Consider the following 60948-nt stretch of genomic DNA (forward strand, 5'->3'; position numbering starts at 1 on the left):
GAACATAAAGACGGAATTTTGGGGAATGAATGCCAAAGTGCAGTTGCTTCAACTTTAAGTATGCCACCGAAAACATGTAAGGGATCCATTCATCATACACAGGTAGAAATTCCAAATTCTGAAACGGGAAATCCTAAACATGTTACTGTGAAAGGATTCCTCAATCACGGCATCTGAAGGTGATAACAATCAGAATTCTACAAATTTTTTAAAACCAGTATGAGGTAAATGGCATCTTTTATTGATGATTATATTGATTCAATGTTAATATGTAGTACCGTAACCTATTTTTCCTTAAATTGTTTTTTAGTTTTAGTGACTAACTTTGTTCCTTAGGGCAATCTGAATAATGGTCACTTATGGCTGGTATTTCACTTGAGACTGAAGTGGGCAATTTAAGGTGGCTGGTATTTATTTGAGACTGAAAGTGGAGAATTTTTAATTGTGTATTAATTTGAATTTTTAAATTTTTGGCTACATAGTATCATATCCATTTGTTATGTAGTCAGATATAAATATAAATCGTATAGCGAGTTGTAAATACCTATTCAATTGAAAATTGTTATAATCGTGATGTTTTTAAATAAATATGAAGGTATGCAATTATGTATTTGTAGCTACTTTTTTTAAAAGTAAATACGGGGTGAGCTTGTGTTAAATTTAAAATTTAGTATTTTACAACTATAATTGATATCAGAATATTAATTATTTTTATAATGTTAGAGTTTATAAAGAACATTGTTAAAAATTTAAAATATCAAGATTAATTAAATTAGATGCAAATTATTGAATTGAATATTACTTAAAATAAATTATTGTTTTAATGTGTAATAGACAATTTATATTTCATTTGCATTTATTTGACATTTGTTATAGGTGTAAAATAAATTATTATGAAATGGAATAATTAGCAAATGATATATATATATATATATATATATATATATATATATATATATTGTAAAATTTATCAATTTTAATGTAAAAATTACCAATATTTGTATTTTTTAATTATTAAATATTTAAAATATTAACTCATGCTTATTTTCAAAAAGATTAATATTAAAATTAATCTTTTTTAGATAAATATTTTATAATTACTTCAACTTTTACTTTTTTGCATCTCGTAAAAGACTTTAACTTACACAAATATCCCTCACCTAGGCACCTCATATTACAGAATGATTATTTTGTATTTTGAAAGAATATTTTATTTCATAATATATTTTTTATTTTGAAATAATTATTCTAAAATAGGTTTCCCATTATTACGGAATAATTATTTCGGAAGAATATCATAATTTGAAATAATTATTTTGAACTATGATTTTTCTATTTTCAAATAGGTATTCCAAAATAGGTTTTCAATTATTACAAAATAACTATTCTCAAAGAATACTCTCAAATATGATTTTTATGTTTTGGAATAGGTATTTTAAAATAGGTTTCTAGATTATTTATTGCAAATTTTGGAGCAAAAAAATAAAATCCAAGCCATTAGATTTTTAAGAATTATATAAAAATTTATAATTATATTATTTGTAAATTATAAATATAACATACTAGAACAGAGAATAACATATCCGAACCCGGTCTTGACCACACTTTCGTAAATCGAGAAAAATCTAATCTCTATCCCAACTTTGCTCAAAGCGAATTATCCATGTCAAAGTCGGAGTGAGGTCAAATAGATATTTGTAGATTTGTTTTTTATTTTCATGCCTATTGACACACACAAACTCATTTACATATATTAAATAAATATTTTTTAAAGAATTACCCGATCACAATATAGATATTAATGAATAGAATATTTTGATTTGTTTGATTTTATACAAATTTAGTTAGTGTTTAAAAAAAATTAATTTGTCTAATTTAAACAGGAATTAATTAATTAAATTATATTTACTTTGAATTAAAAAGGTAAGCTATAACATTTTTTACATGAAATTCATCATATTTTATTTGGTTTTATTATTAGAAGTTATTATTTAACGAGTCTAATTCTAAGCCTTTTTTTCCAGCTACACGCTGCGATTGCGAATTTGAAAAGGGAAAAGTGGAAAATGGTATATTTATTAGCCAATTACTAGTTACATTCGCCAATACGGTTCACGTAAAAAATTGTTTACTTAATATATATTAATCTTAGTCACTCAATTTAATAGCACAAGATCTAATGACTCATGTTAGTTTGGGCAAGTTACAAGACCTATTTAAATTGTGCACCTAAGAACTCATCAGTAAACTTATCCATTTAAATATGTGATTAAGAATTCAATGTTTAAATTTATTTACAATGACAGATTAAAAAAATTTAGACAGTGGAACAATATTCATATATAAATTTATATCATTAAAAATATAACAAAATATTTTTAAAGTATAAATATACGTCATAGTTATTCTCTATAAATTCTAATATTTTAAAAAATATTGGATGGTTTTCTCATTTTTAGCACTTTAAAAATTGTGCCTAACTCAGGAAAACCAAAACTCAAAAGCATATCTAAGAATTTACTTGTGAAAGTTTTGATTTTTTCTAATATTTTACTTTGAAAATTTATAGGAACCGGGCCATTTACTGGATTTAGTATATATATATATATATATATATATATATATATATATATATATATATATATATATATATATATATATATATATATATATAAAGGGAATATGATATTTTGATGTAACATTTTTATATATTTTTTACTCTTATAACTACATTCATAAATTATTATTTTATCCTTATAATTATTTTTACAAATTATTTACTAACTTTTGTTATCTTTCTTTTTATCAAAAAAACAATTAGGCACGAATTGTTTGTTTTTCCCTAATATATATAATATTAAAAAGTACAGAAAAAATAGTGATCGACTTTATTTAGAAAATAAAATAATAAGTCTATTTTAATGGAGGCATTTGCTCCCACAATCTTCAACCTACATTCGTCCTTATATATTTATATGAAAAAAAAAATTATCGGAAGAGTTCAGTCGTATAAATAAATTTTCGTGATTAAGAGAATAGTTTTAAAATTCTCACAAAAAAAATATCCTAGATTCACTCCAAAAACAATATATATATATATATATATATATATATATATATATATATATATATATATATATATATATATCTCAATTATAAATTTTATTTTAAAACGTGTTATGGTGAAGAAAAAATAATTTCAAGTATATCTCACAAACATTTTTCTAAAGGAACAGAAAGAGCAAATTACAAAGTGTTTACCACTATCTCAGGACTCCACGTTAGTGTAAAAAACTGCACTATATTATAGCATATCGTTGGATGTCTTTTTCTTTTTCTGTTTGAACACAATTTCAAACACTCACTTCTTTACCTAAAACAAGTGGGGAAAAAATTGTATTAGTCACACAAATGCTTCACTTCTAAAGTGACTTCAGAGTTACAACTTGTTTAAAACTATGTCATGACCCCTAGGTCAATGCGAAAGCTACACTTATGCAATGTATCGTTGGACATGCATTTTACCCCCTCTCTGAACCCGATTTCAAACACCCATTTTTTAAAAAAAAAATGAGACTAACTAAAACTAAATTAAGCACTCAAGTTGAGTTTTATCGTTGAGAGAAAACTAGTAAGTGTTCTTAAATAATATATGTAAAAATAAAAAATTCATTAAAAGAGAGTTTCCTGATTTTCTAACTTAGATAAAATTACAAGTAAATATCTTTTGCCCCTCTATTTTAATATATTTGAACCCACTGGTGTAACTTTCTCATTCTCCTTATTATTTAAGTATTTTTATTTGAAAATCGAATTTTATCTTTTTTTCAATGTGTATGATATATTAAAACTTAATAGTGTTGTATCTTTATCTTTATACATGCAATAATAGTTATTATCACTTATTTATTTTTTAAAAGATCTGTATTCACTAACATAGGATCTTAGGATTTTTTTTTACCATGTTATTGATATAAAATATTTACTGATTTTGTTTAATATCAATGATTAATTTTCAATAAATAACTTAATTGATTATCTTTAATAAATTATATTTTTTTAATTATGTTTTTTTTTAATTCATGAAACTCAAACATGAAACTTTAATAAGAAGGCTGAGACTTTACTAAGAAGGCTAAGTGAGTTAAGTACATAGGTCTATCAGGGTTTTCAATGCTGGTTAAGCGCATGATATCCATCAAGACAATGTTATTTCGTTTTTCCGTTACTCTAGTGTTAGTCACTGACTCACTAGGGTTCCTAAGAACAAGGAGAACCTTAATTTTCATTGCAGCATTGAGCTTCTTGGCGTTAATAAGGCTAAGGCCAAAATCTCCACTTTTACCATTTTCTGTCAAAACAAAGGAAATTCAATTTAAAAACCAATGTTTACACAGTTTTAGGTGCAAACAAAATCTATACAAAGTTCTATTTATTTTTCCATGGTTTCACTTATTCTTTGTCTTTTTCTTATTAAAATTACGCACATAAATTTATCAGTCACAACCTTTGCGTGAGACCATGCAAGCAAACTTGTGTTGCTAACAAAACAGGAAATTACTCCAAATAGGTCACCCTCCTTGAGTAGACGCCAATCCTTTTAGGAATGAACAAAAAAATATGATCAATATATTTTTATTATGATGCTAATATACTATTACCGTTATTTTTATTTGAAAATATATTAATTTTTTAATCATTATTCCAAAACTTTATGAACTTTTAACCGTGATTTTTAATAAAAAAATATGTAGAGAATACCTTGCTGATAAAGAAAGTGTAAAGAATACCTTAAGTTTTTTTTTTTCTTACAGTTGTCTCGTTCTTGCCATAATTAACATCACTTGGAATCCAAAGACAATACACAACAAATGGAACAAATTTATATGCAAGTGCCGAGAGAGTAAACAAAGATCATAAAAATTGCCGACATTTGAGGAATGGCGCACATGTAATTGGTTGGTGAGCAAAAAAACAAAATGAACGGAAATCAACCAGAAGAGGAAAAGCAACGGACTACAAATTAAGACGTCCTTTCCTACATCCCTGTAAATAATGCCACTTCTTTGTGGTAACTCAACACGACATTTTTGGAGCATCAACCATGGTACAATAAGCACCTTGGTGATCAAGTATTTTCGTTAAGAAGATATAGAGAAAAGCATTGGTTGACACCTTCAACAAAACTTGTTCTCTTCTTTTAGTTTTCCTATATGGTATAAAGTTATACTATATACGTACTTGTGCAGATATTTCCTGGAATTTTATCCATATTTTCATATTCAAATAATTCGTTATTTTATAAATAAGTTATGTTTATTATAAGAGATGATTTAAAATATACGACAAGTTATGTGTAAATTTTATATTGGTTTTTCTTATTAATTTTTATATAGAACTTATACTTTATTAATTCAATGTCCTTTAAGAAAGATAAACACAAAACTTATATATAAGACAAGTTTAAACATGCATGAAAGGTTCCATTTCCAACTGTATTAGAATTTACAACTTACATGAGTCGGTTAGCACATTCTATCACTTAATTTCATTAATTGAATAATTTATAATTTGAGATCAGTTGTTGGTGTAAATGGATTAGTTAGTTTTTTTTATCTTTTATGAAATTTTATATACAATATTTGTGATTAGTATTTTAAACATTAAAATTATAATTTTTATTACATAAAATTAAGAGTTGATTTTAGTTCTTATAAAAAAAATATTTTAAAAGTAAAAAACACGTATGAACATATCTTAATTTCAAATGGGTCTGTGTAAGACAAAGCTTCTCTGATTAATAGAGACGGAAAAGGGTAGTATCTGTTAGACACGAGGACATCATTAAATGTTGAGATGGGACAATTCTGCCGCTAAATAGATACGGAAATTGAAGTTCCATCTCTAAAAACTCACACGCCCGGAACAGCAACGGACCAGTGCTTGTCTCAGATACCGTCTCCGGTTATTTATAAAGCAAAAAAAAGTTGCTTTTAGAGACGGAAAACGACCGTCTCTATATAAACTTTTTCTAGCCACAACTAACATCAAAATTTATAGGGAGATGTTGTAAATTATATATATATATATATATATATATATATATATATCATTTTAAAATGTAAAAGTTATGAATCTAAATCATACTATTATATATAACTAGTCAACTTCAAAAGTTAATTAATATTTTTATGACATCTTAAAAATGTCACCTATAATTTTTTTTATTTAACTTTGACTACTTAAATAAAATCTAATTACATGTATTTAATTTATCTCTGTTTTTAAAATAATCAAGTGTTTTTTTCCCTCACACGCATGCATAAGCACTTCTCTCTAATTTTTTGTTGTTAATTTTTAGTGTTTTATTTATTTTTATTGCTTAAAATTAGCCTATGTTTTAGTCATTTTTAGTCTCTTTGTTATTTTATATTTGAAATTAATTTTGAACAATAAAAATATTGTGGAACTAAAAATGGATAAAACGATTTATATAAATTAAAAATGTTGATGAAAATTTAGTGGAAGGATAAAAATTGTTAAAAATTGAAGACTAAAAACTAGAATTTAAAGAAATTGAATGATTAAAAACTTAATTAAATCATTAATAAATAAATTCAGTTAGTCAAATATTTTAAAAATAATAATTAAACCCAACAATAATGTATTTTTTTATTCATAGAAATAAAAAAATAAATATTAAAAAATTTAGATTAATTTATGCACCTCATTCAACTATGATTGATAATATTGTGATCTAATTTTAAGTTAAGATGAGATGAGAGTCATATTTTCTTACTCAGACAAAAAAGATTCATATTTTTTTTTCAAATTGAATTTTAGAAATAAAAGAAAATAAGAATTTTTTTATTTTCAAAAAATTTAATAATTTTTTAAAATGAAATAATAAAACAATATAGATTTAATATATTTTTATTTTATAAATTTTGTGAATTTTTTATTTTAATTTCACTCAAATATATTTTAAAGAGACGAAAGAGCTGTAGCTGAAAGCCAGTTTTAGCCGAGTCTAGTTGGCATAAACGGCTCACATGACATTTCACTGCATGCAGCAGTGCCAGGGACTAGCGATGTGGACGCGAGTAACATTGTAAACTTGTTTAATAAATTAATTCATTTTTAATGCAGCATGATTATTATATAAATTATTAGAGTAATAAACATTTTAAACTTGTTTAATAAATTAATTAATTTTTAATGCAGCATGATTATTATATAAATTATTAAAATAATAATCAGGATTAGCTTTTCAACGTCCTGTCCCCATTCCCGATATACGACACATACCAAACCCTATTTTTTAATATATATAAAAAAGGGGGAAATGGGTGTCGCCTTCATGTTTTCTTTTTTGGGTTCCAATCAAAACAAAATTAAATAATAAAAAAACAAAAACTTTGACAAAAAAATATTAAAATGGGGAAAGATCAAGAAAGCTTCATTGTATATCGATATCAATTTTTTTTTCTGAAGAAAAAAAAACTCGTAGTAAAATGTTTAGGTTACGTTTGGGTGATTTTTAATTTAAAGTTTTTAAATTTTAAAAAATAAAATATTTTAGTTTTTAATTTGTAGTTTTTTTATTTCCATATTAAAAATTTATTGTTAAACTTATAACTTTTTTTAGTTTACTAAATAGATGTGATACTCTTCGCATGAAATGTGACGAGAGAATCTAGATCTAATTTAGAACAAGAACAAAACATAACAAAAACGAGAATGTTTAGCTTTTTACATGCTAAGCCCATGTCATGCCTTGATCAAATTGGGTTAAAAAACTCAAATTTAATTTTGCATAAAGTTTAAAGTCAAAGACTTACATCTGAATGGGTTTGAACATAGCCAATCGTGTATTTGTTAAGGATTGTGAGGTATGATGGATCCAATCAAAAAGTCTAAATTTAATTTATGCTTTTAAAATTGTATAAGTCTAGTGAAATTTTAATTTGTTTGGATTTTTACATGTTAAACCTAAATTAGCTTATGAGGGAATTGGAATAGAAGACTCAAATTTAATTTGTATTTAGAAATTAAAGTCTACATCATATATTTCATTTTATCGATTTGAATTGAGTTAGTAACTAGCTTCATGTAAATTGGATCAAAAAATCATATTCAATTTAAAATTTTAAAACGAGATATACGTCTACTTTTCATAAGTGTTTTGCAAGAGATCAAACTAACAAGGTTCATATTAAATTCATATTAAAAAATTTAAGAGTAGTGTTTGAGTTAAGCTAACTATGAACTTGATGCTCCTTATGGGAAGTTGATTAAAAGTCCATATTCAATTCAAGCTTTTGAAATGAAACCTAAGATCATGAAAATTTAGTTTATGAATTTCTTTTCCTTGTCTAATCTCAAAATTTACCTATGACATGAATAAATATACTTACTATTGCAAAATTTTGTACACTGCCTTACGGCACATTTGGTACGGTGACGAGAAATGGAAAAGAAAGATAGAAAAGTTTAAAATTTGAATTGAAAGAAATATTTAATTATTTATTCCTACAAATAAATATTTTTTTGTGCACCGTAGCAAATACATGATACACAGCTCGAGATTACTTATATATAGCATACATGTACCATTAAACAGTAAGCAATATAAAAAAAAAATGTGTATGTTCCAATATTGAATGTCATGCTTTCAATTTGAATACTAGAAACTTAGTGCTATTTTCTCTAGTTATATTTTGAAGGTCGATAAAATGGCAATAGAAATAGAACGTTGTGGTATGAATATCCCAACATCTTGTTGTTAAAAATGTGGAACGCACGTATTTGTTGCTTATATATTTAGTCAGACTGTGAGATTTTTTCCCGTTTCATTTATATATTTTGCATTCATATACAATGATCACCTAGTTCATTTTTAATACATATATTCAGATCCCCACAGATCGAGGATCTGAAATGATGAGTAATATATCCACAAATTACATTACAATATTTGGTCTAGACCCTGTTTTGTTTTTATTTCAATAAAATCAGGACTGATATATATTGAAGCACTGGAGTGGCCATAGATCCTGTCTCAGAATATTTCTGACTGCAACAAGGCCATATTAATCGCAAAAAATGGTGTTTGCTGTTGTTGGATGGAAAGAACCGAAAATACTCCACACGAGTTCAGACATTCCATCCTAACTATATTTAATTTTTTTAAGCTACTGCGTTACAATTTTCCGATTCACAATTGAGAGATCACAGGGTAAACGAGAGCTGGGATAAAAACAACATAATTATTTAAACGAATCAATATTTTTTTTTCAACCTAATCAAGGAACACCATTAGTATGATTGAAAGTAAACTATTGAATCAAGTCTCGAATTTAAACTTTGTGATTGACAAAAATATAATTGAGACCTGAGAAGAAAGAGTTGATTATAGTTAAGCAATCCAAGATTCTCTTTGAGATGGCGCATTACTTATCACAGGCAGCAGTTGAACAAGAAGTGGTCCAAAAAGTCAGGCAGCATGAGCATGATGGAGAGGTAAGAGTGAAGAATTAAACACTGAGGGTCAAGTATGTTCGTCGCTTTCATGATTTGTAATCAACATCAACAATGGCGTCTGCTTGCTTCCTTCTTTCCTAATCCATTCCTACTGTCCTTATCACACCTCCCAGCCACTTGCGTTGATAAACATCTAATAAAGGAAATATAAAATTAATCCAGTAATTAGGAAATAATAAAAGAAAATAAGAAAGACAACAAGTTATCGGTTCAAATTCTTCTGTTTATATTTTTAATAAAATTAACTATTAATGATGTTGTGATTGAATAACGGTATAAAATTTTTTAAATTATGAATGTATAATCTTTTTTTCATGTATATCAAAGTAACATAATATATCAATTTATAATCTAATTTTTCTTCTTTCCTATGTCCTATCCAAACCAAGCAACCTCATAATATTATTTTCTTTTATTTCTCACAAACAAAACAACTCAAAATATCTCCCTATTTTTTTATATATTTCTCTCTTCTTCATTTCTCTCAATATATTTTCATCCACTTTATTTTATTTTTCGCTGCCAAATAGACTCTTACACTGTTAACTAAGTAATAGAGATTGATTTATATAGAACACAAGTAAATGTTTGTGATAAAAATAAATTTTCAGAATAGACAAAATGATGCTTCCATGTACATGCATTACCCCCATTTGACGTGATTTTAGGGAGAAATGTGTGTAATGGACACATTCTCTAACACGCTCTTCACTCTTGTAATGTATTCTTCAAAAACTTTATAGTTGTCATGAATTCATAATGACGGATAGAAGTTAATGGCTCGATATATTTATCCTATTTTTTATATTTTTAAAAATTAAATTTTATATTTTTATTTTTCAGAAATAGATTTGTCAATTAAGACAAAAATAATTATTTATCTTTTTCTTTTTTTAAGAATTGACTTGTATTTTGAAACACTTGAAGCATGTTGAGAAAACATCTAATATATGCATTATCTTGCAGTGAAACACTGAGACAAAATTATTTAATTTTGGCACGAGATCAGAAATGAAGCTGTTCCCTAAATTTTCTCTTTATGTGCTAGTATGTTTTGATTCTTTCTCTATATAAAGTAATCTTCCACTAGATAAACTATTTTCAGATCCCTAATTAATAAGCTAGTTTATTGACGAGATTAGTCAGTGTTCATATACCTATGTTGGTTTGGTAATTTTCCGTAATTTATAATTAATTGACATTGTCATTATATATATATATATATATATATATATATATATATATATATATATATGGCTGCAGTACAAAGATTACGACTAGTGCATATCAGCATTTAATCTTGAAGCAACTCACATAATGAGCATTAAAGTGCACATCACAAGCAACCACTCCCGGGCCCAGAAAGAAATTGATACTTTATATAGGTTAGCATTAGTCATATTCGTTACATAATAGCCACAACAACATTTAGCCAAGACATATCTAATATCTTACTATTTATCTAAATATATGTCTACCAATTAGTGAAGGAAATAGATAAAATAAGTATAATCTTATGTTTCATTAGGTTTCCGGGGGAGAAATATATTATTATAAATCTTCTCCGACGTAAAAATTTCTTGGTTGACACACCAAGCTAAAAAAAGAAAAGGAAAAGGAGGGCATTACAACAATAATACAATTACACAATTACTCAATACAACAGTGCTATAATCAAAGTGTGCACGCACTCCTCTCTTCGTCACTCATGATCTTGTTCATGAATCATGATTGAGCATCAATTCTTGTATATATAAAGGACGCAGAGATTCGTACGAATATGGTGGACAATGGACACTAAAAAGAAGCTTTGGCAATCATTTTCTTATTTCTTAATAACCTCAACCCCCTACGTCCTAGTTCCTCCATCATTACCTATTTCAATAATACCTTCATCAACTATATAATCCATTCATCGTGTCTCATATCGAGGAATTCAACAATTCAAAAATTATATAGAATTTATTAATAAAGAAAAACTTATAATATTCTCAAGCCGTACCTATACATGCATGCACCTATATCTTGAATGATTTATAGTTATTAATGAAAAACGAAGCTATTGAATACGTAGTATTTCAAATTAAAGTACTGTAAATGAATAATTGAATAGTTGTAGTGCATGGATAAATATCATTTAATTCATCGTTTTAAATATTTTTTATTACTTACAAAGTTTATCATTAAATACTTTTTGTATTTTTATATAAACTCGATAAAATAAATATATAAAAGGTAAATATTTCTTTAACATATAGTGTTTTTACATTTGTATTATAATTTTGAATACTGACCTTGAAGAGTGAGTCTCTCTCTTTCCTCACCTGGCTAATTTACTTTGTATATTTTGCCTTAAAAACTCGATTGTCTGTGAATGAACAAATTGGAAAAATCTTTATTTTAGCGACCACAATTGTGATGTAATAGTTTTAGTAGCTAATAATTAATTTGCTGCCGAATCAGTAACCAATTAGCATTTTCAAAGTTTTCTAAAAAAAAAAAAAATCTTTAGCAAACGACTTTGCAACTGAATAAATTCATTCACTATTTAGAAACTGAATCAAAGACCAAATCTCAATTCAAAAATTTAATTGAAGTATTCAAATAAACTTTTTAATTTAGTATTTTAAAAAATATTACGTGATCAGTGAAGTAAACTTTTTAATTTAATTGAATAAACCTTTAAATTAATTAATTAAATAAACTAATGTCTAATTAGCAAAGGCACTCCTAAATAAAAACAAATTAAGTACGGAACTTGTGGTAATGAATGTTATATTTTGTGGTGAGAACAAAGTGGAGCATGCTACCTTAGGTGTAACCTGCCCGGAAAAGCCCAAAATAAGAAGGAAAAGTGATAGAAGTGTAGTGGTGATAATTAATTCTGCAAATGGAGAGGGTTAGCAAAAGTGGCAATAATATAAAACATACAGCAAGTGGCCAGGATATGAAAAATATATAAACAAACAACGTGAAGCACTTGAAATGAGGGAAAGAGGAAACAATTATACGATATTAATTATATGGTGTTTCGAGTTGCGAATCTGTGAGAAATGTGAAATATAAATTTGATTCCATTTCCATACGACCCCCAGTTAAAAAAATGAAAGGTATTGATGGACTATATATGCTTTATTTCGAAGGTGGCAATATACAATTTGGGGAGTAGAACAGATATTTGTATCTGCGCACATAGAAGTGATCAAGTTTATTCGGTGTGTCCAAACAAAAACAGAAAAAATGTTCAATTTCTACGTGATGCTGACCCGTTTGAATTTGACATGTTCCATTCCATGTATTCAATGGTAAGGGACCCATATCACATGGCTCTACCAATATACGGCATCCAAGAGAGGACCCACACATTCTTTCTTTCTTTTAATAATGCTTTTGCTTCGGTGGTACCGCACCTATAGTTACTCCTGCAATTGCAAACATAGTAAATAATTAAGACCTTTTTAAATATTTTTACAAGTTTTCATTATTTGGCCAATTATGGAATAAATCTTTGATTTGATTTGATGTTTAATTACATTTCTCGTCTGTTTTTAAGAATATATTGTGAGATGATCAATCCTACAGACATTACTGCATAAATCCAACGTGTTGCGAATAAGGTTATATCCTTTGATTTGCAGTTGCATGTAATAATATATATATATAGTCTATTTTCTAAAAGAGAGTGTGCAAAAGCAATTGAAATTGCAGAAGCTTGGAACGAGTCCATGTTTTGTTTTGTTTTCTATAGATGGCCTGCTAAGTGCTAACAAACATCCCCAGTTCCATATTACATCATTATCGTAATGATAATTACAAAATTTAACGTAATCTGACGGACGCTGAGGTCCCACCTCTCCAAGTTGGAGGACCTGTTGAGCTCACACTCAGTTCTCATAGCCATCCTAAAGGTAGTGCTTCTGCCCTCATCATGTCACCGTTTACGTTATTTCTTTGTTACCTTCCATATCAAAATAAGAATATTTTTTTTTATAAAACTTCTAGAAAGAGCCGTTATGTGATTAGTCTCAATTGGGCTTTTTAAAGTAAGGTTTTCAATTCCGGTATTATAAGTAGAAAAGATTATTAGGACAAGAGATCAAATTCTATGTGTTTATAGAGTAACAACAATTTACAATATATTACATGTAACTCGTGAATTGAAATGATTTTGGCTTAAAATTTTAGTCCTTATAATTTAGTAAATTGATTTGATCCATTAATTTTTAGTCCCTAGATGATATATATATATATATATATATATATATATATATATATATATATATATATATATATATATATATTACGGATAAAAATATATTTAAGTCTTATTTTTAAAAGGTTTAATTTAATTTCTTTATTTTTTTTAATTTCTCATTAGGTTTTTAATTTTTAAAATGGATTTGATTTCATCTCATTTTTTTAACAAAAAATGCCGGAAGAAAAAGGAGATAAAAATGAAGTCGTTTTAAAAAAATAAAGAATCTCATTAAACATTTTAAAACTACATAAACTAAATTGAACTTAAAAAATAAATTAAAGGACAAAAATAGTAATTAAATTTAAAAATTAAAAAGGATATAATAATAAAATTAGTATAAATTTATTCTTTCTTTTTTATTTCTTATAATTTTTTATATTTATTTTGAAAAATTATTTTATAGAAATAATACTTATTTTTTATATGTATGATTTTTTATTATACATATATAAGTAAAAAAAAAATCTAGTGGAGGCCATTGCCCCTACACCACTATAGGTGGATCCATTCCTGGTCTCAAACATAAAGTGCGTAGAGGCTAATGTATGCATATCGGATAATGCTCCGACCTAAAGGATACACAACCATCGAGCCTCAAGCACCAAGTGCGTAGAAACTGCGTATGAGGATCAAATAACGATTCAACCCTGAGGGTACACAATCCTTGAACTCCAAGCACAAAGCGCGTAGAAGCTGAGGTATGAGGATCAAATAATGATTTGACCTAGAGGGTACACAACCCTCAAGTCTCAAGTCTCAAGCATAGAGTGCGTAGAGGCTAGAGTATGAAGATCAAATAACAATTTGACCTAGAGAGTACACAACCCTCAAGCACAAGGTGCATTAATACTTAATTATGGCAAATGAACTTTGACCCTTGAGCATAAGGTGAATACAAGTTAAATTATTGGTATCGAACTATCTGATCTGGAGGACACACAATCCTTGAGTCTCAAATACAAGGTGCATAGAGGCTAAATCCTGGAGTTCAGGTAATGATCCAACTCGAAGGACACAAGAACTAAAGAATAAAGATTTCTTTTAACCAATATCATTACAATACTTATTAAAAATCAATAAATTAAATAGAAAGATTTATTTATTAGTTGGGAGAGTGTGTTGCAACAATTCTTAATAAAAAATATTACTTTTAATTCTTTAACAAAAACATATATTAAAATTTTATATTAATATTAATAATACATAAAAAATTAATTTTTATATTTTCTAAAACTAGTTTGTTTGTTCATTTTAGCCTTGTTCATTTTACCATTTATAAAATTATTTCTTTTCTAACTATATTTTAACTAACAATCTAACTTATTTTTATTTCTTTTCCTCAACCAATTTATCCTCTACCAAACCAACTATTTAAGTGTATGTTTGGTAGGTACTTAAATTGCTGCAACACCTTTTCCAATATAAATTTAACAGACAAAAATAAAAGACAAATAGTAATAGGTGTCATTAAAGTATTGATTAAAAATTAAAATTAAAATATTTTTATTGAAATACGTAAAATTTTAATTTTTATTAATTTTTTATGCATTCCCTTATTATTTTTGTAATAAATATTTTTTTCATTTAATTTTTAACCAATACACTAAAGATAGTAATTAACAAAATCCAAAATAAAATAAAAGTAAGAATGAATTACGGTAACACTCTCATATCTATTCTAATTACACATATATTTCGTTTTTTTTTTACCTTACAAAAAATTCTTTAACCTTTTGTTATTCCTTGCACTCGCACCCCTTAATCCCTTAACACGGTTAGTCAGCTAACTCCAATATATCATGTGCTCATCACATGTCTTTTAATGAATTCATTTTTGTTTAAATTGCCCTTTTCTTCTTCTTTGTGAGCACTTAATAAAAGGATTGAAGAAAAAAAAATTAAATTGTAGCAAGAACAAGTTCAAACCGAGGAAGAAAATCTAGAAATCCTAAAGCATCCAAACTCAACTCCCAATTTCTACAAATTGAAACAATAAATAAAAGACCACATCATACAATTTAATTAGCAAAATAATTATTATCTTTCATCAACACCATCTTTTAAGTGTGTAATCACGCATCAACATTGATAAATTAATGTTTGGACAGTACTCTCAAAACAACACAGCCCAGAAGTTACAAAAAGTTGATTCTTCCATAGAAAAGTAAAATCTTATTAATCAGACTTTATGGCATCATCATACTAGAGGTACTCTCCTACAAAAATGAAGAAATTATTGATAAACTTCATGGCTGAGTCGTTATGCCCAATAACAACGGTGGTTCCACTAGTCGCATATGTAATTAAAATAAATCTAAGAGAGGATTAGTATAATTTTTACTCTAAAAGTAAAAACAAGAATGCTGATTCCTTAGGAACGTAATACGTGCAATCACCGTACACGTGCATGATGAATCGGTTCAAGATATACAATACAACATGTACTTCACTTATCTTATGCAAGGTCGAGAAAGTTAGCACAGCGCCATGTGCATTCTGCAACGGATATCAGAAGAAACCGATGCCAAAGCCCACAATAAAATTATTTCTTTACTTTTTCCATTTCCTTTTTTAAATTAAACAGATAAAATAAGAAAAGAAAGACAACTTGCTTTTGCAAGAAAAGAAGGAACTACGTGGCCAGCAATCAATGGCTGATATAGAAAAAACCAACAAAAAATACCTTCTATCCTCGAAATTGGAAATTTTGGTGTCCCTTGTGTTTTTTTTTAGTGGTTTAGTTTCGGGAGTAATATTTTATTTTATTACTAAAATAAAACACAGAAAAACACCTTAAATCGTACGTTACGAAACACTAGAAAGCTGCGGCTCCTGTCAGACACGTTAATGCGGGATCAAATCATCTGGCACTTCTTTTAAGGGACGTTCTCTTTAATCATCTTTTGTCTTTTTCGTTTAAGCATTGAATTTGGCGAAGGATCTTATTAATCGATGTAAGTCAGATGAGGGAATCAGGGAATGTTCTTAAAAATATACTGTAAATAAACTGAATTAATAATGTTTTAATAAAAAAAATTGTAATAAATTTTAACTGATACTATTTCAAGAGTATTATTTACTATTTTTATTTAAAATAAAGTACATAAATATTATTTCCTTCATATTATGTTCTTCGTATTTTTAGATAATATAACTAATTGTGATAAAAAAATTTTACAGTTATTATTATTAAAAAATAGAGTATAATTATAAATTTATTTCAGTATCTCTATTAAATATCAATATATAAAAACATAAAACAAATAGAATACTGAAATAATATATTTATATAAGTCGAGTCAATCAATGTTTCATTGTTTTTAATGTATTGATTTAAAAAATATTTTTATTAAACGTCAGGTATGAAGTATATTCAAAATATCAATACTAATAATTTTCGAGTTTTTTTAAAAAAAAAAGTTAATTAACGCTTTAAAAATACTTGTTAGAGTAAGAATATTACTTGTTAAGATTAATGCATTTGTATTTTTATATATATTTCTATTAATTAACAGAGGCTAAATCAACGAAATTTAGTCTACCGGATAAAGGTTAATTCCTTATATTTAATGTAGTAGTGAACTAAGGTTTAAAATTTTTGCTAAAAAAAAGTGACAACATTTAAGGTCCAATGGTTCCCAAATAAGACTACTAAAAGAAATGTATACATGTAGAAAACAATAAATAAATAAATAAATAAATAAATAACGGAGCCTAAGCTGCCCGAAATTCATGCACCTTGAAACTCGACAAGATTCTGAGCAAATGGACTACAAAAAAATTGAGTTGCTGCTGCTGTGTTGATAAGTTTTGGTGACCACACTCCAGTTTTGGACCAACTATACTCCTTCGTACAAATAAAGACAGAGTTTAATTAATACAGGAAACCCACATCAATACATACTTGGGGAATCTAACGTTGTGGTATTTATTTTTTAATTAATAAAACGAAATAAAATAAGGTGGCTAGGATCATAATATAAGTTAAAACATGAAGAGAATAAGTAGAACAAATTTATTTCTTCAAAAATAAAAAAGTAGAACAAATTTACATTTGACGTCGTTTGAAACATTAATAAATGAGTGAATACTTTCTAAATTTATATGCAACTTGAAAGTTAATTGATGCTTACAAAAATTGAATATTAATTGATCCTTTTTATTTAGAGAAATATTAATTGATCCTAAAATTGATAAAATAGTAAAGTAGTCCTCAAACTAATGTATTATGAACCCAAATGATTGAAGTAATGATATAAGATTTCATTATATTCACATAAATAAAAATGATTTATTTAATTGAAAAATTCGTCATTTGATTCTTATTTTACGTAAAATTTTCTTGAATTAATAATATTCATACACTATGAAAAATATTAATTTTTAACCTAATGGATTTGAGATACATATGATCTCTCTTACCCATGAAAAAATATTTATATTATGAATCAATCTAATCCGAAAATTATAATGGTCATTTAAACTAATTCTTAAAATAAATAAAGTTGCACAATAGTCTCTCAAATTACCAATTATGAATCAATTTAGTTTCTAAAATTGTAATAATCGGTTAAATTGTCTTTAAAATTAAACAAAAACAATTGCACTATTTTATCACCTAATATATAAAATTTTGTAAATTATATTCCTTTTTGTGTGTGCAATTTTTCCTTAAATTTTATATTTTCACAAATTTTATCTTAATATAAGTTAACTATCCACTATTTTTAGAGTTTCTAGCATAAATTGCTCCTAAAATATAATTAGAGGCAAGATTCATGTTTAAATTAAAGTTTGCTAATATAAATTTAAATAAAAAGTATGTTATAATCTCAAGTTTGATAAAAAAAAATGTTTAGTATAATATGATTTATGTTTGATTTTTTTTTCAAAAATATGTTGATAAAATAAATTTTATTTGAATGATATACTAATAACAAAAATATTTTTACTTGACACGACTAATGAATAAACAATGTCAATGGAAATGAACATTAAAAAACAACTCATATGTTGCCTCCAACTCAAATTCAGTTTAGTAGCAATTGTTGGTGAAAAAAAATACTTTTACAGGAAAAGGATAATCAATCATAAACACTAGTAAACTGAGTTCAGTGAGGCAAAAGGATATTGTTTAACAGATTTATAATTTTTTTTTTCGTTTTCTGTTTGATAAAGTACTACATCGTTATTCTATACTTGAATTGAAATTTGTTTTTTACAGCATGGTTTGCTTTACGATTGAATAATTATTGATATTACCCACGATCGAGAGTAATAATTAACCTTAATCGTCATCCTTCATCTCCGACCCCACGCCATGCAGCCATTGATCTCTGTTCTCTCTTTCGTAACTCTATCTTCTGCACAGTGTTTCATTTTCTACCTTCAAGCAGCCTCTGTTGGCAAGTGGCAACCTTTTTTTACAACTTTTACCTCAATGAGCAGTGTTCAACACAACCGTTCAACATATTAAACAAAAATTTCTGAAAGCGGTTTCCAATTTTCCCATGTTTCTTCTATCTCAGCTCCACTGTTCTGGACAGTACCATTGCAGGGTCGGTGCTTGTTCATCGGAGAAGAAATTGCAGGCCTCATCGGCGCTCAAGAAATTGTGCTCCTCCGTCTTCACGTACTGCGCGTGATGATACGGTTTCTGGAACTGAAAACAGTTCATCGAAGACGGCAAGTACATGGTGTCTTCGTTCAAGATCGCGCTTGATCCGTCGCTGTCGGAAGAACCGTCTTTCATGAAGTCCACTTGCAAGAGCGATGCTGCGGCGGATCCTCCGACGACACAGTCGTCGCTGTTGTTGTTGAAACATTCGTAATTCAAGTGGTCCTCCTCCGACGACTCCGAACTAGGATTAATGTTCGAGGTTTCAGAAGGTGGGTCACTCTTACTTTGTTCCATCGTTTTCTCTTCTGAGTCTGCAGGCATCGTTGTTATCTCTTCTTCCTTCACCGAAACACCGCTTCCTGCTGTGTTCTCTTCTTGCAGCAGCCTCGATTTCAATTCCTTTATCTGCAAACACAATCCAATTTCAAAATCCACTCACTCTCAACTAACACTATATACACTATGAGAGTATTGAGTTGATTGAGTTTTTTTTAGATCACGGTTTTACACTTAATTTAGAGATAATCAAATATAAATTTTTCTTGTTAAATAAATCGTTTCTCAACAAAAGTTTTTCTTTATTATTAAAAAGAAATTAGATTAAGAGAAGAAAGCTCTTAATTAGAAAACTACTGATCATTTCAAGCATGAGGTTAAATCCATCGAGCATAGTTTCTAGATTGAAAGGCACGACCCAGAAAAAAAATTAATAGGAAAATTCAGCATGAAGTTTGTTTTCTCACTCAAAATTCACCTATACTTTTTAATTTAAAATTAATTAGACTCAAAATCAATTCTTCTAAATATTATACTATGTTGTATTATTATTCTACCTGCTTTCGTAAGGCTTCGTTGTCCTGATTGAGGGTGCCAAAGTTAAGCTTAAGAGCATCATAATTGGCTTTGAGGACACCATAATCTCTCTCCAATTGTTTGGTTTTCCATCTGGCTCGGCGGTTTTGGAACCAAACGGCTACTTGTCTAGGTTGCAACCCAAGTTCTTGGGCAAGCTTGACCTTCCTCTCAGGTTCAAGCTTGTTTTCAACCTCAAAGTTCTTCTCCAAAGCCTTCACTTGTTCCACACTTAGTCGACGCTTCTTCTCAGATTGATGCCCCGGTTCTTCAACACACCCTTCCTCGTCGAGTCCGTCCAACATCGATCGGAACTCCCTGCCATACATGTGGTGGCTGTTCCTCGGACTATGTTCCTCTAAACCAATGCAAATTAAATCAGACATCATCATTATTAGTATAACCAACATAAAACATGGATCTTGGATCTGTGTCTGAATTTTAAAAAACAAAAACCAATATTTAAAAAGTGTGAATGAATTAATTAAGCACCTGTTGATGATGATGGAAAAATTGTCATGAGGGCAGTGGAAGAATCTGAGCTGTTAAGTCTCTTCATGAGTGGGAAAGATGGGATCTTATTGTTGTAAGAAGAAGAAGAAGAAGAAGAAGAAGAAGAAGTAAGCCTTTAATGATTGATCCAGTTTATTGTTGTTAGCAGTCAATGTCGTCTTTAAGATCTCTCCAAAGAAAGCTGATGAGAAGACAAGGTTTTTTTCACTCAAAAGGAACCATCGAAAAAGAACTGCTAGTCTCGTGTATTAAATTACAGCACCAATATTTACAGTCTTGTAAGCAGCTATACAAGTACCATTTATCTCCATCAACACCCCTTTGTCCTTGCTTTCTCACCACTTCTTCTCCCTCTTCACCCATCAAATAATTCATAAAATACAAAACAATACCAAACAGATTTATCTCTACACAAAACAAAACAAAATAAAAAGCACAACAAGAAGCTACTAATTTTTCCTTAGGTGAATCATTCTACATGGTTAAAAAGTAAGAGAGAGTACAAGTATTGGTTCTTCTACGATGATGAGGAAACTAGCTAGAGAGTGAATGAGAGGGAATAGTGAAAGGTTAGAGAATGAGATATGAATAATGGTGGTGTGGTGGGTTTGGAGTGAGTGATGAGTAGTTTCACATCCCGGTAGAGTTTCTGAATTGCACTCGCTTTATATAAACCCAACCGGGGTTAGAATCTGACTGGGGTTAGGTGATGGGTTGCTACTGCGGTTAGCTTTCAAATGAAAATGAACCCAAATTCAATCCAAATGCAACTTTCGGTTCACCGGTGCTTCCGGTTTTTTCGACCGTTTAGTGACGGTGATATTTCTTCAGGTTAGACCCTAACAAGTACTTAATTAATTGTTAATTGGTTGTATATAAAATATATTATGCGTGCATTCGTAAACGGCTCGGCTTTCGACGGCGCGGTCCCATGAACTAAGCTGGCCCAAGATTTGGGTTTCGTCAGCGTATCACGCTCCTAGCAGGAAATTTTTTTTAAGTATTCTGATTTTTGAGAGTGATATTAACTTATTAAAAATTATCATAAAATAGTTTATATTCAACTAAATATTAAAAAACATAGATCACTGCCTTGTCTGGCTGAGCGATGTTAGAGTAGACACAAAACTAATTTTAGTCAGGGATGATTGATTATCTTTAATCTGATTTTTCTTTTTAATTTTTTTTCATTTATAAGATTCAAATTCAAGATCTTATTTTTCGTTTTAATATCGCTTTAATTTTTCGTCTACGATACCTACTAAGGACAGTACAAGATCGTGGAGGTCAGTCTCAACCCATCTCTTGTTGGTATGATAAAATACAATAATGTTTTCATGATAAACAAGAATCTCTAATTTTTTTTACAACAAATGCTATCTTTAAAATTAGGAGAAAAATAAAAAGAAATAATAAAACCTAGTTTTTTTTGGTTTAGACCTATTTTATGAAAATAATTTCGCTCGAATCTTGTTGGATAATTATGACAATAAACTTATCTTTCGAGTATTTAATTTACTTAAGATTTTAACTCAACACATTCGGTAACAAGGCCGTGCCAAACGATTTACATTCACACGATGATATAACAAATACAAGTATAATTGTAAAAGTGAAATAGAATACATTGTTTAATAGATAGAAATAACAGAAAAATGAATAGAGAAAAAATATTTCTCCTTATTTAAATAAGACAGAAAATTAAACAAATAAATAAACTACTTATATAAAAAAATATTTTTATACTAATTAAGAAAATAAAGTTAACTAAAATCTTAAACACTTTATTCTATTATGTTTTTCTTAACGTTAAATTACTTCATCTCATAAAAAAAACATGAAATAACTTCATGAAATTTTAATAGAATTTAAAGAGAGGAGGCAAGGAGTTGAAGATATTAATACGCTTGTTAATAAAGTTTTGTAAATATTGGGATTTTATTAAAAAAATGTGTAATACATGTATTATAAAAACATATGATATAATTACACAAATTTTTTAAGTATAATTTCCTTTAAAAAAAGTGTAACTTTTTTTTATTAAATATTCGTTAGACGACTAATATTTTAATTATAAATATCATGGAAAAGTCCATGAATTAAGTATTTTAAATCCACTAAGTTGTGAAGATAGTTCATTTTCTTAATTCTGTTTTCACAACTTAAAATTTTTACGTCAGTAGATTTATAAGAATTTTTAGCTTTAGTTTTCATATGAGTGTTTTTTGTATTTTTTAGTGTTTCACAATAATTGTAAAATATATTATTATCCATGAATATGAGCTTCTTTGAATTTTCTAAGTATTTAGGGATAAATTTACCATTTTGTCTCTAAGTTAAGTAATGGTTTAATTACCCATATAATCTCTATAGTTTTTAAATTTATTATTTTTAATTCTTATAGTTAATAATAAGTAATTTTTTTAGTTCATAAAATTTATATTTTAATTATCAAAAGGTTTTTATCGTTAAAAATTTTTAATTAACGGAGTTAAAAAAATTAACCCTTTTAAAAATTAAAATATAAACTTAAAAATTAAAAAAATTCACTTATTAATTATAAGAATTAAAAAGAATAAATTTAGAAATAAGTAATTTAACCTTAACTAATTTACTAATATTTAACTTACTAATATTTAACTTTTTTAAGTCCTTCTTTTTGGGAACTTGTTTTAAGTCAGTTTATTTAAGGGACTTGTTTTAAGTCCCTAAAAATTCAAGTTTGTGCCTAAATAAATTATATTAAATAAATTTAAATATTTAAAATTTAAAATTCCAATTCTATCCTTTATTTAACATATATATTTATTTTAGACTTCCACACTCGTCTTCAATCACTTTTTTCTACTTTATAAATTTTAAAAAACGTACTAGTTTATTAAAAGCAATTTAATCACCTTTAAAATCTTAATCTTGCTGAACTTGAGTTAATATAAATTTGTGAGCCACTGTTTTGTTAAATACTTAATCTGGACAGTCTTTTCATAAATTATCCCAGTAACCACAAAATAATAATTACATATTTACATTCTATTATCCAGCAACTTATTTTTATGGTTGATGTCTCTTTTCTATGTAAGTATTAATTTATCTGCTTAATCATACCTAGGGGTATTATAGAAAAAATAGTTTAAAAATCATAAAATGACTATTATTTTGGAATAAAAACAAAAGCTGACTATTATTTTGAAATTGAGAAAGTATTAACTTCACTAGTTACAAAACTTATTCCTTGACAAAAAAATGTTATTTGTAAAAGATTTTGTAGTGTTTTCGCTTTTAATAAAGCAAAGAAAACCCAATTTAAACCAAACAATTTTTCTTCGAAAACAAATTCAATCCAATTATTGGAATGGTTGGATAGGACTTGGCTAGTTTAATATAGAAATTTAATTGGAGATGGAGATAAAGATAAAAGGATGGAAATTTGAAATGATTAAGAGAATTTTTTTTTTTGGCCACTTATGAAAGTAGTGTATAAAATGTATATCTAAAAGTGATAAAAATTGAAAAATTGAAATATTTTATTGACAGAATAAAAAATAAGTGCCTCATTGTTTAAAGTGTGCATTCTAATTTATAATATAAAAGTATATTAAACTTTTTTTCCTGAACACAACCATAAATATAATTATTTTACGTCACTTAATTACAAAATTTTGATACTACATTTCATAACTAAACTATGTAATAAATTTATTCCTCTAAAAAATGTAATAATTTTATACATAGCCCGGGACTTATCTAAATTGTGAAGTTTAGGAGCAGCTTTTGTCACAATATAACACACACACATATATATAAATATTATCTTAAAAATGCATACATATAAATATTGTCCCACAATTTAAAATTTCTGAGTTCTTTATTGATTATAACTCGAGTACATGATGACTCATCGAGTACGATAAATCGTGGCTGAACATCAAGGGCATCTACAAGAGATTCCATAGAATATGGATGATGTTCAGCTTGCCAAATCATTATTTTGTTCTTTCTCAAGAAATAATATTGTACTTTTTCTTTTCTTATTGTGACACATATTGTACTTGGATTTTAATTTTTTTTTCTTAAATGTTCGCATTCTAAGAGGAAAAAAAATCTGTTAAAGTACCACCTAATCTTTATATTATATATATATATATATATATATACGGGTTAAAGTACCACCTAATCAAATAAAAATTCCCACTGGTTCGTACTAATTCGACCTGTAGAAGCAATGGTTAATTAACTAGTCATTGAGTTAAAATAAAATAAGTATTTTTTGAAGCGAGGCTGCTTCCCGTGACTATTTTTTTAGATCCTTACTCACACAGTTCACAGGATATTTTGCTCGGCTAACTTGTGATCCATTGGAGAAAGCCATGAAACCCATATATGACTATGAGGGATCAATCAAGATCATGCCAAGAAAAAAACAAAAGATCAACTTCATAATTACTAATGAGAAAAAATGTGATATAATTAGAGTGTAAAAAGTTTTATACAGTCATTCAATTACAATTCATCATATATGATAGGATAAATTTATAGATTTTTAAAATAATTTTTATAAATAATTCAAACGATAATTTATTATTAAATAATTATATAAAATCATATTATATTATCGGTATATAACCATAATAATCATTATTAATTCCTTCATTTCACCGTACTTTTTCACATATTATCTTACTAGTTGTCATTGTGGGTCAACCCACTCAACTCATCCTTGCAAAAAGTGTTCAACACGTGGACAAATCTAACTTGACTCATTTTTTTGTGAGACTATAAAAATTCATTTGGGTTCAATTTACCTCAAGTTGGCAGATTAAACGGATTATTTTACTATAAATAAAAAATAAAATAAAAATCATTTTTTAAATACATACATTGGAATAATAAAAAAATGAGCATAAAGAAAACATATAATTACAATAAAAATAAGCTGTCTAGGCTCTTATTAACAATTAAATCGTGACACTTGAACAAAACATTAAAATAAAAGAAAAGTAGATCAATTCAGTTCATCACGAGTTCAACATCAATAAATCAAGTTCTAAATGAGTTAGGTAATTTTTTTTCTTATAATTGAAGTGAGCTAATTTTTATCAATCCAATTCAACTCCAACATGTGGTTAACTAATTTTGACTCAAGAGTTTTCACTCACTTTATTATAAATATATTATACCATCCACCAACTTATTTTTGAGGTTGGTCTCTCTAAATTAATCATATCTAGGAGTATTGTTGAAAAAATAACTTAAAAAAAATCAAAGGACAATTATTTTGGAACAAATAAAAAAAACTAAAAAGATTTTTATTTTGGAACGAAGATAATTAGGAGTACTATTATTTTTTATTTCCTACAAACTTCTTACAATTTCAGCCATATATATATATTATTTTGACATAACCAGATGGTATTCAAACCTATGAAAAGATGAAGTGCTTTTCAAACATTTTTGAACTGCTATTTACTTTGGTATAACCAGATGCTATCTAGACCTTCGCACTAGATCAGATCAGACTATCAAATAAAGGATAAAATGTTCCCAAATATTGTTACTACTCTATATTCAAATGATCCCACAAACTATATTAAGAAGCAAGAATACTGAATCACTCACACCGAATAACATTTGCTTCGATCAAAGCTATAAATATGATGCATAGGAAACCTATAATTTCATGGGTTTGGTTGCATTTCCTCATACGTAGAAATTTCTTATTTTTACACACACCCACGTTCCCTAAACTCGTGGCACACACAAGTACTTGTAAAATCCGTGTATTAATTCCAACTTTCACAGACATAACATAACTAGTACTGTCAGCTCAGCTGTACTAATGTGTTTCCATTCCAACGTCTCTTATCCTACGCAATTCAAGGGCAGTTGCCGACCAGTGACAGACAAGCATGAATGAATGGGAGAGGGAAATTAATGTTAGTTTCGGCATAAAAAGTATATATGCCCATCACTCCTCATACAAAATCAAAGTTAAAATGTGACACAACTTTTATGTATGAGTTAAATGACAACAACACGTGTGAGGTGGGCTCATAATGCAGTACAGAAATTAACTCAAGGAAAAAGGCACTGTTCTGTTTTGAATAAGTTGTTTGTGTGTGACCATGTGCAGTTGCTGCACATTAAAATTTGAGGTTGAAGGGTTACCATGTCCATGAAGGACGCGCGGGACAAGCATGTCCCCAGTTGTATGCAGCCAGAGGGAAAAGCCACGCCATGTGTTTATCAGTGTTTGAATTTTTTTTAACCATTTTAATAATATGGAGTATTTATTATTGATTTTGTTGATAATTAATTTCCGTCCAAGAACCTGAACATTTTTAATGAAATTTTCTCTTTCAAACAATTTTTTTTCATCCAAAAACTCAAATCCTAAACTTTGTTTGCCAACAACTTGGTGGTAGTGTGTTTAATTTGGATTTAACTCGTGATCCAAAATCAGGTTGAAATATAGCTAATATAATTTGAAGTAAAAGTTTTCATATTTTATTTCATATTAAAAAATTAATTGAGTCTAAGATTTTTTTTTTGGCAAAGAACACATAACTTTAATGGGATGTAATGTTGTTTAAAATGACACAAGTTAAGTTTAATAGTGATAAAGTTTTTCTATTAATATTTATCTCAATTATTTATTCAAAATTTGAAGTCGATATTACATGTTAAACTAAAACATCTTATGCTAATTTATTCACATAAAAAATTTAAATTTTACTACTTACGTGCTTGAACATTTAGATAATATTTAGCTTTACTACTTTTAGTAGTTTTTGAATCTAGAATTGATCTTCAAGTTAAAATAATTTAGATAATTCTTAAGTTACAAACAAAAAAATTATATTAACTTTTACTACTTACCTGCTTTAAAAATAAAAGCATTCAAATATAAACTACACCTCTTCAAATCAATTTTGACCAGCAAAAATAATTTTACAAGTACTTGTATAAAGACACACTATGTGGACCTACATGCATCATCCATTTAGTATTACTACTGATAAAATTAATAACTCTGTAACACAGCTTTTCTTTATGCCTTGGAAACTGAGCAAATTATTTTAAATATGCTGCAGTTCTTTCACATGTCACGAGCCCTCTGGTTATGTCACATGTGTATGTCTATATATATATATATATATATATATATATATATGTATATATATTAAATTAACTTGATCGAACCCTATCCTGTAAGGGATAATAGATAGTGGAATGTGTAGAAAAGCCTTCAACAATTCTGCAAACTCTGTCTGCATGGTGATTGGGCATGGGACATATTCATTGGTGTCGCTGACTTTCACAAAAAGTCTCTGAATAATACTGTTCGATTTTCCTAACACTAATTATTTCTCAATGGATATCCGAAGAATCTAACTTCTAAAGCAAGTTAACTTCTCTTTATATTTGGTTATTAATCATTCCCCACAAAAGCTGAAAAAGAATCTCAAACTATAAATAATTATGGGATAAAGATGCAGATGGTTTTCAACAAGCTAATGATTGAATCCATGACTAACACACAGTGAAATAATAATAATATTAAAAAAAACTGGATCGATCTTCTCTCAGTCAGGACAATATTTGAACTTTGTTGAGAATTTGCAGAAAAGGCACAAAGTTTGCTTAATTAGCCAGAAGAAATGGCATTGCCAAAAAGTAAGAGTCGGAAGGGATTCGCAAGTTGTGTTGGCATCTCAACGTGGAAAAAGTAATAATTATATTGATTTATCTGAGATGCAAATACCATTTTTGATTAATTCAGAAAAAGACTTTTCTACGAGTCTACGACATTTGACACTGCCAGGGCCATTCCCACCTCTGGCAAAAACATATATACATAGATGCTAGTGTCTAGAAATAAGGCAAGAAAAAATTTCATGTGATTTGAAACTAGGGCTTTACTAAATAATGTTTTAAAATTATGTTATATCTTTATACTTAATATTTTAAAATATAAAACATATTTAATTGTTTCTTTAATTTATTCAACTAGTATAATAATCTACAAAAATATATGGTAAGAAAATTTAAAATTTGTATTGAAATCACATTAAAAATCATGGTGAGAATCTATTAAAATATTTTTTTTATTTCTTAATGAATGTCATAAGACATTATAGTAGCATTTGTCTTGAAAATATGATTTTTGATTAAATATAAACACGCATTCAGGCCTCTTTGATGTAAGAAAACTAATATTTTAAATTTTGGTTTTATATATGTATTTTTTTATTTAATGTATTGACGAATTTCTTTAAACCAAATAATTTTAGTTTCATATTTCAACTGCTACTTCGATCTGTGAGTACTATTGACGTCCAACTTATATCAGTCATTCAGGCCTCTGGGTACCATTTACTATTGAAATATTTCAACCGTTACTTCCCCAATTCTGATTATTTAAATTAGCTATTAAACTAATTCTTAGGTTTAGATACACTTAAAACTTCCCACTTCTTTTCAAAGATGTGTTTCTCTACAAACTCAAAACAATTTATAACTTTACCAACACAGTCTGTGCAGTGGTGTCACTTAAGCATATAGTTAAGAATTCAATTTACAATATATATATACAAAATAACATTTGTTGTGAGATACAGGTCCTTTAAATAGATTTCTGTGCAAGGATCAATATCAGATTTTCGACCAAGAAATACTTGGGCACCGAAAAAAAATCAGTTTATCAGTGTCGTAGCTGAATTTATGGCCATATGAGTCTGAAATTTGTTCTATTCGATCGACAACCAGCTAAGGCAGGACCCACAACCGCGCGAACACCATACCCCGTAAAACTCTAGCGAGTGCCAATATCTCCAAATTGGAACTGCATCCATTGGAACATTCAAGACAAGACAGGAGGTTCCATAAGTTTAAGGCAATCAATGTTTCTCCCAGCCTTATAATATGCCAAAATCGTTAACTTATTATCATTATTTTTTGAGAAGGCTATTTATATTCTCTTGGTGTCAAATCGTTAACTTAAATTATATAGATGAGCGATCAATTACATTAATTTAAGAAACTGTTAATTTTATCGCGGTTGATTATCAATAAGTAAACGGTAAGTTTAATTTATAGGAATGAAGTTGTTCTTTTCAAGGCTTGATATGCTAAAATCTAGTTATATATAAGAATTGAAAGGAGAAGGCTACTTTAATTTGCAAGTCGTCTATGATCTGAAGATTGGAAGAGACCAAACTTAACACTACATTAGCACAATCCTGAACCTCACCAAACCCACGAATGATCAATTAATTAATATTGAGAGGATCACACACATGGCATGGCTTTCGTTAAAGTGATTTGATTAGGCCCAATGGTTTAGAAAGTAGGAAAGAGATGGATCTTTTTGTTTTGCTAGCTCCCCTGGGGCCTACTAGTTGCTGTGCATAGAATCCAACAAGGATGAAAAAATTGAGAGAAAAACAAATATGAAAGTAACATATTGAGAAAAGATTTGATAAGGAGTCAAACTTTGTCTGACAGCGCATAACCCTTAGTGTTAGGCAGCTTTCTTTTTTGTTCTCTTTGAGTGCTCTCCAAAGACTCACTGATAAAAGTTTATGGGGAAACATAATCTTGACTAATCACGAACACTTCTTTTTTCACCATTTTTTTATTCTATAAAATGCATGAACAAATTGTTTCCCAAATTAGGAGTTTTTTTAAAGTTCTTAAAGCTTATTATGAATACTATTAAAAATTCAATGTTCAAAACCTATCATAAATAATTGACTTAACTATTATTGGATTGTGAAAAAGCTTGGATAAATATCAAATTAAAATATTTTTTAATGAATTGAATTTTAAAATTATTATATATAATCTTAACAAGTCATTGTTTCAATTTAACTTTAAATTTTGATACACCATATGAATAAAGATTACGTGTCCCAATTTAAATATTTTTTTTTATAGTTTTCTCCTCATGTTTAAAAGTATTATCGTAAATTTATTTATATCTATTAAAAGGCGTTGTTGTTGTTGTTGTTGTAGTACTAAAATAAAATACTCACCATTAACAAGGAAAATATCTAATATTACGAAGTCTTATTTTTAAAAATTATATATGTGTGTAATTTTACAAAATTAATTATTGATACATTTTTATCATTAAAAATTTTATATTTTAAAAATATGTTATCGTTAACACTGTTATTTTTTTATTGTATTGAAAATATATCTTTCGATATTTTGATTGTCAAAAGATGAAGATCAGACATCAATGGAGAAGATTAAAGATTAAAGTTATCGACGGTGAAGATTGAAGACAAAACTAACAATGATAGAAATCGAAGATTAAAGTCATCGGCGATGAAGCTTAAAGATAAAGCCATCAACGATGGAGATCGAAAACCAAAGTTATTGACAGTGAAAATTGAAGACAAAACCATTAATGATAGAGATCAACGATTAAAGTCATCGATGGTGAAGATTTAGTGGAAGTTTAATTTATAGCAGTTAAGAATAGTTACAATTTTTACTTTATAAATATATAACTTGTATGTTGTAATAAGGGTTGAAACTTATAAACGTCCTCATATCCTATGTTTTTACAATGCTCGTGGATCTAGAGGTTAGTGCAATGTTTTCAATCATTTTCTTTTTCTTTAATAGAGTAAATTCTTTCGATGATATCTTCTTCTTTCAATATCTCCTTCTCTTCCTATAACACCTTCCTCTTTTGATATTCCTTTCTTATTCCTATAACATCTTTTATTTAATGCATATTATTAGTTTGTTCAATTATACTTACAATCATATATTTTAGATCGAACTGAACATTAAAAATTTAACATATTGGCTCATGATAAAGTATCTATCGAGAGGATATGGGACATCTAGAGAAAGAATTATATCCTTCCTTAAATGTCTATGGGATTATGTTTGTTGAGGAAAAAATGTGCGAAATTTATTGTCAACAATTATATATTAAAATAAAATTGATTTAATGACATAATAATTCATTTTTAAATTATATATTTTTAAAAATTTAATTTACTTGTTGAAAAAAATTAAATAATAAGTTAGATTGATAAGACTTAATATTTATGATAAAAAAAGCATTGAAAGGTAGATTTTCAAAACTCTTACAAAAAATATCATCAAATGGTGTAAGGGAAAAAGAAACGAAAAACTTGGAGGGACAGAAATTAGAAAGAAAATTTTGAATTAATCATTCCCATTTGATTGTGTAGAGAAGTTGGAAAGAGAGAAAAAGCCACTTTGGGTGAGCTGACATATGAATCTATTTCTTCTTACTTTTGCTAAAAATGGCTAGGGAGAAACAGTTTATTTTTCGCCACTCGATCGTATTGATTTTACACTATATGTTCGAAACATCATTTGTTTCTTTTGCAAGTTCTCTTTGTTCCATGGTCATGAATTATGAAACAAAAATTTGATTTTGAATTGATTACGAGAATTTAGTTCTTTTTTTTTTATGTAAATGAGAATTCAGTTCGTCAAAAATGACGAGTACAATTTAGAAGACAAAATATAGTAAAATATGTAGTTATAATTATTAATTAACTGAAAAACTAACGAATAAGATTTTGTGAAAGTGCATACATTTTCAAATAAATTATGGTTCATCTTAGCACTCCTCATATTTTGATATTTTATTAAATAACATTTTACTTTTATAAAATTACTAGGTAATTTCATTAATTAAATATTTTATTTGTTAATATAATCAGTTATTTTGTTCGTTAAATACCCTTTTAATACTATTAGCAGGGACATAATAAAATAATTTTATTTTTCTTTCTATTCAGCTTTTTTTTATATTTTTCTCATTCTAAAATGCTAAAAAAGTCATTTACTTTCTCACCTAAAATATTGTTTCCTATCCTGTCGTTTTACTACATTCTATCTCAAACCAAAGAAAAAAAAATGATAAAAAACACTCTTTGAACATGATGTGGTTTGAGGATTCCGATATTCGTTTGAGTAAATAAATTGGATAAGTTTTTATCCAATAAACTTTTATCACATAAAAAAATATTTTATAAACTTAATCATAGAAATTATTAAAATAAATTAAAAAGGTATTGTTTTAATAAATAATACTTAATTTTATTAAAATAAATTAAAAACTCATGAAGTTATAAATTATTTTGATAAATTTAAATAAAGTTCTTATAAACGTATTCGAATGCCAGTTTAGCCACTATTGGTGACGGGTATCTAGCTGGATGACTTAGCTTGGCTCATATGCATGTATCCTCTATTGGGCCATATCTAGATGGGCTTGGGCCTAACATTTTATTAAGTTCATTCGGGATAACAAAAAATTGTTAACCTGATATACGGTACGGTGTAAAAGAGCAGCAAAAACCTTCAAGTTCATCAAGTGGCATTCTTTAATTATATTGCTAATTTAGAAGAATATTAGGACCATCAAGCGTGTGACAAATACCTTAGAGAAAGCAATTGTTAACCCACCTTCCCTTGTATGAAACTATAAGGAAAATTAGCCATGGAGCTAGAACAATAAATGAGCAAGATCGGCAGAAAATTGTTTTCTACTTAAGACTGTTACCGATTTTGTAGCTTCTCTTTTCCTACACAACTGATTTTCTTATTACCCAAAAGATGTCCCAAAAGATGTACCAATTAAAAAAATATAGACTAGAACAAACTAGAAAGAAAAGCTGAACAAGCCTTTTATTTTCATATCAACGATGGAAGCATACTTTGTCATGATAGGTTTCTATTTTGGATTGAAACCACATGATATGTTACGTCACTTGGATATGCATATTCAATAGAGCAAGACAAGGTTCGCAGCTTACATGGCTACATACTAATTGAAATTTCTAGTAGTTATGAGCTAAGATATCCACAACACTACAATTGAAACCAATTTGCCACGATGGACAAAAAGTAGCCAAATTTCATGACCAAAATAATTGTATGGCATTAGTATCTTTGGTCTTTCCCATGCATTTCAAAGTGTGGGCTTCTTCACTTGCACTTGAATCCTGGCATCACCAATAAAGTTGTGAAGGGCCCATAGTTCTCTGAAATTAGCATAAGGAACTTTAGAAACTTTGTGAGTTTTAGGTGCATGGTTTAAATTAGCAGAAGAAAAAGAAGTGAATTGGCAGAGCATGCTATCATCTGGGAACCTTTTAAAGCTTGCGGCATTTTGTCATGTCATGGTTGGTTTGAGCATAAGATAGTTAATTAAAAGTAAGCACTTTACCAGAATTCAAGCTTTCATGTAAAAGCTGTCTTCCTTCAGTTAGGTAAATCCAAAACTAGAGCTCTCTTACTTTAGTTAGGTAAATCCAAAACTGTGGTAAGAAAATGTTATATTCAGATTTGTAAAGAAAGCAAAGTGGGGTCATTTTATATTCAGATTCCACTTATACTTTGTCTCTTATAAACAAAACCAATGCTCTCATTTTCATCCTTAGGAACTCATTCGTTACATTTAGAATATTTTAAGTAAGCCTTGGTTGGTGATCCTAACTCATACTTAGATGGAAGGGAATTTCTATGCTGACTTCTTAGCTAAACTTGGAATTTTTCAGAATTTAGAGTGGGTTGAATGACAACTGCAAAACTATTCACAAATGAGGATTGAGAAATACATTTCTCAATTTAATTATTAGATCACATGTATTTGTCTTGAAATTTTATATTTTATAAAATCATGAATATTTATGTTAAAATTTTATATTTTATATCTTTTATTTTTGTATCTCATTTTCTTATTTTTCTTATATCTTTATTTATATATATAATAAATTTTATTAAATTTATTTTTCTTCTATTCTTGTGTCCTGCATGATTAGTCTGTTATTAGTATGTTTTGTTTCTTTTTTTCTTTTTTTCCTTTGTACCAATAGAAAAAGGTACCCTAAATCCCATCGAGAAAAAGTGAGAAACCTAGACAAGATACAAAAACTCCACCCTTTGCCTTTGGTATCATCGATCCCATGCCAAATCCCAAATTCCCAGCAACATCCAATCCCTAACCCCGTTGTTGCAATGCAAATAAGGCTTGCCGTACTTCTTAAAAGCCGAACTAATTTTTTTAACGGTTTTGAGTCACATTAACGAAAATATGTAACATAAATAAAAATATATCAAAAGGTTTATGTGACAAATAATGTAGTGCACCGTAATTGAAACAAAAAATAAGAATTTTAATAATCATTAAAAGATCTATAGTAAAAAATAATGAAAAAGATAATTCGATTATTGCTTATTATAGTTAATTTAAAATAATTTTAATTGTCTTAATCAAAACATACTCAGAATTTTGAATCAGATTAATAATCATTAATCTAACTATTCAAAATTTCAAATACTCATAATAAATACTTGATAATAATTAATTTATAATTATTGGTTATCATATTCTTTAAAATTTCAAATCAGATTGATATCTGATAATAAATAATATAATTATTCAAAATTTCATATATTTATATTTATAGATACCTTGTAGTTAATTAAAAATTGCATAATTATCTTTATATTTGATAATAATTAATCTAATTATTCAAAATTTTAAATACTTGCCATAATTACATGATAATAATTAATTTATAATTATTAGTTATCATAAATTTAATTGTTTAGAATTTGAAATCAAATTGATAATAATTAAGAATATTTGGCTCTAGGGTGGCTTTGCCCACACCTTCAGAAAAAAAATTAAGAATATTTGTATATTAACAAATAATTTTAAAATATTATATAATTCTAACAAAAGAACAATATTATTGCATCAATAATTATTGACATTATTTACTCTATCTCAATCATAAAACATGTTAATAAATATAAGTGTACTCATCATATTAGATCTATTTGGTGAACCAAACAAATCAACTAATTTGTTTAGATTAATTGATTTTTCTCACTTTAAATTTAAACTACTTATTGGTGGTTTAACTATAATTTTTTCTAGCCGAAACCAAATCGATTACCCGATCAAACATTTTTTAAACTTGTATATATTAATACATTTAAACTCTTGTATTTAATCAAGGAGAGTTAAGTCAATTGGTTGAGAAGAATGTGTGAGTGTTTAAATTTATGATATTTTATTTAAATCTTATGGATAAAAAAAGGCTCTTATATTTAATTTTTTTCCTATTTTCCCCTTTTTTTCCATTGATTTTGATATTCTTACTATCTAATATAGTGTTTTCAAGTGTCTTAATTTGGTTGGGTTTATAGCGTAGTTTTTTTTATCATATTTTTTTTACTAAAGGAATTAATGAGATATAAAAAGTGATAACTAGTATATTAGATACAAAATATGATATATATATATATTAAAACACCATCTCCATGCATCTCAATATCTGCCACATTTATATACCAAAAAATAGTGTATCTACCAAAAAATATCTGCCACTTTTTTTTTTATGTTGACAATTTATAACAAGGATATTGGAAATCTTCGTTACTTGATTTACCTGTGTAATTAATGGATCAAGATAGGCTGAGATGCCATCACCTGTGGTGTAGCCTATGGTGGTTTAGGCAAAATAGTTTATAATGGAGTAATGGTACAATCTCTACGTCGATGACCATAAAGATCACATTTGTCGCAAAGTATATGCAAACTCCCATACTTCACGTCCTATCAATGAACTCTAACATTGACCCTTTGCAAAAGAGGCTTGTGGAGGTTAATCTCCATCACCAATTCACCAAGAATGAATCAACTCGTCTCCTCATTTTTTAGATATGATTTGGAAGTCATATTTTATTTCGTTTTTGGTTGGGTTAGCGAGTTGACATGTGGAAACCAAAAGATTAAGATAAAAAAATATATATTTTAATTAATTCTATCTTTTATAAATATGAAATAATAAATACATATTAAAAAATTGAATATATTACCTTAAATTTTGAATAATAATTTATTTATAAAAACATAAACTAATTAAAAATTAATAATATGTATAAAATATCAAAATAAATATTATTTTAAAAATAAAAAAATAAAAAATTGAGTTGGAGTTGGCTTGTCTTATTTTACTCTCAACATTTTTTTTGGCAAAGTTGGGATGTGTTGGAAACTCCAACATGTAACACCTCTTATTGTGAACTTCTTGACAACTTACACTTTACTATATTTTGTACAATAACACTTCAATCAACATTCTTGTTGATCAGAATCCTCTGTAGGTAGTCTTTTTTGAGACCTCAACAATTTCTTCTGCTTTCAGGATCAATGATTGTCCCCACAAACCAACATAGGATCTTTTAACGTGCTTTGTTTTCACTCACACACTTTCCGAAAAACTTTTTAAAAGTTCACTCATTCTACAATTATTTCAAACCAAACACGCTTAATTGTGAAATATCTTGTTGGTATATATAATATTAATTAATTCATTTAAGTCATCCTTAACTACACAATCTCATACGAGTATAATTTTTGGATCCTTTTCATTCTTGTATGATTTGATTGGGGTGTCACACAACCCCGACATGCCAAAAAATGGCTTTGCTAGTTGTAATCTCCACACACTCAAGCAAATCTACCACGATTCATATGTAAAGTATTTGTATAGGCCTTAACGAATATACCAAAAATAGATGCTAAACCTAATTTTCATAATAGAGTAACATATTAAGTTTGGAAAACCAACTTATACCGATATACTATCAGTCATATTTTCTTCTACAATGAGTCTTGATGATCACATTTTTACATATAAGTAATGATGAAAGATCATCCACGAGCCTCCTCTTATAACCTTTTATTTGTCTTATAATGAATCAAACTTAACCATGAAATATTTTTGAGATAACCAATATTCTTACCCCAACAGTTTGATCATAAGTTTGACCATGACTCACATAATTCGTCTTAATAATGATATTTGAAAGTAAAAGATTTTCATCTTTAAATTTTACTTAAAAGGGTTAAAACAAAAAGATATTTTTCTATATTAAAATCAAGAAATTTTATCAATCACATGTAAAGTTGGTAAAAATATCATAATGATACTATGATCATTTGAAGAGACCATTAATGATAGTAATCACAAGAAAATTGACAATGAACACAAAATTATGTTAGGAATCCATCATTTATTGCCGTTTAGCTACGTAATTAAGTTATTCATTCTCATAGCAGCTTCAACTTAAAAATTAACTTAATTATAATTTAAAATAAATAATAATATATAAAAAACTATAAAGAAATACCAAAGTTTATTTTTATATAATTTTATGACAAAAAATTGTATAAAACATGAAAAATATTAACAATTGAAATTTATATATAATAATATTCAAAGAAAATAGTTTTAATTAAAAGATTTTTATTTTCTTTTCAATCAAATACATTATTAAACATGAAAAATATTAACAATTGAAACTATATTTGTTGTCTCATTCGAAATATATTTAAATTAAATTCTTATAAAAAAATCCTAATTTTTTAGGTGTTGTTTTTTTTTATTCTGAGTCATATATCAAGTGTCTTACTAAATAGACAGTAATGTGAGCGTTTGAGTTTTTTAGGTGTTGTTTAATTTATCTCGGGAAAAAGAAAAATATTTAAAGAAAAGAAAGAAAGAAAGTATATATATAAGAGCCCAAAAGACGGTAGAGAAAGGAACAAGAAACCGTCGTGGAAGAGCAAAAGGTGAGTGAGTGAGTGAGCCAAACCAAAGAGTTTGACACGACGAAGACCAAAATCATTGCAGAGATGACTACTAAACCCACATCCACACTCTCGGAGAAATTACACCTTTATTTCTTTCACTTCACTTGGGGTTTCATCGCTATTGCTTCCTCATGAAGAAAGCTACTAATCCCAACCCCTTCTCCACCCCCCGCCGCCACGATTTCCACCGTCCGCCACCACCCACCCACGGCTGCGGTTGGACTCCCCGCCCAGTCCACCACCGTCCCTACCACCAATGGAGGCCCCGATTCCAGCCCCACGCCGCCCGCATCGACCGCCCTCCGGAGCCTTATTTCAGGGTGGAGCTCCGCCTCGGCCGCTGCCCCCTCCACCGCGACGACGTCGAGGCCCTGATCGACGAATGCCGCTCCAGCCACGACAGCTTCACTTTCTACCCAACCGACGACGTCGCCGCCGTTCTCAACTACCGGAGCTGGGAGCAGGCGCGCGATGCCGTCGTCTGGTTCTGGGAGGCGCGGCTCGCGGAGAAGCACGATTTCACGCCGGCGTTGGATTCCAACGTTGTCGTCGTCAAGGACGATGTGGATTGTCGCCTTCGACCGGTTTTCGCGAGGCACGTGAAAGGGTTGATGATGATGGAAGAAGGTAAGGAGGTGAAGTTTTGGATGGATGAGTGTGAACGGTTGGCGAAAGAAATTTCTCGGCTTTCGAGTTCGCTGAGTAAGCCCTTGCGAATTGGCACGCAAAACGAGCTTATGAAGAAGAAGAAAGGGCTCGTTGATGAGAAGAATCTGGTTGAAAGGAGGTTGAAGGAGTTTGAGTCTGCGATGCAGTGTTTGTTGAAGTATTTGGAGGATGGCGGTGATGACGTGGAGGGTGTTAAGGTGTTTAGGTTTGATGGAGGTTTTGATTGGAAGCGGATTCACTGTCTTATCAAAAGGGAGTGTCGGAGGCTTGAGGATGGGTTGCCTATTTATGCTTACCGGAGGGATATTCTTCAGGAAATACATTATCAGCAGGTATATCTTTCTTTCTTTCTTTCTATTGTGATTTCAATTCTTTTTATTACACTCTGTTTTCATTGGAAGGGATAAGTGTGTTTTATAAGTTTATAACCTTATTTTTTCCTTTTTCTTCTTGTTGGAAAGTGGCAATTACTGGGGGTGTGGTTTATGTACTAACTGTCTAACAACTTAATTTAATGCCATTTGGTTTTAAACAATGCCTTTAACTGTGGTTGCGGTTGTAGATGGAGGGAAATTGTGGGCAAATGCCACCGCAATTGCGGTCACAAAGACTCCAAATTCCTTGACATTGCATGGGAAATTGGGTCAAATGTGACTGCAATTGCAGTCGCTGAAAACCTTGACGTTGTGGCTGAAATTGCGACGCAAACTGTTTTTTAAAGCCTTGGTTTAGATGGAATCTAATGACATCGTATTAGGTCCTATTCCTTGTTTATGTTGCTTTTGTGTTTTGTGAAGGGAGGGATCTTTTGTGTGTTTCCTGGTCTGGCAGGCATTTCTGGAGGTGCGTGTTGGAAAGCCCCATGTGCCTACCTCAATTTTTGGGTTGTGGTTTATATACCTTTTGGGCAACTTCAGTTAAAACCCCAGTTGATTCTAAGATGAAATCTAAGAGTCCTCTCTCGTACTTCTGTATTTTGACTTTTATTTCCAGTGGATACTATGAACTACGTTTCTGTTTAGAATTTAGATATATTTTTTTCTTTTGCTGTGCTTCTGATTAGTGTATATACAGATAATGGTATTAATTGGAGCGACTGGTTCAGGGAAGAGTACGCAGCTGGTACAGTTTCTTGCTGATTCAGGCGTTGGTTCTGACGAATCCATTGTATGCACCCAACCTCGCAAGATTGCTGCCAAAGCAGTGGCTCAAAGGGTCCAGCAAGAAAGCAGTGGATGTTATGAAGGCCAATCAATCAAATATTGTTCTACATTTTTATCCTCGCGTGAGTTTGATTCCAGGATAACATTCATGACTGATCATTCTTTATTGCAGCACTACATGAGTGATAATAATTTGTCTGGGGTCTCGTGCATCATAATTGATGAGGCTCACGAGAGGAGCTTAAATACAGATTTTCTGTTGACTTTGTTGAAGAGTTTACTTTGTAGGAGGGTTGAAATGCGGCTTATCATTATGTCTGCTACAGCTGATGCAAAGCAGCTATCTGATTACTTTTTTGGTTGTGGAATTTTTCATGTGCTTGGGAGAAGCTTTCCGGTGGATATCAAATATGTTCCTTCTGACTGTGGTGGAGATTCTGGTTCTGCTGTTGTTGCATCATATGTTTCTGATGTTGTCAGAATGGCAACTGAGATTCACAAAACTGAGAAAGAGGGAACTATTCTTGCCTTTTTGACCTCTCAGATAGAAGTAGAATGGGCCTGTGAAAAGTTTCAAGCTGCCTCTGCAGTAGCTTTGCCCTTGCATGGAAAACTTTCATCTGACGAGCAGTTCCGTGTTTTTCAGAACTACCCTGGAAAGAGAAAAGTGATATTTTCAACAAATCTTGCAGAGACATCACTTACAATTCCTGGTGTTAGGTATGTGATAGATTCTGGGCTGGTTAAAGACAGCAGATTTGATCCTAGCAGTGGGATGAGTGTACTTAAGGTTTGCTGGATCAGCCAGAGCTCTGCTGATCAACGGGCTGGTCGTGCTGGGAGGACCGAGCCTGGTGTGTGCTATAGAATGTACTTGGAAGCCGATTATCAGTCTATGGACCTAAATACAGAGCCGGAGATTCGGAAAGTTCATCTTGGTGTAGCAGTTCTGAGAATCCTTGCTTTAGGAGTGAAGGACATGCAAGATTTTGATTTTGTGGATGCTCCAAGTCCTAGCTCAATAGATATGGCAATCCGGAATCTAATTCAATTAGGAGCCATTGAACTGAACAATAATGCTCATGATTTAACTTCTGAAGGTTGGTGCTTGGTGAGAATGGGAATTGAACCTAGGCTTGGGAAACTTATTCTTGGTTGTTTCAAACATGGTTTGGGTAGGGAGGGTATCATCCTTGCTGCTGTGATGGCCAATGCTAGTAGCATCTTTTGCAGAGTTGGCAGTGAATTTGATAAGCAAAGATCTGATTGTCTTAAAGTGCAATTTTGCCATTGTGATGGTGACCTCTTTACTCTTCTCTCTGTGTACAAGGAATGGGAAGCTTTGCCTCGAGAAAGGAAGAACAAATGGTGTTGGGAAAACAGCATCAATGCCAAATCCATCAGGAGGTGTCAAGACACAATTTTGGAGTTAGAAACTTGCCTTGAGCGTGAACATGACATTGTTACTCCAAGTTACTGGCTTTGGGACCCTTGTATGCCCTCTAATCATGATAAGAATTTGAAAAGGGTAATACTGTCCTCACTTGTTGAGAATGTAGCCATGTACTCTGGCTGCAATCAACTTGGTTATGAAGTGGCGCAAACTGGGCAACATGTTCAACTACATCCATCTTGTTCATTGCTTGTATTTGCTGAGAAACCAAGTTGGGTAGTTTTTGGTGAGCTTCTTTCCATTTCTAATCAATATTTGGTCTGTGTGTGTGCATTTGACTTTCAATCTTTATTCAACCTTTGCCCTGCTCCCTTGTTTGATGTATCCAAAATGGAAGAGCGGAAGTTGCTAATGAAGACACTGTCTGGTCTCGGCTGTATTCTTCTCAAGAGATTTTGTGGAAAAGCCAACTGCGATTTGCTTGCTCTTGTTTCACGTATAAGGAAAGCTTGTATGGATGAACGCATCTTCATTGAAGTGAATGTTGACAAGAATGAAATCCACTTATATGCCACTTCAAATGAGATGGATATAGCCCTTGGGTTGGTTAATGGTGTTCTAGAATATGAGAGGAAGTTGTTACGCACGGAATGTATGGATAAGTTTTTGTATCATGGGTCTGGTTTCTCTCCACCTGTAGCTTTGTTTGGGTCTGGTGCTGAGATAAAACATTTGGAACTTGAGAAACGTTCCTTGAGTGTTGATGTGTGTCATCCAAACATAAATGAAATTGATGACAGGGAGCTCTTGATGTTTTTTGAGAAGAATACCTCTGGTTGCATCTGTGCTGTGCACAAATTCACAGGCAATATGAGGGATGGAGATAGGGATAAGTGGGGCAGGATAATATTTATGTCCCCTGATGTTGTCAGAAGAGCTGCTGAGCTAGATGGACAAGAGTTTTGTGGCTCATCCTTGAAAATTGTTCCTTCACAGTTGGGATGGGATAAAACATTTTCGTTCCCTGCTGTTAAAGCAAGAATTTCTTGGCCTCGTAGGCTTAGCAGGGGATTTGCCATAGTTAAATGTGATATAAAGGATGTCAATTATATCTTGAGAGATTTCTATAACCTTGCAGTAGGAGGAAGGTATGTTCGATGTGAAATTGGCAAAAAGAGTATTGACAGCGTTGTTATAAATGGGCTTGACAAAGAGCTTTCGGAAGCTGAAATAGTGGATGTGCTAAGAACTGCTACAAGTAGAAGGATTTTGGATTTTTTCTTGGTGAGAGGGGATGCTGCTGGAAATCCACCATGCAGTGCTTTGGAAGAGGCACTCCTAAAAGAAATTTACCCCTTTTTGCCGAAAAGGAACCCTCACATTATTCCTTGCCGAGTTCAGGTGTTTGCACCTGAGCCTAAGGATTCTTTCATGAGAGCTTTGATCACTTTTGATGGAAGATTACATTTAGAGGCAGCGAAAGCATTGGAGCAAATTGAGGGAAAGGTGTTACCTGGATGTCTTTCATGGCAAAAGATAAAGTGCCAGCAGTTGTTTCATAGCTCCATTATATTTCCCACTCCAGTGTATCATGTGATTAAGGAACAACTGGATGAAGTACTTGCAAGCTTCAGGAATTTGAAAGGTAATACATTTTCTTCTGTGGATGCTTGTAAGTTGTAATTCATTTTTCAAATGCTAAGCATTTTTTACTCACAAATCTACATGGCTGCTACGAAATATTTTCTTTTGAAAAAAAATTGTTGATTTTTTGCAATTCTATTTGTCAGTCTTGTTGAACAATCATTTTTTTTAATTGCTTAAGTCTTAACTAAGTAATGGACTAACAGTTGCCATTATTCTGTCCTAACATTGATTGATTTTTATGAATGGGCTATCCTTGTTTGTTGGTAGCCTATATTTGTATTGTGAGATAACTTTAATTGCACAAATTCAAAAGTCTTATTACAATTGACAGCTGACAATCATTGATCTTCTTGATTAAGGTCTTGAATGCAACCTGGGCAGGACAGTTAATGGTTCTCACCGAGTGAAGATAACGGCAAATGCCACAAGGACAGTGGCGGAAGTTAGAAGACCTCTGGAAGAACTATTGAGAGGGAAAACCATTGAGCATGACAGCCTCACCCCTGTAGTTTTCCAACTCATGTTGTCCAGGGATGGCTTTAGTCTTAAAAACTCATTGCAGCAAGAGACGGGAACTTATATTCTTTTTGACAGACACAACTTAAATTTACGGGTGTTTGGTTCCCCAAACAAGGTTGCTTTGGCTCAGGAGAAGGTGATACAGTCCCTCCTTTCTCTCCATGAAGAAAAGCAGTTAGAAATTCATCTGAGAGGGATGGATCTACCTCCTGATTTAATGAAGCAAATGATTAAGAATTTTGGGCCAGATCTCCGTGGACTGAAAGAGAAGGTACCTGGGGTAGATCTTACACTCAACACACGTCGCCATATAGTCATTCTTCATGGTAGCAAGGAGTTGAAACCGAGAGTAGAGGAAATAATTTTTGAGATTGCTCGTTCAAGCCATCATTTGGTTGAGAGATTTGAAAATGGACCCAGTTGCCCAATTTGCTTGTGCGAGGTTGAGGATGGATACCGGCTTGAAGGCTGTGGTCATTTGTTCTGCGGGTTGTGTCTGGTTGAGCAATTTGAATCTGCTATTAATAACCAAGGCACTTTCCCAGTATGTTGTACTCACAGGGACTGTGGAGATCCCATCCTGCTTACAGATTTGAGATCTCTTTTATTTGGTGATAAGTTGGAGGATCTTTTCAGGGCTTCTTTGGGAGCTTTTGTGGCAACGAGTGGGGGAGCTTACAGGTTTTGCCCTTCTCCTGACTGCCCCTCAATTTATCGAGTTGCAGATCCCGAGTCTGCTGGTGAGCCATTTGTTTGTGGGGCTTGTTATTCAGAGACTTGTACCAGGTGCCACTTAGAGTATCATCCTTACCTTTCATGTGAGAGATATCAAGAATTCAAGGAAGATCCGGACTCATCTCTGAAAGAGTGGTGCAGAGGGAAAGAACAAGTTAAGTGCTGCTCGGCATGTGGGTATGTAATTGAGAAGGTAGATGGGTGCAACCACGTTGAGTGCAAGTGCGGAAAGCATGTCTGTTGGGTTTGCTTAGAGTTCTTTAGTACTAGTAATGACTGTTATAACCATTTGAGAACCATACACTTGGCCATCATATAAATTGCCATCTGCATACCATTTTTCCGAGACGTGTAATTAAGCCTAGCGGTATATAATAATACTGTACATGGAAATAGCAATTTGTACAGCTTTCTTAAACTAATGTATATATATCACAGCATTTCCGCTTCATACTTGTATATCTAATTCTAATATAAGTTTCACGGTGTATATAGGTTGTGACTTTTCTGCTATGCAAGCTCTACATTATGTGTTCAAAAGCAGTTCAATACGGTTGTGAAAGTTGCTTTACCGTTGCAAACAACAGCAATTGTATTAATCTATTAAATGAGCGGAAAGAGAATTAGAATTGATTAAAAGTCGATTAGCACGAAAAATAAAGCAAAAAATTGTATATGCAGATCGTCTTCTATGTCTCAACACGGTTCCAAATTCCAATGGCGGCAGAGTGGCTATTCACAGATAGCATCTACAAGCAAGGGCAGTGGTCACTCCAATTCCCAACGAAATTACCAAGGCCAGAACCCATGCAACACTAGTAGTTTCTTCATCATGGTCATCTTCCTCTTGTTGTTGATGCAGCAAAAGGGTTTGTTGCAAGTGCAAAACTTGAAGCTCAAGCATTCTCACCCGTTGGCGATATGCAAACAAGTGCATGGCCTCCTCCAACAAAACCATAGAAAGACCCTCCTTTTCCATTTTCAGAACTGCAGCTTTCTTTTCTGCCTCCCTGGCCCGTGTCTGAGATGCTCGCAGCGCCTTCAGAAGCTCCATCTTATCCTTTTCATCATCTCCATTTTCAATCCTGTAAGCACCAGACTGTTGTTTGCTATCTTGCTCTTCTTCTCTGCTATAGACTCTATTCATCGACAATATGACACTCTTATCTGGACCCATAAAAAACTTGGAAGGTGGAGGAAGATCACAGTTCTGCATCAGGTCAAACCCTGAAGCTGAAGGCTTGTTGTGAGAAGCTGTGAAACCCATAATCTCATTTCTTCTTCGTTGAGTTTGACCAATCTTCTTTTGTTGGCCACCCATGAAAAATCCAATCTTTTTGTTATTATCAACTTTGTGCTGCCGTGCTGGTGGAGGTAGTTTTTATGGGTTAATATATCCGAATGGACTCAAGTCGAGAATTTTCAAGTATGTAGTTTGAGGCGTGGAAGGAAAAGGTGGTTGGTGTGTGAAGTTGGTGGTGGAGTGGGAGCATTGAATTCGGGGCAAAAGCGTGATGAAAAGGAAGTAATTTTCGTGATTGGGAATTTGATTGTTGTGCAAGTTTCTCTCTGATTTGATGGCTTGGGAAATTCCTTGCTTGCGCGTTTAGTCCAAAATTAGATTAAATTACCACTTGCCACTCCATAGGGGAAAATTTTGATTCCCATCTAATTAAAAACTATTGCCACTATTGCACATGATTTTTCTTCTTTCATTCAACCCTCTCTTCTTTAAATGCATATAAATGATTTAGTGTTCTATAATTTTGCTGATGAGATTAAAGAAATAATAACGGAAGCTTAGAACAGGTCAAGCATCAACAAGGCTTCCTCCAAAAATGCTCTGCTTTTCTTTTCTGACTGAAAACCGAAGCAAACTATTTAAAAATCAATAGTACTTTAATAATAAAACATTGATGTGTATTATAATATTTTTCCGATGATGATTCAACATAAAGATGGATTTAGGAAAAAAATTCCACGAATATCCTACAAAGAAGGAGAAGAGACACGAAAAATTAATGCAATGCAAGATTTAAATATGCATACCTCGTACTTTCATAGAAGTTGCCGCATACAACGAACCATACTAATTAGTGGCTGAACATATATATTATTTATTACATCTTCTAAAGTCTATAGTTTATATACCCAGCCATTATAATTAACTGAAATGTATTAAATATTCCAAAAGAAAAACTGAAATGTATTAATCCGTAGCTAAAATATTTTATTACTAAGTCTAAAGTCTTTTTATTTTTTTTATTTTTTATAAAGGGAACTCTAAAGTCTAAACTACAGGAAACTGCTTAATTTTCCCAGAGAGTAGCATTAATTTTGAATACATTCATATAAATTTTAAATGCATTATTTTAAATTAACAATATTTTTTTTCTGTGCAAAAAAATGTTAAAATTTCTCCAAAATTAGCAGCTTAGTTATTGTAAATACAAGGTTTGAGCTGAGAAAATTTCACGAATTTAAGAACAATTAATCAGGATGCGTGTTAATGAGAGTAAAATGTTATTAAGTAATCAACAGCCAATCAAGTTTAAGAACACATTCCGTACAAATTAATTTTAGTACTCCAAAGCATTTTCGCTTTTTTTAATATGCAGACGCTTATTTAAGCGTACATTTTTTTTTTTTGTGGCATACTATATGATATTTTCTCCCTGTGAAATGCTGAAAGCCATGTGTTTGTTTAAAAGTATATATATATATATATACTCGCTATTTTTAAATAAAAATTTAATATAAATTGAAATGGATCATATGAAAAAATTACCATAGGATCAAAATATATCTAATAATTTACATTTAAAATTAAGATTTGTGAATATAACATCAATTAAAGTCCTATCATTTTCCTACATTAAACAATCTGCAAGAAGTTTGAACACAGAGATATGAAGACACACTGACAAGAAATAACCTTCCTTTAACCTCCCACCACTTAAGATAACACGGAAACGACTCAATAAATGTCCATTGACTTGGATCAAAACAAATAAAAAGAAGGAATGTAAGTGAAATTGTCCCATCAAACTGATTGAAGCATGGCCAAAATTCTACCAAAACTCTAGCGAGGACTTCAAATTTTCCATGTACCCTCTATCACTGTATGATTTTTGATCCTCTTGTTCTCATGTTCTAAATTTTCCCCTCGTACCAAAAGACATCTTCTTCTCTTCTTGCCATGTTTCCATGATGATTTTCCATCCAAGAAAACTATTTCACCCGTACCTTGGCTCAAGTGATTCTACCATGGGGATGGGGAGGAGAACAAATTATAGTTCAATACCTTCGCCTCTTCACTCACCAATCCCACTTTCATCAATTCCGTGGGTTCCTTCCCTCATTCATGGAGATCACATGCATCTAAACCTTGCACCTATCGTTATAATTGTCTTAGCTGGCACAACTTGCATAATTATGTTTCTCATCACCTTGTTCAAAATCCTAAGGTACTATTATCCAAATAGATACAACGTTAGCAGAAGCAACCCACCAATATTATTTGACATTCGTGGAGATTTTCCCTTTTCTGATGATGAGGAACGTGAACAAGCCATTAGGCATCCCATATGGTTCATCCTCACAGAGGGTCTCCAACAGTCAATCATAGACTCCATCACAGTATGCAAATACAGAAAAGAGGAAGGGTTAACTAAAGAATCTGAGTGTCTTGTTTGCCTTGGTGAGTTTCAACAAGAAGAGAGTCTAAGAGTTTTGCCAAAGTGTAACCATGCTTTTCACGTCCCTTGTGTTGATACTTGGTTGAGATCTCATAAAACCTGTCCACTGTGTCGTGCCCCTATTGTTCTTGATGTTGCCAGTGTTGGTGGTGGCACGGAGTCTGATTCAAGTGTTTCTGATATGAATGAATGCATAGAAGAAAGTAATTATAGTGGTGGAGAAGAAGAAGATTCTAGTGAAGAGGGGAGGGATGATGGAATTCAAGTTTTGAATGAATCTGGCAAGGTGAGTGGCCATTCTTCAATTCTAATTGGTTCTGCTTCTGATGATGTTACTGCACAAGAATTTGATGATGAAATTGAACTCAAAATGAAGAGGTCTGTCTCGGTGGATTCATCTTTTCCTTCAATGGTACTTAGGGATGTGTTGGATTTAAATTTGGATACAGAAAGCTTGGTGATTGAAAAGGTTTCAATTTCAAGTAACAAAGATGTTATTGCACTGCAAGAGAGGAATTTCTCATTGAGGTTCTCTTCACATGACACAAAATTCTTATTTTCCAGACGTAGCAGGAGCCAGAGTTTAACTCTTCCATTGTGAACTAGACGCATGCATTGCAATTGAGGATATATATTCACCTTGCAAAGTCAAGTAAAAATTCAAGGATGTTCTGATGATTGAGACCTCGGCATATTGTTGGGAAGATGATTCTTCTATGAGAATTTATCCAAGTTTTCAAGGTATATAGATAAATGATTATTTGCATGAAAGCATTCTTCTATATTTGTCTTCCCGTATTTCATTTACATTAGGCGTGTGTTTCAGTATGCTTAATATTAATCAATAAAACAATATGCATAATATTTTCAACCCACTCTACTCCATGATCCAGCGGCTAGCTATTCTCATCCGTCAAGCACATACTTGTAAAGATGACTACATAAGCAAATATTCACATGAAAAACTTTCAACATTATCTTGACCTATATCTTTTTATTTTGGAGATCGATATGACCCATATATGTTTTTAGAACTCAAACTACATGTACTTAATTATTTACTATTTGTTTCCATCTTCCTTAAAAAATTGATAAGGTTTCATAATGAATAAGGCTAGCTATCAATCATGGTACCTTTTAGGTGAGCATCGGCTAAATCGACTTTCTTATCACTCGAGGGTAAAATTTTATTCAATTTTCTAATCGAGTATCTTTTAAAAAATTATCCAAGAGGAGGTAATTGGTAATGTGAATTATGACTTCTGAGTTAGACGTGGTAAATCTTATTCCGACTTCTTATTTTTTTTTTAATTTGTTTAACTGAAGTCGTAAAATTATTTATAGTTAATTTTTTTTTTGACTTTAAAGTTGTAAATTTTTTTTTTTGGTTTTATAACTTTAAAGTCGTAAAACCTTTTTTATTATTTATTTATTTTTTTAAGGTTTACGACTTTGAAGTCGTAAACCTTTTTTTTTATATTTTTTTTAAGTTTTTTTTAAAATTTACAATTTTTTATTGAAAATTTTTAAAAAAATATTTAAATGTATAATAAATAATATTAATTTAACTTATTTATTAGTATATTTTTTATTATTTTATTTGATATGTTATTAATTAATTTTAATGTTTTATTATTTGAAACATATTATATATTTTTAATATTATTTTATTTAAATATTTTTTTATTTAAAGTTTAAATAATCTATTAATAAAAATTAAAAACAACATAATTAATATATTAATAAAAAAACGCATAATACAACATAATCTCATTATTAGTTTAACAAATACGTAATTTTTATTTAAATATAATCAACTTTTAAATTAAAGTCATTCAAATTTTTAATATCTCTTTTTAAATTTTTAATGTATTTTTATTAATAAATTATCTAAATTTTAAATAAAAAAATTTAAATAAAATAATATTAAAAATATATAACATTGTTTTAAATAATAAAACATTAAAATAAATTAATAACATATCAAATAAAATCATAAAAAATATATTAATGAATAAGTCAACTTAATATTATTTATTATACATTTAAATATTTTTTTTAAATTAAAAAAAGTAAAAAAACATAAAAATTGTAGTTTTTGTTAAAAAAAAAGAGGTTTATGACTTCAAAGTTATAAACCTTAAGGAAAAAAAGTTTTACGACTTTAAAGTCGTAAAACAAAAAAACATTATTTATGACTTGAGAGTCGTAAAAAAAATATTTTAACTGAAATCATAAATAATTTTACGATTTCAGTTAAAAAAATTAAAAGTCATAAGAAGGGTGATGATTTCTAATTGAGAAGTCCTAACTTCTTTTAGGACTTATCCTCTTTTAGATCATTTTTTAAAAGATATTTCTGATTGGAAAATTGGATAAAATTTTATCCCATGTAATAAAAAAGCCGATAAATTATTATTATGCATGACTATATTATTGGCTAAATGCTGAGAAGTGTTCATGATTCTAATTAATCTCCTTAACTATTCACTGGTGTAATTAAGTTGACCATAAATCCGAATTGTTGAACACCTATCCCGTACCCCAATTACACGTTCTTAGTCTCTTTTCTCTCCCGTCCTAGGAGTTTTTCACGTCATTTTATCATGAGAGGGACATTATATGAAGACTTTGAACTTGAAGTTTGAACAAGTAGAACTGAGATGTGACTTAACTCTACAAGTAAGAAAAAGAAAAAAAAAGTTATATGTATACCCAAAAATCCTACTCAACACCTAGTAGTGAGGTAAAGGGAAATATAGGTAAAATAAGATTTATCTTGTGATTAATTGAAAGAAAAAATAAAAAGTATTAATGTGATATTTAAAATAATGAGATATTTATGTATCAAGAGTTTATTATTCTCGTTATAGATAAAATCTTGCCAAACATGTTATAAACATTGTTCATATATTCTTCCCCTTATAATTTTAAAAATAATAATTATATGTCATATTAAGAATTTCACCCAGAAAATTCACAACTTGGCATGCACGACAACCATTTTGCTCCGCATGAGTATTCTCTGTAGAACGTTGGTTTGGCCAAGAATACGTGCAGAACGTATTGAACGCATGGAAAAAGTCACAATGTTCATTTGCTCCACACAAATAGACAAAATAGGCAATTCCATACTGCTCTAGTTTCTTTCTGAAGAAGAGTCAAGAAGCTGGTTCAGTGGTGTAGTTTGTTTCTTCTCGTGCAGATTTTCAATACTCATTATCATGCCTGCTTGGATATTTGTTGAATGAGAAAATTTGCAGGTTGTGGCTTAGCTTATGTCGTAACCACTGTCAATTTGGAAGATACTGTACGTGTGTATTTTGGTTCAATTCAAATTTAATAAAATTCACATGATCTTTTAGCTTCTTTCTTTTTTTATAAATATTTTAACAAAAGTCACATAAATTCACTCAATAATAAAGTTAACAGTGGATGAATACGTCATCACCAAATAATACATAACAAATAGTAAATTAAAAATAGACCCTAAAATGACATAATAAAGAGTAACACACGTTGATTATCCTCCAACTTTACCCTAAATCCAAACTTTTGACATGATGAGAATCTAATTTCAGACATCAAAACCCTGAAGAGAAGAATTTGTTTCGGTGCAAATTAACATTTCTGTATAATATGAAACATTAAGTTTATTAAAATCTTTCTGAGCAAAGTTGAACCGTTATTATCAAAAGAGATAACAGATTTCCTGTAACTTTGTATCTTCCTCAACTTCTTGCATTAGGGTTAACTATTTCAAGAGAGAAAGAAATTAGTTGCAGCTAACAGTGCAATGAATCCATCATATATAGAAGATGTTGATGATAAAACAAAGTGAGCAAACATGTCTTTTTCTTCGCTTGTACCTTTTACCTTGCCTTTCCTAATTCTGTTTCCTCTGTTTTTTATCCAAGTCAAATACATGATAATAGAAGCGGAGATCCTAAATAATCAGTTAGTTATTGAATTAGAATTAATAGTTGAAGAACCCCACAAACAAAGTTTCCTTTTTCAGTTTACAAACCGTGTGAGAACGTTTTTTTTGTCCTTACCTTTCCCACCCTATAAAGTTGTTCTTTTCTTTCATCCTTATTTCATTGGCTTCGTTTTCATATAACTGGAACATTCTTTTTTATTTTCATTTTAATTTTTTTCTAGTTCTATAATTAACTGAGGAGTTGAGAGAAGCAATCTTTGGCTTTTTTGAGTTCTCTCTTGGACTACATAATCGGGACATAGCTTTTTCCCATGATGGATTCTGCATATTTTTCCTTTCTGGGGGCTTTTGAAGCCTGCATTAATTCTTAATGGGACTTGTTTTTTACCAAATGGGCATGTGCATTCTTACTCTGCTGCTATCTCATCTATTCTGGGGTATATTCAGGTAAGGTAAACTCATTTAACTTCAAAGTTTCATTTCATGGCTTATAAATTATTTATTCTTCAAAATGTGTTGAGTCCATATTTAAAAGAAAGAAAAAAAGTGATTTGAATAATCTTGCATTACTTTGTAGTTTCTACTATTTAGTTTTGTTTTCTGTTACTTTTAGGATGAAATACTGGTAAGACAAATGTTCCCAGGCTTGGTGGTGATAGCTACTTTGGAAGAAATTGGAATTGTAGACATTATTCTAGATTGACTGAAGAATTCTTTCAGGTTCTTGAATCTCGATCAGTTCTAATACAGCTATAGCTGTATGCTAGTAGCTGTAATTCTTAGTTGGCATCTCTTTTCTTCTAACTTTATCTTGGAGGGTGAGAGTTACTTCCTTTTTCATGTGTAATTGAATGAATATGGTAGGCACCAATAGTTAAGCAGGACTTCAAACATAACAACGGAATTTTAAGAATTGGTTTTGCTGGAGTGATACGTGGAACTTGAAGCTTTATTGTATGAATATGGTAATCAGAATTTCAATTTTGTACCTCCGAAGGCCAATTTCTTACATGTGGTGGTGGAGGCTGCACTGTCTCTGCAACAACGAAATCTCCTTCATCATCAGAGACATGGAATTGAGCGGGACGGAAAAAATAGGATTCACCTCAAGATAAAGGGTGGGGCATATCTTCAGGTATTAATTCTTCTGATTTCTACAAAATTAGAAGTCATTTGGTTGCATGTAAAAAATATAATGTTGTGTTTCCACAAGATTCTTTTGTCATCATGTTGTACAGAGGAATTGATGAAGAGCACCAGACTCTACCAAGGAGAATCACTCAGAGCCCAACTTACCTGAAGGACTATGAGAGCCATTAAGTTGTTATGACTCCGAAAGAAATGGCCCGCAAACGGGAACAAGGTCTATGCTATAACTATGCTAAGCAAAGGCCAAATGTGTCATACATAGTGTTCACAGTAGTTTGTTATATAGGGCGCTTGGGGGATCATTCATTTGATGTTGCACTGAAGAATAGTTATAAGTCTCCACATATTTTTCTGTAACTTCCTTTCATCCAACTTATATATATTTCGTTTTTGCAAATCTTTTGAATCCGTGAAAGCCATCACATACATAATAATATTTACAAAATAAAATAACAGATTGTGTTCCCTATTGATTGTTGTAACTGCAGAGACATAGAAATAGCTTTATCACCATAGAGGATTTCAAATTTCTATATAAACATGGAATAAATACTGTGAGGATACCAGTTGGGTGGTGGATTGCTTATGATCCTGATCCTCCGAGTCCATTTATTGGAGGAAGTCTTGAAGCTCTAGATAATGCATTTTCATGGGCACAGTAGGTTTTGATTTTGCTGCATTACCTTCAACTCTTCAAGGTTTTTAGCACAATTGGAACTTTGTTTTTCCTTCTGACAATCAATATGCCTAATTATCGTGTTGCAGGGAATATGATATTAAATGCATAATTGACCTTCATGCTGCTCCTGCTTCCCAAAATGGGATGGAGCATAGTGCAAGCAGAGATGGATTTACGGGTTGGCCAACTTCTCCTGATTATATTTCCGACTCATTACATGCTATTGATTTTTTAGTTTCTAGGTATGTTTTAAATGTGCAAACATATTCTGAGATTGTTCGTATCATCTAATATGTACTGTTATGATTTTATTGGTTGCTATAATTATATTGGTTGAATACACTTGTTAGGACTTAGGATCAGTAAATAGTTCCACTCTTTTTGCAGTAAGAGGAAAAGTTTTTACTTTTTATTAGCATTGAAGCAGTGAATAACAGAATATAATATATAAATGGTGTCCTAGAAGGGAAACTTAGAAATATCATTCATTTGGCATTTAACTTCCTATAAAATGATTCCCTCTTCTATATTCTTCACTGTCCCTTTTCTTCCTGGTCAGAAATTATACTGTTATGAAATTCATGGTAAAGAAAATAGCATTGATGTTTTCTCTCCTACAATTGCTTCCTATTAGATGGAGACAATGGCATTTGTTGGCTTTATTGTTAAGCAAATGCTTTGTGAATCTCTGTGTTTACCTTTACTTAACATACATTTTCATTTGCAGATATGCAAAAAATCCTGCTTTGCTGGGAATTGAGCTATTGAATGAACCATCTGCTGCCACAGTTTCATTAGATGTTTTAATTTCATATTACAAGCAGGGCTACCAAATTGTTCGAAAATATTCATCATCAGCTTATGTGATAATCTGCCAGAGAATTGGTGTTGCAGATCCTATGGAACTTTATCAAGCCAACATAGGATCTCACAACTTAGTTTTGGATTTGCATTTCTACAATCTCTTTGACACATTTTTCGATAATATGAGTGCTATGGATAATATTCAATACATATACAAAAGTCGGGTAGGTCAACTGCAAGCCTTAAACAATTCAAATGGCCCACTTGTTTTAGTTGGTAAGACAGGCATCTATTCTTACTGTTTGTTTGACACTGCACTAGATGTTTCACCGTTATAAACCTAAATTTTTAAAATCCTTGTATGCATAAATTAACTTTATCCTCTTCTTGATGAAAAATTATTAGGTAGTTGAGGACCACTACGTATTTATGGTCTCAACCAATCTCTTTGTGATATGTATTCAATTTTTTTCAATTTTTTAGAAAATTAACAATACTCATTTATGTGTCATGTGGAGATTAGTGAGAACTATGATTGTTCTAGACCCCCTAATAATTTCTCCTTCTGCGTGGCCATAACTTGAAAGTGGACTAATTTTCAGGAGAGTGGGTGAACGAGTGGAATGTGACAAACGGATCCCTAAAAGATTAAGACTTTGGAAAGGCACAGCTAGACGTTTGCAGCTTCCTTTGGATGGTGTTATTGGACATTAAAAAATGAAGAGAAGCACTGGGATTTTGAATGGAGCATAAGGAACAACTATCTTCAATTAGGCAAATAGTATACATTTTTGGTGGCACACTGGCACTGCCTCTATTGCATTGCATGTACATTTGTGATATTTAAATTATCTTGAGGCACCTATGTATTTTTGCAGGTAACTCACCCAGCAAATGGAGCTTGAACATTCTAGGATGGTTAGGATTGACATGCACCTGGTTTTGTCTACTTTCGTTATTGTGACAGCTTTTACCAGGACTGGAAGCATATTTTATGCAGCTGTTTCTTGATTTTATTTATTTATTTTGTCATCTTGTTAGCAATTGCAGAATGCAATAATGTGAAATATACAGAATTTCTGCACGATGCCTATTCCATAATTTTCATAGCTGCATTTCATGCAAATAAAGCTGAGAAGTCTGATATTCAAGGTTTTCTCTTATAAGTGTATGTTTGGATGTTAGTTAGGGGAGTTCAGAAGTACTTTAACACTCAAAATAACAAAATTTTCCTTCTTTATTTTGTCCTTTAGAATTCAGAAATGTGCATTGTAATTCCCTTCCTAACTTTGATCTAAATGTAGACTATAGTAGAGTATAAAAATGCAAATCTCACATAATTTTACTGTTCATTTTATTTTTTTTACCCTCACTTCACCTTTACCAAACCGAGAATCATTGTGTGAAGTCTAGTTGTATTGTCAAACATGTTGGGCTGGCCCTTCCGTCCCATATGGTCTAGTTATTCAGTCCTTGGGCCCTTAGTTGGACCTGGCTGAAAAAAGATAAGCCCAGGTTTGGGGCTGAGCCCAGATAAAACAGTTGCTCTTGCAGTGCACCCGCATAAATGGCACTGTTCCACTTGCCTTGTTGCTTGAGGAATCTGAAACAACTCATACATGCAATTAGATACCCATTTTGAAGGATGCCCCACCGAAGCTTCTTAAAATAAAATATAAAAAAATCTTCCACTCATCCTTGGCTCTTTCAAATATTAATGATCTAGAATTATATAAATTAATCATTGTGATCTTTAAAATTTAATTCTGTACTCGATATCTTTCGGCATCTGATTTAAATATGAATTTCCAAAGCTGTTTGCATGGGTACGATTTCTGAAAGATTGCTTGATAGTAATAACTAACAAGGAGAATGTTCACCAAACAATAAAACAAGGAGAATATTATGACCTGTCGATTATGCGTGACATTATTAAAATGCTTGTTACTCCAGTCAAGGGGTATATATATACTAATGTAGTTTCTACACTGCATGAGTGGTTGTAAATTTTATCTTTTTGATTCTCACGGATAAAAATTATATGAATTGCGTTGAATCTTTTTTTTTATTTTCCAAAAAATACCAAACAACAACTTTCAAGTTAATTAATTGTAAAACTTTCAGGCTAGAATTACTTGAAGACATGACCATAAAAAAGTTGACACACTTGACATATGGATCTCATGCCCGTCTTTGGATCTTCATTATGATAAATTCTACCGTGTGAAAGTGAAAGATTTTTAGCACGGTACCTAAATAAATTTGAATCGTTAGATGTGCTTATTTTGAAGTTAGTAGTTAATATTTTTCTTTCTTTTATTTTTTTTTCTTTTTCTCCTCTTTTGTTTCTCTTTTCCAATTTGTCCCTAAATACTCCATTTCTCTAATCACCTATTCTCTCTATCCTCCGCCATCCCTTCTCTCTCCTTCACAAACTCCACTTTGTCACCGATAGAACCATTGCTTTTTCATGATCATCAATGGCTTTCAAGAAAATAACAAACAACAAGGACCTAACATAGAACAAAAAATCCAACACAAATCAAATTATAATATTCATTTTTTTTCAGATCTGCGAAATAGATACAAAAGCTAACAACATAAATTTAGAATACCAGACTCAAGAAACAAATCTAAATCAAATTCTTATAAAAAAACGTCAAACACGAGCACTGTGAAACTCATTCCTAAAGGAAAATGACGAATCACTGTGAAATCTTTCCTTGCATGTGAACACGGACCATTGTGTGTCATTGTTGCCGACCACCCCCTTTGTCTCGTCCCGACACCTCATTTGAAAGTAATTAAGGAACACAAAACGATGCATCCCTGACCAGATCTTAAGATGAAACAATATCATTAATGCAATTTACTATTTTAGATCTACAAAGAGATTTGGGTGAGAAAATAGATAAATTAGGCTCTTTCATGCAAGGGACCAATGTTAGAGTATATTAGTAGATGCAAGTGTAAATTGGAATAATTATAAATAGAAAAAAAATCATTAACATTACATCAAAGAGTAGCTCTCGTAGGCTAAGTTCCCAACATTCTCATCTTTTGAATTTCCTTCTACAATAATATTGGATTTTCTCATCTTTTGATGCACTTACCAATTCATCAACATTATCATTGCTGCTGCGGCGGTGATGGGTCACCAACGACAGTGAGTTACCAAAACTGGCGGGGGCTCTGAGGGGAAAAGAGAAGGGAAGGGGTCTCCAAAGGACAAAATTGGAAAAAATGGAGTAAACAAGAGAAACGATAAAAAGAAGAAAGAAGAAAATTTTGAGCTATAGATTTGAAGTTAAAAAGATCTAACAGATATAAAATAACTTTTGTACCGTGCAAAAAATGTTTGGTTTCGCACAGTAGAATATGTCCTTCATTATATCATGAGCATTAAACCTTAAAGTATCTCCAATGAGAATTTCTTGAAGATTTAATTTCTTAAGTGAAGAAACTGTTTCGTACTGATTCTTTTTTTCATTGGAGCAAATCTATGTGATAGGAAGAATTTCTTAAAAATAAGATTTATATCTTTTGGAATAAATTATTTCTTAGCAATAAAAAATAATATTTATCTAACATATAATAACACCATAATTAAGTGAAAATAGAAAACATAAAGTATGAGTTTTTTATGTTTTCTATAATTTTTTTACTATTGGAGTAAAATTATGTATGAATTTCTTATAATAACATTACAGTGTAGAGATCACAAAAAGTAACTTAAGAAACACACTTAATTTATTTTTTTTATTGAAGATGCTATTACCTTTATAATCTATCATTAAAGAATAAGGAGTGAAAAGGCTGGCTCATGCTTAAAGGGATATTGAACAATTGTTTTCAAAATCATGAGATTTTTTTTTCTGAATAAATCATGAGATGATTACAAGAACATTTTTATTTTTACTAAGAACTCATATAATACTTTTTATAATATATAGAGATATAGAAAGAAAAGAAAAAGAAGTTTGAAATAAGTCTAGTAATTAATGTTGATTTTAAAAAAAAAGTAGGAAAAATGTACGATAAAAAAATATTATGTAAGAATATGATATTACACTACTTATAAGGTATTAGTGGGACTTGATAATTTTTATTAAGATTTTTTTTTTGGATATCTTAATAGTGTAAACACATCATTAATACTCATTTTTTTTTATTTCACATTATATTATCTATACATTCATATTTCTCTTTTATTTAATTTCTTTTCTCTTTCTAAGTATTTACTAACATGAAGTATCCATGTATAATTTTCTTTTTTCTTAATTAGGGGAGGAGATCGGGAGAAAAATAAAATTAGAAATGACAAAATTAAAAACTAGAACACAAGGAAAGTTGGTAGTTGCTAAAATTGAAGGTTTATATAAAAGGTAATCAGGTATAGTGGTATTAATATTCAGACCAAACTGTTAAACAGAAAATTCTTAACTGTAACAACCAAGACGGGGGGGTTTGGGGGCAAGACAGACTATATAGGCTTGACACGCTCCCTCTCCCAAATTGTCACATTCAGCCATGAAAAAGGAAGGAAAGAGTACATTTAAATTTACACTTACTCACAGAGCATAGGATAAAGCCATGCCATAGTCACGGCTCAAAAAAGGGTAATTAAGTTGAAGTGTTGAATGAAACAAACTCTTAAAAATATATACATAATAGTTAATAAAAAAATTAACAAAGGTCACCTAGAAGACCTGAAAAAGAAAATACTAAGCTCTTGGCCAATGCTTCCTTCTGGGTCTATCAAATGGAAAGACTCACAATTGGAGGAGCCACGAACCCTTTGAAAGTTGGCTCTAAGGTACATAATCTCATCCTCCTTACTGCAACAACTACTGTTTATAACACCAGTCCCCACAGCAACTGAACGCATCAAACTCAAGGCTTCAAAGTCACCATTTGAAGGCCTACGCTTAACAGCGTACCCTACTTTCCTTCCATTGCAGTACATGCTCCACAAAGGCGTGGAAAAAAGGTTGTTGTTGTTATTGTTAACATTGTTGCTGCATGTTCCTGTGGTGGTGCTACTCTCCAGCACAATTCTGAGTGTGCCACCTCTCATTTCCTTAGCCAAAACGCTTGTGGGAAGTGCCAACTCCAGCAGCAGAATAGGGTTGCTTGAGTTAGCATTAGCTTGGATGCAGAAACTCACCTTTCCTTTGCGGTATCCAAAGATGGTGCCAGTGATTGTGGTTGAAGTTGTCATCATGAGTTGTTGTTGTTGTGGATGATTTTGGAGACACTTTTGTGGTGATTGGTTTTCTTCTTCTTCTACGAAGGTGCAGTTGCAAGTGGGGATTAGAAGTTCCACCAGGGAACGTAGGAGCCTCCATGATCTCACTTGTTTCTGGCAATCCACTGTGGTGACACTGCTTGCACCAACCGTGGTGGCGATGTATGCCATATTTTTTTTGCTTGCACTTGCACTTAGCACTTGTTGTCTATGGTTCAGGACGAGTTTAAATAAAGTACATGTGTCTAGCTAAGATGATAATTATTGTCCTTTTTCTTTTTTCTTTTTATATTCAACGGTTGACCTCATCAACACACTGGTTCTACACTCTACAGGAACCAAGTGTTCGATTGGTTGTTGAAGTGACGCTTGGTTATTTTTGTCACCAACTGAAATGTTTTTATCTGAGAAAAAGTGTACCTGTATTATATTATTTTTATACAGATTTATTTATATACAATGGAGAGAGAGATGGGAGAAAAAAGAGAGGAAAAGTTTGAGATGAGTTGAGATGATTAGTGTAATGAGAGATAGAGAAAAAGTAATGTTATACAAATAATATAACTCATAGTTCAATAGTTATCTAAGTGGATTATGATGCAACACCAATGCAATAATGTCTCTTTTTGTCTGCTTTCTTAATTATGTGGATTCTTTTTTGTTTGTTAGTTTTCTTTCACTTTTTCCTTAATCGCTTCTATATTTTATTGGGTTTATTTTACTTCGTGGACGGAAGTAGTTGAGCACGATGAGGCAACCATTGCTGAAAATCTTATAGATATGAGAAATAATTGGGGTGTCCCAGCTCATTTATGCATAGCTGATTATAAACCTTTTTTTTTTTTCT

At 30.5% G+C, this 60948-nt stretch overlaps 5 protein-coding genes and 1 long non-coding RNA gene across 18 annotated transcripts; 2 read left to right on the forward strand and 4 right to left on the reverse strand.

The window, feature by feature from the left end:
* Nucleotides 1-8835: 8835 nt before the first annotated feature.
* Nucleotides 8836-12603, reverse strand: LOC114380991. Its single transcript, XR_003659909.1, has 3 exons — nt 12354-12603; nt 11838-11911; nt 8836-9676 (listed from the first exon to the last, which is right to left on the reverse strand). It is a non-coding gene; the product is annotated as an uncharacterized LOC114380991 (long non-coding RNA).
* A 6186-nt stretch (nt 12604-18789) lies between these two features.
* On the reverse strand, nt 18790-21438 carry LOC114381091 (homeobox-leucine zipper protein ATHB-6-like). Of its 2 annotated transcripts, XM_028340275.1 has the most exons (4): nt 21290-21438; nt 20766-21139; nt 20255-20631; nt 19320-19826 (listed from the first exon to the last, which is right to left on the reverse strand). In XM_028340275.1, exons 2-4 carry the CDS (start codon nt 20830-20832, stop codon nt 19326-19328), a joined length of 945 nt encoding a protein of 314 aa, XP_028196076.1. In that variant the 5' UTR covers nt 20833-21139; nt 21290-21438; the 3' UTR covers nt 19320-19325. The 2 variants fall into 2 exon arrangements, with proteins under 2 accessions (XP_028196075.1, XP_028196076.1); XM_028340274.1 differs by having other exon boundaries at nt 18790-19826; nt 20766-21428.
* A 16947-nt stretch (nt 21439-38385) lies between these two features.
* Nucleotides 38386-45075, forward strand: LOC114381258 (ATP-dependent RNA helicase DEAH12, chloroplastic-like). The gene is made up of 3 exons (XM_028340476.1): nt 38386-39458; nt 40201-43327; nt 43689-45075. The coding sequence occupies exons 1-3, from the start codon at nt 38589-38591 to the stop codon at nt 44900-44902; spliced, it is 5211 nt and encodes a 1736-aa protein (XP_028196277.1). The 5' UTR covers nt 38386-38588; the 3' UTR covers nt 44903-45075.
* An 86-nt stretch (nt 45076-45161) lies between these two features.
* LOC114381259 lies at nt 45162-46215 on the reverse strand. Its single transcript, XM_028340477.1, has one exon. The coding sequence runs from the start codon at nt 45902-45904 to the stop codon at nt 45320-45322; it is 585 nt and encodes a 194-aa protein (XP_028196278.1). The 5' UTR covers nt 45905-46215; the 3' UTR covers nt 45162-45319.
* Nucleotides 46216-47597: 1382 nt separating this feature from the next.
* On the forward strand, nt 47598-56004 carry LOC114381012 (RING-H2 finger protein ATL51-like). Of its 12 annotated transcripts, XM_028340180.1 has the most exons (7): nt 47598-49022; nt 52835-53356; nt 53460-53584; nt 53859-54028; nt 54136-54291; nt 54777-55129; nt 55456-56004. In XM_028340180.1, the coding sequence occupies exon 1, from the start codon at nt 47791-47793 to the stop codon at nt 48880-48882; it is 1092 nt and encodes a 363-aa protein (XP_028195981.1). In that variant the 5' UTR covers nt 47598-47790; the 3' UTR covers nt 48883-49022; nt 52835-53356; nt 53460-53584; nt 53859-54028; nt 54136-54291; nt 54777-55129; nt 55456-56004. The 12 variants fall into 12 exon arrangements, 11 of the variants coding, with proteins under 11 accessions (XP_028195981.1, XP_028195982.1, XP_028195977.1 ...); XM_028340181.1 differs by having other exon boundaries at nt 52835-54028; nt 55456-55634; nt 55732-56004; XM_028340176.1 differs by having other exon boundaries at nt 52835-53723.
* Nucleotides 56005-59263: 3259 nt separating this feature from the next.
* On the reverse strand, nt 59264-60388 carry LOC114382058 (protein MIZU-KUSSEI 1-like). Its single transcript, XM_028341291.1, has one exon. The coding sequence runs from the start codon at nt 60270-60272 to the stop codon at nt 59550-59552; it is 723 nt and encodes a 240-aa protein (XP_028197092.1). The 5' UTR covers nt 60273-60388; the 3' UTR covers nt 59264-59549.
* Between the last annotated feature and the right edge of the window lie 560 nt (nt 60389-60948).

The sequence above is a fragment of the Glycine soja genome, chromosome 13 (assembly GCF_004193775.1).
Source record: "Glycine soja cultivar W05 chromosome 13, ASM419377v2, whole genome shotgun sequence".
In the NCBI taxonomy this organism is placed as follows: Eukaryota; Viridiplantae; Streptophyta; class Magnoliopsida; order Fabales; family Fabaceae; genus Glycine; species Glycine soja.

Excerpts from the sequence above, each read along its gene's own strand:
- LOC114381091 (XM_028340274.1), bottom strand. The coding sequence starts at position 20,832 with ATGAAGAGACTTAACAGCTCAGATTCTTCCACTGCCCTCATGACAATT. Across the intron at positions 20,632-20,765 it reads TTTTCCATCATCATCAACAG|AGGAACATAGTCCGAGGAAC; the intron begins GTGCTTAATTAA and ends GCATTGGTTTAG. Across the intron at positions 19,827-20,254 it reads ACGAAGCCTTACGAAAGCAG|ATAAAGGAATTGAAATCGAG; the intron begins GTAGAATAATAA and ends TTGTGTTTGCAG.
- LOC114381258 (XM_028340476.1), top strand. The coding sequence starts at position 38,589 with ATGAAGAAAGCTACTAATCCCAACCCCTTCTCCACCCCCCGCCGCCAC. Across the intron at positions 39,459-40,200 it reads AGGAAATACATTATCAGCAG|ATAATGGTATTAATTGGAGC; the intron begins GTATATCTTTCT and ends GTGTATATACAG. Across the intron at positions 43,328-43,688 it reads AAGCTTCAGGAATTTGAAAG|GTCTTGAATGCAACCTGGGC; the intron begins GTAATACATTTT and ends TTCTTGATTAAG.
- LOC114381259 (XM_028340477.1), bottom strand. The coding sequence starts at position 45,904 with ATGGGTGGCCAACAAAAGAAGATTGGTCAAACTCAACGAAGAAGAAAT.
- LOC114381012 (XM_028340174.1), top strand. The coding sequence starts at position 47,791 with ATGATGATTTTCCATCCAAGAAAACTATTTCACCCGTACCTTGGCTCA.
- LOC114382058 (XM_028341291.1), bottom strand. The coding sequence starts at position 60,272 with ATGGCATACATCGCCACCACGGTTGGTGCAAGCAGTGTCACCACAGTG.